The sequence below is a fragment of the Nicotiana tomentosiformis genome, chromosome 5 (genome assembly GCF_000390325.3).
Source record: "Nicotiana tomentosiformis chromosome 5, ASM39032v3, whole genome shotgun sequence".
NCBI lineage: Eukaryota > Viridiplantae > Streptophyta > Magnoliopsida > Solanales > Solanaceae > Nicotiana > Nicotiana tomentosiformis.
The window spans coordinates 30,837,989-30,910,077 of NC_090816.1; the positions used below are offsets into that span (position 1 = coordinate 30,837,989).

At 38.8% G+C, this 72,089-nt stretch overlaps 2 protein-coding genes across 5 annotated transcripts; both read left to right on the forward strand.

The window, feature by feature from the left end:
• Window positions 1–25,674: 25,674 nt before the first annotated feature.
• Window positions 25,675–29,230, forward strand: LOC104091783 (protein OPI10 homolog). The gene is made up of 3 exons (XM_009597199.4): window positions 25,675–25,919; window positions 28,291–28,424; window positions 28,496–29,230. The coding sequence occupies exons 2-3, from the start codon at window positions 28,322–28,324 to the stop codon at window positions 28,954–28,956; spliced, it is 564 nt and encodes a 187-aa protein (XP_009595494.1). The 5' UTR covers window positions 25,675–25,919; window positions 28,291–28,321; the 3' UTR covers window positions 28,957–29,230.
• A 668-nt stretch (window positions 29,231–29,898) lies between these two features.
• Window positions 29,899–47,566, forward strand: LOC104091784 (cytochrome c oxidase assembly protein COX11, mitochondrial). 4 transcript variants are annotated; one of them, XM_009597201.4, is made up of 8 exons: window positions 29,899–30,035; window positions 31,588–31,720; window positions 31,867–32,233; window positions 32,313–32,365; window positions 34,100–34,172; window positions 34,287–34,391; window positions 47,039–47,119; window positions 47,212–47,566. In XM_009597201.4, the coding sequence occupies exons 2-8, from the start codon at window positions 31,638–31,640 to the stop codon at window positions 47,311–47,313; spliced, it is 864 nt and encodes a 287-aa protein (XP_009595496.1). In that variant the 5' UTR covers window positions 29,899–30,035; window positions 31,588–31,637; the 3' UTR covers window positions 47,314–47,566. The 4 variants fall into 4 exon arrangements, with proteins under 4 accessions (XP_009595496.1, XP_018624849.1, XP_009595497.1 ...); XM_009597202.4 differs by lacking the exon at window positions 29,899–30,035 and adding an exon at window positions 30,316–30,680; XM_009597203.4 differs by lacking the exon at window positions 29,899–30,035 and having other exon boundaries at window positions 31,867–31,968; window positions 32,133–32,233.
• The last annotated feature ends 24,523 nt before the right edge of the window (window positions 47,567–72,089 follow it).

Below are 72,089 nucleotides of genomic sequence, written 5' to 3' on the forward strand. Positions count from 1 at the left end.
TACTAGGACTATTAAAGGTAATTCTAATGTGCGGGTCAAAAATTACGTGCTTACAGAAGTTAGAGATTCCAGAGTGGAAATAGGAGCGGATCACTATGGATTTCATTGTTGGGCTTCCACGGACTCAGTGGAAGTTTGATGCAGTTTGGGTGATTGAGGATAGGCTGACCAAGTCAGCTCATTTCATTCCTGTGATGACTACCTATTCTTCTGAGCAGCTGGCTCGAGTGTATATTAGCGAGATCGCCAGGCTTCATGGCGTACCGGTATCTATCATCTCTGACCGGGGTACGTAGTTTACATCACAGTTCTGGAGGGCCATACAACATGAGTTGGGGTACTCGAGTGGAGTTGAGTACATTATTTCACCCTCAAACGGACGGACAGTCCGAGCGCACTATTCAGATATTAAAGGATATGCTCTGTGCGTTTGTGATGGAGTTTGGAGGTTTGTGGGATAAGTTCTTGCCTCTAGCGGAGTTTTCTTACAACAACAGTTACCAGTCGAGCATCTAGATGGCACCGTATGAGGCTCTATATGGTAGGCGATGTAGGTCTCCGGTGGGTTGATTAGAGCTGGGCGAGGCTAGATTATTGGGTACAGACTTGGTTCAGGATGCTCTAGAGAAGGTTAAGGTGATTCAGGATAGACTGCGCATAGCCCAGTCTAGACAGAAGTGTTATGCGGATCGGAAGGTTCGCGGTGTTGCATTCATGGTTGGAGAGCGGGTCTTGCTCTGGGTGTCACCCATGAAGGGTGTTATAAGGTTCGGAAAGAATGGCAAGCTGATCCTGAGGTTTATCGGTCCATTTGAGGTATTGCGACGTGTTGGGGAGGTTGCTTATGAGCTTGCCTTGCCTCCCAGTCTAGCAAGAGTTCATCCAGTATTCCATGTTTCTATGCTTCGGAAGTATCACGGCGATCCGTCTCACGTGTTGGATTTCAGCTCAGTCCAGTTGGACAAGGATTTATCTTATGCTGAGGAGCTAGTGGCGATATTAGATAGGCAGGTTCAAAAGCTGAGGTCGAAGAATATTGCCTCTGTCAAGGTTCAGTGGAGGGGTCAGCCGGTTGAGGAGGCGACTTGGAAAACCGAGCATGATATGCGCAGCCGTTATCCTCATCTTTCCACCACTTCAGGTATGTCTCTATGCTCGTTCGAGGATGAACGATTGTTTTAAGAGGGAGAGGATGTAATGACCCGGCCAGTCGTTTTTAAGTGTATTAGACCTGATCCCCTATTTACTGCTTTCCCCGTATTTGTTTTTGCTTATGTGACTTGCCAGGAGGTCTTGTTTTTGGTTTCGGAGTGTTTTGGGACACTTAGTCCCTAAAACGGAAGCTTAAGTCTTAAAAGTTTGACCGTAGTCAGAATTGTGTGAAGACAACTCTGAAATGGAGTTCCGTCAGTTCTGTTCGCTCCGTTGGGTGATTTTGGACTTAGGAGCGTGTCCAGACTGTGAATCTAAGATCTGTAGCTAATTTAGGCTTGAAATGGCGAAAGTCAAATTTTTGAAAAGTTTGACCGGGGGGTTGACTTTTTGAAATCGGGGTCGGATTCCAATTCCGGAAGTCGGAATAGGTCCATAATGTTGTATATGACTTGTGTGCAAATTTGAGGTCAATCGAGCGTGGTTTGGTATGATTCGGCATCGTTTGTAGAATTTGAAAATTTAGAAGTTCATTAAGTTTGGATTGGAGGGTGATTCGTGTTTTTGTTGTTGTTTGACGTGTTTTGAGGGCTCGACTAAGTTTGCATGGTGTTTTAAGACTTGTTGGTATATTTGGTTGAGGTCCCGGTGGCCTCGGGGGTGTTTCAGATGCTTAACGGTTTGAAATTGGACTTAGGCAAATGGCTGAAGTTTTCTGATATCTGGTGGTTTCGCAGCTGCGGTGCGGAGACCGCAGGTGCATAATCGCACGTGCAGGTGAAGGAGCACAAAAGCGGGAGTTGATGAGATGCATAGGGGTCGCAGGTGCGAGAATATTTCCGCATATGCGAGCCTGCAGATGCGCTCGAAGCTCCGCAGATGCGGAGAGTGAGATATAGGGGAAGATGGCAAAAGCGGACCTTTGTCCGCAGGTGCGACCACTTGCTCGTAGATGCGGACCCAGTCCCTTAAGTCATTTCCGCACCTGTAAGGAAAATTCCGCAGGTGCGACAGTAGGTCCGCATATCCGATTTTGAGGGTTTGATTCCCATTTTGATTTTGGGACTTTGAGAGCTCGATGTGAGACGACATTTCGAGGTTTCTTCAAGAAGATTGTTGGGGTAAGTAATTCTAACTCGTATTGGACTATATTTCATGAATCTATTGCTATTTTCATCATCTAATTAGGGATTTGAGTTGTAAATTTGTAGGGAAATGGTAGAAACTTCATAGGCTAAAATTTCGAGTTTTGGAAGGTGATTTGAGGTTGGATTTGAGTAATTCTTGTATGGTTGGACTCATGAGTGGATGGGTGTTCACATTTTGTGACTTTTATCGAATTTCGAGACGTGGTCCCGGGGGCCGATTTGATCCTATTTTAGATTTTGGCTTATAATTTCATATTTTTCTTGTGAAATTGATTCTTTAGGCCTATATTAATTATATCGTACTGTTTGTGGCTAGATTCGGGGTGTATGGAGATTGATTCGAGGGGCAAAGGCATTGCGGAGTAGGATTTTTGCGCGGTTTGAGGTAAGTAACAGTTTTAAATCTGGTCGTGAGGGTATGAAACCCTGGATTTTGGTATGATGTGATTATTTTGGAGGTGACGCACATGTTAGGTGACGGGCGTGCACCGTGCGGGATTGGGACTTGGTCCGTCCCGTGAAACTGTAAAGTCAAATAGCTTATTGTTAATTACATGTTCCCTCTATCTTCTAGAATTTGACTGTCATTAATGTTAGAAGCCATGCTTGGGTCATATGTTATCACTGTTGGGACCTGCAGTGGTTGAGTAGTTGATAAACTGCTATTTGCTGTCTTGAATTCAGTCACACTACTACTTGCGAGTCATATATCTGTTTCCTTTTGTCTTTCTTGTTGACACTTGTTATTAACTCTTTTGGCTGATTTGTATGATTTCTGAAAGCCCGAGAGGGCTGGAGAGGTTAGTGACTGAGATAGAGCCTAAGTGCCGAGTTGTGAGATATGTGAGGGTATATGGATCGGATTACACGCCGCAACGAGCCTTATGGCTATTTATGGACTGTGGATCGGGTTGCATGCCGCAACGAGCCTTATGGCTACTTATATGATTGGGTCGGGCTGCAAGCCGCAGCGATATAGTGCTTGGGCTGAAAAGAGCCCCTCCGGAGTCTGCACATCTCCAGTGAGCGCATGTACCTATTGAGTGTGAGTACTGAGGGCTGAGAGCCGAGTGATTTGAGCTGTTGTGACGAGTTGAGTGACTGTTGCCCTGAGAGGTTGTACTTGCTTTTTCATTTGTTGATGCACTTAGTTGATATCTATCATTGTTGTGAAATTTCTGAAAGATTCTATATCTGATTACCTGAACTTCAACTGTATAAAATTGATTGGACTTAAACTGCCGGATGTGAAAACATGTCTATTCTTTGCTGGAATTATTGAAAATGAACTGTAATTGTATAGCTCGTCACTGCTTCTCTGTTCCTTATTTATTTCTGTTACTTGCTGAGTTAGTTGTACTCATGCTACACCATTCATGTGCAGATCCAGGTGTGTTTGATCACGGAAGTCGTTGAGTTCGTGCGCGATCGAGTACCGGAGACTACGAGGTACCTGTCGGCGTCCGCGGACCTTGTCTCTCCTTCTATGTTTTTTTTCTTTTTTGTATTGATACTTAGACACTGTTTTTATTAGACTGGATATCTAGATGCTCATGACTTGGTGATACCCCCATGTTTGGGGCTATCTTTCCGCATTTTATTTTGAATTCAACTCCGGGTTTTTGTTTATAAAAATTTCTGGTATGAAAAAGTTTTGAATTATCCTTTTTATGAAATATTGTGAGAAACAACTTTATGTTTTGTTTTTAAACTTGAATGTGGGCTACTATTTGGATATTTTTATGCCCAAATTTGTTAGGTTTAATGGTTGGAATTGTTGCTTTAGATTGTGTTAATGGTTGGAATTGTTGTTTTAGGTTGTGTTAATGGTCGATATTGTTAGTTTAGATATTATATTTGTTGATTGGTTGTTGGCGTTATTGTATTATAATAGTTTGATAGGTGGTGTACCTCAAAATTGGGCAGAATTCTGCCCAATTTTACAGAAAATTCTGACTGATTTCCGACGGAAACAGCCAGACAGCTGCCCAGATTTTACCCTAAACTCCCAGATTTCCGACCGATTCGGTTAAAATTTAAAAACAAATTATTATTTAATAATTTTCGATGGATTCCGTCAAAAATTAAATAAATTTTATTTTTTAATTTTTAATTTTCGACCGATTCGGTCGGAAATTATATATTTTTATTATTTAATTTTAAATAAATAATTATTTTTATTTATATTATTACGATCGATTCGGTCGGTAATATTCCGACCACTTTGGTCGGAAATTTAAAAATATTTGGCCGTATGACCTTTTGAATGTTCTGACTACTTTGGTCGGAAATCACCGGCGGATTCAGTCGGAAATTATTTTTCGACCAACTGTTTTCCGACCGACCAATTTCGGTCGGAAAGTAGTCGGAAATTCGTGATTTCCGATCGATTTCCGACCGTTTTGGCGGTCGAGATGCTGCCATTTTCCAGTAGTGAAATTTTATTCTAGCATAACTTTATTTTAGCACAAAGAACAAGCATATATAGCCGATAACAGGTATGACGCACCATGCACATAAGCTTAGCAACAATACAACCATATCATAAACTGATTCTTGTGTATATGTTTGTCTTACATACACAATCGCCCTATATAATATGATTTAGATAAGAGTGAGTTTCTCTAGTGGTGAGGACCCTCCACTTCCAATCAAGAGGTTGTGAGTTCGAGTCACCCAAGAGCAAAGTAGGGAGTTCTTGGAGGGAGGGAGCTGAGGGTCTATCGGAAACAGCCTCTCTACCCCAGGGTAGGGGTAAGGTCTACGTACAAACTAGCCTCTCCAGACCCCACTAGTATGATTATATTAGGTTGTTATTGTTGTTGTTGTATATAATATGATTTAGTTGGAAAAGTTACCCTAAAGAGGTCAAAATCTTAACTTGCCTCAATTTGAGCTAAGCTACTACTCAAAAATAGCTTTCTCGCGTCCAATTTCTTTCAAACAACTCTGATCTATGCAAGAAAATCACACCCACACAATAATGTTAAACCTATCCATTGAACTTAGTTTTCATAATTTAAACCTCGGTTAAAGTCAGTCAATAGAAAAAATTAACTCCCGATCAACATGGTCCAACCTCTGAATAAATTATATTTTTGGGTCACATATATGTTGTAGAGTTCAAATAAATAATTGAATTTTCAATTGAAACCCTTTTAGGTGTTCAAAATATTAATTTTTAATTTTAGAAACTTGGGGCTTAAAATCACTATTTTAGTCCCGAATCTTCATGTTTAAAGAGTAAAAATTTATACATAATTAAGTATTAAATATAAACAATTGAACTAAATAATTACCTTAGTCCAATAAGTGAATTCCTAGTCCAAAATAGCTCTTACCCGTAGTTAATGTGTAAAAAATGGTGAAAATAAGGTCTAAAATAGCGAATTGATCTGTTTACACACGAATACCATCATAATCCAGAAATTCAATTGCTATCAGGACATTCAAGCGTGAGACGAGCTCTTACATTTATGTAACGACCTGGCCGGTCGTTTTGAGTATTTTAGCCTTTTTTCCTATTTATTGCCTCCTCTATGTTCAATTATTGTTATGTAACTTGTCAGGGTGGTTGGTTTGGTTCTGAACCTTCTTTAACCAGTGCGTCCACGGCTCTATTATACTCTCTATAGCAATGTGTAACATGGAAAGCCTCAAAGTTTATCATGATTTTCCGATTATCCTCTATGTTGGTCATTCTTCTTTATTGTCGGTAAAAGGGTTGCTTCTACCGGTTAATATTAATGTGCCACTAATATTTTAACCTAAAGAATCAATTAGCGGCAATTGATGTATTGTCGCTAAATAATTGCCGGTAAAAGACCTTTTTGTTGTAATATTTCGGGTGAGTTTCGGAGTGAATTGGGACACTTAGTCCCAAAGTTTGAAGTTTAAGTTGAAAGAGTTGATAAGAATTTGACTTTTGTGTAGACAACTCCGGAATGGAGTTTTTATGGTTCCAATAGTTTCGTATGGTGATTTCGGACTTAGGCATATGTCCGAATATTGATTTGGAGGTCTGTAGGTTAGTTTGAGGCTTTTTGACGAAAGTTGAAGGTTTGGAAGATTGATAGGTTTGACCGAGGGTTGACTTTATTGATATCGGGTTCGGATTATGATTTCGAGAGTTGGTATAGGTCTGTTGTGTTATTTGGGACTTGCATGCAAAATTTGAGCTCATTCGGAGTTGGTATGATATGATTCGGTATTAATCTTAGAAGTTGAATGTTCATTGATTCAGTAGGCTTTAATTGAGGTATGATCCATAGATTTAATGTTGTTTGATATAATTTAAGGTCTCGAGTAGGTTCGTGTTATGTTTTGGGACTTGGTGGTCTGTGTAGGTAGGGTCCCGAAAGGCCCGGGTGTGATTCGGACTAATTTCGAATTCATTTTGGACTTAAGAAGACTGTTGAAGAATCCGAGTTCTGGTGTAATCGCACCTGCGGGGGGCTTGGCCGCAGGTGCTGAGCCACAAGTGCGATCTATGCGACTGAAGATCGCAGAAGCGAAGGGAGGATAGACAAGGGAAAGTCACATGTGTCCACACCTGGGCGCAGGTGCGCACGTGCAAAAGCGGCGACTTGTTCGCGAAGCGGAATTTGGGCGAGCATTGAGGGACCACAGGTGCAGTTCATGGCTGCAGAAGCACATAGAGGTCCGCAGAAGCGAAAACCAAGATGCGTTTTTTGTCCGCAAAAGCAGAAATTGCTGAGTTTAAGTTGAAGCTGCATCTGTGATAGAATTTCCGCAGATGCGACATTAAGCCCGCAGATGCGAAATGCCTGGGCTGAAATAGAGGAGTTCGAGAATTTTATTTTATTTTTCATATTTTGAGTTAGAGAGCTCGGATTTGGGCGATTTTGGAGGAAATTTTCAAGGATTGGATTGGGATAAGTATTTCTTACGCGGATTTATTATTTATGATTCCATCATTGTTTTAATTATTTAATTAGTGATTTGAGTTGGAGAAATTAGAAATTTTTGTAAAACTTTCCTAAACCATAAATTGAGGATTTGAAGATCGATCTGAGTTCGGAATTGGATAATTTTAGTATGGTTGGAATCGTATCGGAATAGGTATTCAGATATTTTAAGTTATGTCGGGTTCCGAGGTGTGAGCCTGGGGTCGACTTTTTGAGTTGACTTTTTGATTTTCTTTAAAGATTGAAACTTTATTATTAGGAATTTCTTCTTATCTCTTGTATTTATGGTATTAAGTTATTTTGACTAGATTCGATCTGTCCGAAGTTAGATATTCACGGGAAAGGCTTATTAAGGGATAGATTTAGCTTGCTTGAGGTAAGTATCTTGCTTAACTTTATGGAGGGAGGGGGAGAGGGAGGGAACTACCCCTTAGGATTTGGGTTTAATTGCACTATTTGATCATGTGAAAGGCGTGTACATGAGGTGACGAGTGTGTACATGGCTTATATGTGGTAATATGACCGGTTTAGACTCTTAGGCTCGTTCATGCATTTACTTGGAAATCGTAATATCATGTTATATATTCTATTGTTAAATTGCTCTTACATGTTTTACTTGATGTTATTATCACATACTTTTTCTTTTATTGTCAAACATATGCTTATATGCTTTAATTAATGTTGTTATCTCTCTTATTGGCATGTGTCTTTATTTGTTGAGTTATTCCTAATTGAAGTTGTTATTACATAATGTCTCTTCGTATTGAATTATTCTCATGCATTTAGACGTAGTTTCTACTTTACACTATCTCCTTTTGTTGTTAAGCTTATGTTATACTACGAAATTTGAAGTGGTCGTTTCTTGGAAATACCTTTATTATTGCTATTGAAGTTGAAGCTATGAAAGTTATTATCACATTGAGGTTGAAGTTGTTGATTATTGAGATATCTTTTGTTGTTGAGTAATTCTCATTCATTTATGCTATTATTGAGATTCTTGTACACATTGTGGTTGATCCATGGCTATACGTTATGGTAACTTTAGTATTGTGATTTTGGCAAAGTGTTGTGTCATATGGGCACATTTGGTACGAGTTGTTGTTGTGTTGTGATATTGATACGCATGTAGTGGTATAAGGATAGAGGTTGATATGCATGCGGTGTGATAAAGTGCGATTTATATGCGTGTTGCTAGTAAGAGAATTACTTGAAGCCACGCGGTGAGATAAGGGGACTAAAAACGCGTGTAGGTATTTCGGAAAAATAATTTTCAAAACTAAATGCAAGGCTAACGCGGTGATATAAGAAAAGATTATGATTTGAGTTGTGAACTGTGAATACGAGGCAGTACCTCGGTTGTGATTCTTGTTGTACATTCCATGTTGAAAAGGTTTATTGGTTGAACAATTCTCGTTGTTTTCCTCCTTGTCTTACCTATTTTTGTCTGTATTTGATTACTTGTGGTTCTCATCATGTGTTCCCTTCTTGTTGTCTTCCTACTTTAAATTCTGTCATTAGCTTACATTATTAAACTGCTTTGTTATTATTTACTTCCTCATTTTCCGTTATTTGTCATTTTTATACTTTGTTCCGCTTATCTTGTCCTAGTAGGTGTAACGACCCGTCCAGTTATTTTAAAAGTTGTAGCCATGTTTCCCCATTTACTGATCATTCTATACTTTATAACTATCGGGTGACTTGCCGGGGTAATTGGTTCGGGTCCGGTAAGGTTTTTAGAATAAATTGGAACACTTAGTTTCAAAGTTTAAAACTTAAGCTGAAAAGGGGCTGGATGTCGACCTATGTGTAACGACATCAGAATAGAATTTTGATGATTCCAACAGCTCTGTATGGTGATTTTGGACTTAAGAGCGTGTTCGGAATTTTATTTGGAAGTTCGTAGTTAAATTATGCTTGAAATGGCTAAAATAGGAATTTAAGTTTGGAAGTTTGACCGGGGAATTGACTTTTTGATATCGGGGTCGGAATCCAGTTATGAAAATTTTCATAACTCTGTTATGTTATTTATGACCTGTGTGCAAAATTTGAGGTCAATCGGACTTGATTTATTAGGTTTCGGCATCGAATGTAGAAATTGGAAATTCTTAAGTTTTATTAAGCTTGAATTGGGGTGTGATTTATGATTTTAGTGTTATTTGATGTGATTTAAGGTTTCGACTAAGTCCATATGATATTTTAGGACTTGTTGGTATGATTGGTTGAGGTCCCGAAGGCCTCGGGCGTAATTCGGATCATGTTCGGCGCATTTCAAGAGCTTGAAACTGCTGAACCTGCTGCTACTGGTTTCCTTCTTCTCGTTCGCGAGAGAGGTCTAACGTTCGCGAAGAATACCTGGAGGCAGTCGAAGATTTGTTCTTCGCGTTCGCGAAGGTTTGGGCGAGTGTGCATCGCGAACGTGAGAGGGCAGTCACGTTCGCGAAGAAGAAAAGAGGGGCAGACTTGGACTTCACGCTTTTGGCCTACACATTCGCGAGGGACAGTATCGCGTTCGCGATGAAGAAATTTCTAGGCAGCAAATTTGTGCTTCGCAAACGCGAGGCACTGAACGCGTTCGCGAAGAAGAAACCATTGGACAGAATGTTTAAGTTATGGAAAATGGGACATTTTTACCAAATTGGAGCTCGGGAATAGGCGGTTTTCGGGATATTTTCAAGAAAAACAAAGGGGAAAGTGTTCTTAACTTAATATTGGTCAAATTACCCAAATCCATGATTGTTTTTAATATTTAATTAGTGAATTAAGTTGGAAGATTTAGAAAACCCTCTTGGTTTAAATTGAAGATTTGAGGGTCGAGTTGATATCGGATTTTAGAAAAATTTTTATGGTTGAACTCGTGGTTGAATGGGTGTTCATATTTTATAACTTTTGTCGGGTTCCGAGACGTGGTCCCCACGGGCGATTTTTGGGTTAAATTTCGGATTTTTGTAGAAAATTTATATTTTCATATGGAATTTATTCCTACAATTTGTATTGATTGAATCGAATTAATTATGACTAGATTCAAGCCGATCGGAGTCGAAAAATCAAGGAAAAGGCATACTACTTGACTGATTGAGCGCGGTTTGAGGTAAGTGACTTGTCTAACCCGGGGGGGGGAGAGTTCCCCCTAGGATTGGTATTGATGTGATAATTCTAATGTATTGAAAGTCGTGTAAATGAGGTGATGAGTGTGTGCACGGGCTAAATGTGGAAGATTATGTCTTTAAATTGTGTAAGATTACTGATGCATATTAATTAAATTATTTTATCTTGTTATATTCATAATCATTGATCTATTTTATATTCTGAAATTTGCCTCACATTTTTCCTACTAATTGTTTTACCTGTTTAGTTGAAACTTTGTTTTCTTTTATTCTCTGCATCATTTGAAGGTTGATTTTTTTAAAATTAAATATTATTAAAAATGAAGTATTTAACATTTAAAAATTTGATGTTAAGTCAAAATGTTAAATTTGTGGAAATATTATTTTTGCTGAATATTTTGTAAAGATTTTTGTATTCATTGTGATTGAGCCGTGAGCTCCGTATTGTGAAAATAATGGATATTATTTTGCTGAATATTTTGTGAGACTTTGTTCTTATTGTGATTGAACCGTGAGCTCCTTAATGTGGAAAATATTCTTGTTGTTGATTTATTTTGGCAAGTTAAAATATTTGGACACTTGAGGTGCAAATTGTGATATATTGTGATATTGATACGCATGCGATGGTATAATATCTGGGTGTTAAAATGCATGCGGTGAGATAAGGGTGGCTTGATACGCGTGGCTAGTAGGGAAACTACTAGAAGTCATGCGGTGTGATAAGGGTGGCTAAAACGCGGGATGCTATTTCAGAAAAATAATTCTTTAAAATTAAATGTGAAGGCTCCCACGGTGATATAAGGAAATGAGATATTGTGAATTTATTTATGATTTGGAACTACGAGGCTGTAAGGACCCGTAAAAATTTAAACTAAAAACTCGGGGTTTCGTGGTTCAGACTTTTTGGATTGAATAGTACCCTACGGACTGAGAGGAAAATGTTTCGCAGAAGAACGCATTTCTACGGCGCATTATACGGCCGCATAATCACTCTGCGGACCGCATAATGGTCGCAGAGTGAAGCAGTAAGTTTGGCCAACTTGAGGCCAGTTTTGTGGTTGATTATGCGACCGCATAATCGATATGCGGACCGCATATCGATCGCATAATCCCTCTTGAATTTTAGCGGAGGGAGTTCTGCGGTGCATTATGCGACCGCAGAACGAGTATGCGGACCGCATACTGGTCGCATACCTGGGTCGTAAGTTCAGGGCCCATCCAACACAGGTCTGCGGTCACTTTGCGGACCGCATAACCATTATGCGGTTGCATATGTGACCGCAGACCTGTGTTGGGGCACCTTTTTCTTAATTTAAAACCCGACCCCCATTCCGTTCAAACACACATTTAGTCCATTTTGAAGCTCATTTCTCATATTTCTAGTGTGTGAGAGAGAGAGAGTGTTCTAGAGGGAGGGCCTAATTCCCACCAATTAATCTTCAACCATCACTCAAAGCTTGAAAATATTCAAGTAGAGTACCAAATTCTTTATCCAAAAAGGTAAGACTTCATCACCCCAACTCTTAATTTCAAACATAGCTATAATGGGGTATTAATAAGATGGTCCATGGGTGTGAGAGTTATTCATCTTGCATGCATGTGATAAAGAGTGTGGGAAAAATAAGGAGTGAACTAGAACCATGAACGTTTTCCTAATTTTGGGTTCAATTTGTATATTGCTAAAATAGATTGAGGTTGCTAAGGGTTCCGAAAAATTATAGAGTCTAAAGAAGCGCAATTAAGGTATGTTGGCTAAACTTTCTCTCTTGGAATTGAATTCCATAATGTTTCTGTAAGTTTCAAAGTGTGGGTTATGTATTAAAAGGTTATAGCTTTGAGTCGTGTTTCAATGAAAGATAGAATTGTCTAAAAGCTTTTGTACTAAATTCATGCCCATTAGTGGCTGCTTTAACTAATGCTTTGATTTATAATTATATCCAGTGTGATTCGAGTTCTATATACTCATGTGTTGAAATTGTACATTGTCATTTCTGGGGGAGAGTATTGCAAGAGTAAATGGTGTATTGACTGTTTATGATTTTTCATGTGTGTTTCTATTATTGGTTGGTATGCTTCATTCTTTGGGAAGAAACCATTTGTGTTTCAAGTTTCCATTTCAAATGGATTTGAAGTATATGATTTTTAAAATATCCTATATGTTGATACTTGATGGTGATCTTTGAAATTGAAAGAGGTGAAAGTGTGGAATATGAAATACGACCATCGTGCCAGGAATAAAGAATCTTGTGAATGGCCTAATGAGCCAAGGAAATATTGTCGTTGTGAATGACTGAAAATACTAATGAGAATTCATAAAATGTGAAAGATGTTGAGGTGAGTACAATTGTATTTATGATATTTTTGTTTGCAAATCAAATCAAAACTATTTTTGGGAGCATCATTAGTAATACCGAGGAAGGGTGGGTCATAAGGCCCGCACCTGAAACTACATGTGCCGGTGTAGGGGTGGATTGTGATATTATTCCCCTTAATTTGGATGAAACTGGAACCTTTGTGGATTGGAAAAGTCAACCCACACGGCATATGTGGGAAGGCGGCCTAGCTGATCGGGTGGAGATCAGACGCCATATTGCGCATATGGTGGTACTACTCTTGGTAACAACTTTCTTTCGCATCACATGTCAAACCACATTGTTCGTGGGGAGATGGCCTAGCCGATCGGGCGTGATCGGACTCCGTGCTAACAAAGACGGTGGTATATCGGTGCTAATGATCTCCCAACCAAAATTATATATGAAGTTTGTATTTTGAAAATTATTATGTTTTAACTGGACGTTTGGATATTGTTGATTGTGACTTATTGTTTCTATGTGTTGCCTTTTATTATATGGCCATTCTATTTTGAAAGAGGATTTTTAGCTATACATACTAGTGCTATTCGACAGCACTAATGTCCCTTTTGCCGGAGGCGCTGCATCTTTAATGGATGCAGGTGGTTCTTTAGCAGGCGGCATTGATCAGTGATAGCAGTACACTCTTTTCAGTTGATTTGGAGAGCCCAACTTCATTTCGGGGTCATGTATCTTTTGTTTCTCATGTACAGTGTTTTGAGGTATAATCGGGGCCTTATTGCCGGAATTTCCATATTACGCTTATATTGTATTTTGAGGCTCCGTAGATAGGTTGTGGGTTATGGTTGATGTTGGGAATTGAACTAGAAATATTGGTACTTGAAAATTATGCTTTTCATTAATTCTATAAACTCGTAATGTTTTGAAAATTATGAATGAAGCTACTAATGGGAATGAAAAGGAAGTTGTTAACAAAATATTTTCATTGATTGATTAATGGAGTACATCTCCTCTTTATTCATGGATGAGTTTGGGTAGAAGTAAGTCTAATAGGCTTGCTCGGCCGGGTTCTCTCGGTTGAGCGCCGATCGCGCTCCCTGAGTTTAGGGCGTGACAGAGGCGGTACCTCGGGAGTGCCCTTGTTGATATTTCTTTATGGCTACATTTTCCTTTGATTATTATCGTGATTTTTCTTAAAGTTGTAAATTTATGTTTTCTTTCCATGAGGTATTATTTGCCCTTATTCTGTGTAATTTAATGGTGACATACTACTTACTTGATTCATTTCCATTGTTATTAATTGTTATTATATTGTTAAATAATTCATCATGTCTTTTATTATTTCAGTAGGGCCTGACCTGACCTCGTCGCTACTCTACCGAGGTTAGGCTTGGCACTTACTGGGTACCGCTGTGGTGTACTCATACTACACTTCTGCACATCTTTTTGTGCAGATCCAGGTACTTCCTACCAGCCCAGATATCAGTGAGCTACCTGTGTACGAAGACTTCGAGGTATATCTGCCAGTGTCCGCAGACTCCGGAGTTCCCTTCTATCCTTATTATGTTGCTTCTTTATTTTCTTTAGACTCTGATATATAGAGACATTGAGGAAAATGTTTTAGAAGCTTATGACTTATTCCTACCGGGTTTTGGGAGTTGAAATTGTTAAATTATAGTTTTTATTTATTTGACTGTTAAGGATTAAATTTTAGTTTTATATTCAATTATATTCTGCATTGATAGGCTTACCTAGTCTTAGAGACTAGGTGCCATCAAGATATCCTACGGAGTGAATTTGGGGTCATGACAAGTTGGTATCAGAGCTCTAGGTTCATAGGTGTTATGAGTCACAAGCAGGTTTAGTAGAGTATCGCGGATCGGTACGGAGACGTCTGTACTTATCTTCGGGAGGCTATAGAACTGTTAGGAAAATATTCACTTCTTTGATTTCTTATCGTGCGCATTTATTGACTTCAAAATTTTAAACCATTGTCTTTCTATTCTCTCACAAATGGTGAGGACACGCACAACTGGATTCGATGATCAGACATCCGCGCCCTCTGTTGGAGCCGCAAGAGGCCGAGGTCGGGGCAGAGGCTGAGCCAGAGGCCGTGGAAGACCACGTGGTGCATCCAAGACACGTGCATGAGCTGCTGCAGAGGAACCACCAGTAGCTCCAGTTGGAGAACAGGCACCTGTGACGCTTGTTACTACTCCTGCACTTCAGGAAACTCTTGCCCAGTTTTTGAGCATGTTTGGCACTCTAGCTCAGGCAGGGTTAATTCCACTTGCTCCTGCCACATCTCAGGCCGAGGGAGGAGTACAGACTCCCGCCGCCCGTACCCCATAGCCACGGGCCCAGGTTGACCATGCTCCAGAAGTTATACTGAGGCTAGGGCAACAGTTTGGGAGGAGGAGCAACTCAGGCTCGAGAGGTACAAGAAGTGCTGTGAGCATCCCAGTCTTCTGTGTTCGCAGACCAAAAATAAGAGTCAAATTTCCTTGATTTGGGATTCTAAAATAAATTGGTGACTTGGGACAGCATAAATTATTCCAAGTGGCGACTCTGAATAAATAAATAATCTCATTTCGAATAATGTCACTTAAATTGGAAAAACTCCCATATCCCTTATCCCCTCGGGAAAAAGGAGGTGTGACAAGTACCACCCTCCCACTTTCATCGGTTTGGCTTCAGATGATGCTCAGGGTATTCTTGAGGAATGTCACTGTATCCTCCATACTATGGGTATTGTGGATTCCAGTGGGGTTTCTTTCACGACAGTTCAGCTTAGAGGAGCGGCCTACCAGTGGTGGCGGGCATATGAGTTGGATAGTCCGGCTGAGGCAGCTTCACTCACTTGGACTCAATTCTTAGATATGTTCTTGAGGGACTATGTTCCTCAGAGTCTTAGAGATGCATGGCGCGCAGAGTTTGAGCAACTGCCTAAGGGGTCTATGACCATGTCAGAGTATGCGGCCCGATTCAGTGATTTGGCTAGGCATGCACCAGCCTTGGTTACTACTATTCGAGAGCGGGTTCGCCAATTTATTGAGGGGCTCTACCCTAGTATCAGATTCAGTATGGCCCTAGAACTAGATATGGACATCACATACTAACAGGTGGTGTCAATTTCTAGGAGATTAGAGGGTATGCGGACTCGGGAGAGAGAAGAGAGGGAAGCTAAGAGACCTCGAGATTCTGGCACATATAACAGTTCTCGTGTCCCAGCTGCAGCCCGTCATGGTAGAGGCTATGTGAGCCATCCTATTCATTCAGCACTTCCAGCTTCTAGTGGTATTCTGGCTACTCCCAGACCCCATGTTCCATATTATGCACCGCCAGTGTCTACTGTGCCTCCTGTACGGGGTGCTTTCAGCGGGCAGTCCAGTCGATCAGCCCCGATCCAGTCCCAGTAGCCACGTCCTCCGAGGGCTTGTTTTGAATGCGGTGACACTCGTCATATCATGAGGGATTGCCCCAGACTTAGAAGGGGTGCACCTCCACAGATTTTTTAGGCCCCACCTATTCCACAGGGCCCTCAGGCTTCTCAGGCCATGATTAAGACACCAGTTGCCACCCCACCTGCACAACCAGTTAGAGGTGGATGTTGGACAGGTAGAGGTCGCCCTAAAGGGGGAGGCCAGGCCAGATATTATGCCCTTCCTGCTAGGACGAAGGCAGTTGCATCTGATTCTATTATCACGGGTATTGTTCCAGTCTGTCATAAAGATGCATCAGTCTTATTTGATCCAGGATCCACTTATTCTTATGTGTCATCTTATTTTGCCCCGTATTTGGGCGTATCCTGTGATTCTTTGAGTTCTTCTGCTAATGTATCTACACCCGTGGGTGAATCTATTATTGTTGACCGCATGTATCGGTCGTGTTTGATTGTTATCCGTGGTTTTGAGACCAGAGCTAATTTATTATTGCTCAGTATGGTGGATTTTAATATTATTTTGGGCATGGACTGGTTTTCGCCCTATCACGCTATCCTTGATTGTCACGCCAAGATGGTGAATTTGGCAATGCCAGGTCTACCGCGGTAGAGTGGAGAGGTACCTTGGATCATGTTCCTAGCAGGGTTGTTTCATTTCTTAAGGCTCAATAAATGGTTGAGAAGGGATGCGATGCATATCTGGCCTATATGAGAGATGTTAGTGTTGATACTCCTACCGTGGAGTCAGTTCCTGTAGTAAGGGATTTTCCTGATATATTTCCAGCGGATCTTCCGGGTATGCCACCCGACAGGGATATTGACTTTAGCATTGATTTGTTACCGGGCACTCAGCCCATTTCTATTCCACCATATCGTATGGCCCGAGCAGAATTGAAAGAATTAAAAGAACAGTTACAAGAGCTGATTGATAAGGGTTTTGTTCGGCCCAGTGTATCGCCTTGGGGTGCTCCTGTCTTATTTGTGAAGAAGAATGATAGTTCTATGCGGATGTGTATTGATTACCGCCAGTTGAACAAGGTTACAGTGAAGAACATGTATCCATTGCCACGTATTGATGACCTATTTGATCAGCTTTAGGGTGTATTCTATAAAATTGACTTGCTTTCAGGCTATCATCAGTTGAAGATTTGGGAACCAGATATCCCGAAGACTGCTTTCAGGACTCAGTATGGTCATTACGAATTCCTTGTGATGTCTTTTGGGCTGACCAATGCCCTAGCAACATTTATGCATCTGATGAACAGTGTATTTCATCCCTATCTTGACTCCTTCATCATTGTATTTATTGACGACATTCTGGTGTATTCCCGGAGTTGAGAGGATCATGAGCAGCACTTGAGAATTGTGCTTCAGACTTTGAGAGAAAATAAGTTATATGCAAAAATTTTAAAGTATGAATTCTGGCTTGAGTTAGTGGGATTCTTGGGTCATATAATTTCGTGCGAAGGGATCAAGGTAGATCTGAAGAAAATTGAAGCAGTGCAGAGTTGGCCTAGACCGTCATAAGCTACTGAGATCCAGAGTTTTCTTGGCTTGGCGGGGTATTATCGCCGATTTGTACAGGGTTTCTCTTCTATTGTTGTACCTATGACAAAATTGACCCAGAAGGGTGCTCCATTCAGGTAGACCGAGGAATGTGAGGAGAGCTTTCAAAAGCTCAAGACAGCTTTGACTATAGCCCCAGTATTGGTATTGCCTACAGGTTCAGGGTCTTATACTATGTATTATGATATGTCGCGCATTGGACTCGGCGCAGTGCTGATGCAAGATGGTAGGGTGATTGCCTATACGTCCAGACAGTTAAAGATAAATGAGAAGAATTATCTGGTCCACAACCTTGAGTTAGCACCTATTGTTTATGCCTTGAAAATTTGGCGGCATTATTTGTACGGTGTCCATTGTGAGGTTTATACTAATCATCGGAGTCTACAACATCTGTTTATATAGAAAGATCTTAATTTGCGACAGCGGAGGCGGTTGGAGTTGCTTAAGGATTACGATGTCACCATTCTCTATCATCCCGAAAAAGCCAATGTAGTGGCCGATGCCTTGAATCATAAGGCGGAAAGTTTGGGCAGCTTAGCCTATCTACCAGTAGCTGAGAGGCCTTCAGCCTTGGATGTTCAGGTCTTGGCCAACTAGTTTGTTAGATTAGATATTTCCGAGCTGAGCCGAGTTTTGGCTTGTGTGGTTTCCCAGTCTTCTCTTTATGATCGTATCAGAGAGCGTCAGTATGATGACCCCCATCTGCTTGTCCTTAAGGACACAGTTTAGCACGGTGATGCCAAGGAAGTCAGTACTGGAGATGATGGTGTATTACGGATGCAGGGCAGGCAATATGTACCTAATGTAGATGGATTGCGTGAGATGATTCTCCAGGAGGCTCACAGTTCGCGGTACTCCATTCATCCAGGTGCCGCGAAGATGTATCAGGACTTGAGTCAACACTATTGGTGGAGGCGTATGAAGAAATACATATAGAATATGTAGCTCGGTGCCTAATTTGTCAGCAGGTGAAATATGAGCATCAGCGACCGGGTGGATTGCTTTAGAAGTTAGAGATTCCAGAGTGGAAATGGGAGCGGATCACTATGGATTTCATTTTTGGGCTCCCACAGACTCAAAGGAAATTCGATGCAGTTTGGGTAATTGTGGATAGGTTGACCAAGTCAGCTCATTTCATTCCTGTGTTTACTACTTACTCTTCGGAGCAGTTGGCTCAGGTTTACATTCGCGAGATTGTTAGGCTTCATGGCATATCGGTATCTATCATCTCTGACTGGGGTACGCAGTTTACATCACGGTTCTGGAGAGCCGTACATCGAGAGTTGGGTACTCGGGTAGGGTTGAGTGCAGCATTTCACCCTCAAACGGACGGGCAGTCCGAACGCACTATTCAGATACTAGAGGACATGCTTCGTGCGTGTGTGATAGATTTTGGGGGTTCTTGGGATCAGTTCTTGCCACTTGCGGAGTTTGCTTACAATAACAGCTACCAGTCAAGCATTCAGATGGCTCCGTATAAGGCCTTGTATGGTAGGCGGTGCCGGTCTCCAGTAGCTTGGTTCGAGCCGGGCGAAGCTAGACTATTGGGTACAGACTTGGTTCAAGATGCTTTGGAAAAGGTTAAATTGATTCAGGATCGGCTTCGTACAGCTTAATCTAGACAAAAGAGTTATGCAGATCGGAAGGTTCGTGATGTTGCATTCATGGTTAGTGAACGGGTCTTGCTCTGAGTTTCGCCTATGAAGGGTGTTATGAGGTTCGGAGAGAAGGGCAAGTTGATCTCGGGGTATATCAGACCTTTTGAGATTCTTGAGAGAGTTGGAGAGGTGGCTTACAAACTTGCACTACCACCTAGTCTCTCTGCAGTTCATCTCGTGTTCCATGTTTTCATGCTCCGGAAGTATCACAGCGATCCATCTCATGTGTTAGACTTCAGTTCAGTCCAGTTGGACAAGGATCTATCTTATGTCGAGGAACCAGTGACCATTTTGGACAGACAGGTTAGAAAGTTGAGATCGAAGAGCATCGCCTCAGTAAAAGTACAATGGAGGGGTCATCCGGTCGAGGAGGCGACTTGGGAGACCGAGCATGATATTTGTAGCTGTTATCCTCATCTTTTCACTACTCCAGGTATAATTCTAAACCCGTTCGAGGACGAACATTTGTTTAAGAGGGGGAGGATGTAACGACCCGGCCAGTCGTTTTAAAAGTTGTAGCCATATCTCCCCATTTACTGCTCATTCTGTACTTTATAATTGTTATGTGACTTGTCGAAGTAATTGGTTCGGGTCTGGTGAAGTTTTTAGAATGAATTGGAGCACTTAGTTCCAAAGTTTAAAACTTAAGTTTAAAAGGTTGGCTGGATGTCGACCTATATGTAATGACCACGGAATAGAATTTTGATGATTCCAACAGCTCCGTATGGTGATTTTGGTGTCCGGAATTTTATTTGGAAGTCCGTAGTTAAATTAGGCTTGAAATGACTAAAATAGAAATTTAAGTTTGGAAGTTTGACTGGGGAATTGACTTTTTGCTATCGGGGTCGGAATCCAGTTATGAAAATTTTCATTGCTCTGTTATGTCATTTATGACTTGTGTGCAAAATTTGAGGTCAATCGGACTTGATTTAATAGGTTTCGGCATCGAATGTAGAAGTTGAAAATTCTTAAGTTTCATTAAGCTTGAATTGGGGTGTGATTTGTGATTTTAGCATTATTTGATGTGTTTAGGACTTGTTGGTATGATTGTTTGAGGTCCCGAGGGCCTCGGGCGTAATTCGGATCATGTTCGGCGCATTTCTAGAGCTTGAAACTGCTGCTACGGGTTTCCTTCTTCACGTTCGTGAGGGAGGTCTCGCGTTCGCGAAGAGTACCTAGAGGCAGACGAAGATTTGTTCTTCGCGTTCGCGAAGGTTTGGGTGAGTGTGCATCGCGAACGCGAGAGGGCAGTCGCGTTCGCGAAGAAGAAGAGTGGGGCAGACTTGGACTTCATGCTTTTGGCCTACGCATTTGCGAGGGCAGTATCGCGTTCGTGAAGAAGAAATCAACATTTTGTGCTTCGCGAACGTGAGACACTGGCCGCGTTTGCGATGAAGAAATTTCTAGGCAGCAAATTTGTGCTTCGTGAACGCGAGGCACTGGACGCGTTCGCGAAGAAGAAACCACTGGACATAATGTTTAAGTTCTCATTTTCCCTTTTTACCAAATTGGAGCTCGGGAATAGGTGATTTTCAGGAGATTTTCAAGGAAAATAATGGGGTAAGCGTTCTTAACTCATTATTGGTCAAATTACTCGAATCCATGGTTATTTTTAACATTTAATTGGTGAATTATGTTGGAAGATTTAGAAAACCCTCTTGGTTTAAATTGAAGATTTGAGGGTCGAGTTGATGTCAGATTTTAGTAAAATTTATATGGTTGAACTCGTGATTGAATGAGCGTTCATATTTTGTAACTTTTGTCGGGTTCCGAGACATGGGCCCCATGTGCGATTTTTGGGTTAAATTTCGAATTTTTGTAGAAAATTTATATTTTCATATGGAATTTATTCTTACAATTTGTATTGATTGAATCGAATTAATTATGACTAGATTCGAGCCGATCGAAGTCAAAAAATCGAGGAAAAGGCATACTATTTGACTGATTGAGCGCGATTTGAGGTAAGTGACCTGTCTAACCTTGTGTGGGGGGAATTTTTCCTAGGATTGGTATTGATGTGATAATTCTAATGTGTCGAAAGTCATGTAAACGAGGTGACGAGTGTGTGCACGGGCTAAATATGGAAGATTATGTCTTTAAATTATGTAAGATTACTGATGCATATTAATTAAATTATTTTATCTTATTATATTCATCATCATTGATCTATTTTATATTCTTAAATTTGCCTGACATTTTTCCTACTAATTGTTTTACTTGTTTAGTTGAAACTTTATTTTCTTTTATTCTGTGCATCATTTGAAGGTTGAATTTTTTTTAATTAAATATTATTAAAAATAAAGTATTTTACATTTAAAAATTTGATGTTAAGTCAAGATGTTAAATTTGTAGAAATATTATTTTTGCTGAATATTTTGTGAAGATTTTTGTATTCATTGTGATTGAGCTGTGAGCTCCGTATTGTGAAAATAATGGATATTATTTTGCTGAATATTTTGTGAGACTTTGTACTTATTGTGATTGAGCCGTGAGCTCCTTATTGTGGAAAATATTCTTGTTGTTGATTTATTTTGGCAAGTTAAAATATTTGGACACTTGAGGTATAAATTATGATATATTGTGATATTGATAAGCATGCGGTGGTATAAGGTCTGGGTGTTGAAACGCATGCAGTGAGATAAGGGTGGCTTGATACGCGTGGCTAGTAGGGGAACTACTAGAAATCATGCGGTGTGATAAGGGTGGCTAAAACGCATGATGCTATTTCGGAAAAAATATTTTCTTTAAAATTAAATGTGAAGGCTCCCGTGGTGATATAAGAAAATGAGATATTGTGAAATTATTTATGATTTGGGACTACGAGGCGGTACCTCGGGAGTGCCCTTGTTGATATTTCTTTATGGATGCATTTACCTTTGATTATTGTCGTGATTTTTCTTAAAATTGTAAATTTTTATTTTCTTTCCATGAGGTATTATTTGCCCTTATTCTGTATAATTTAATGGTGACATACTACTTACTTGATTCATTTCCATTGTTATTTATTGTTATTACATTATTTAACATTTCACCATGTCTTTTATTATTCCAGTAGGGCCTGACCTGACCTCGTCACTACTCTACCGAGGTTAGGCTTGGCACTTATTGGGTACCGCTGTGGTGTACTCATACTATGCTTATTTACATCTTTTTGTGCAGATCCATGTACTTACTACCAGTCCAGATATCAGTGAGCTACATGTGTACGGATACTTCGAGGTATATCTGTCAGCGTCCGCAGACTCCGGAGTCCCCTTCTATCCTTATTATGTTGCTTCTTTATTTTCTTTAGACTCTGATATATAGAGACATTGAGAAATTTTTTTTATAAGCTTGTGACTTATTCCTACCGGATTTTGGGAGTTGAAATTGTTAAATTGTAGTTTTTATTTATTTGACTGTTAAGGATTAAATTTCAGTTTTATATTCAGTTATTCCGCATTGATAGGCTTACCTAGCCTTAGAGACTAGATGCCATCACGACATCCTACGGAGTGAATTTAGGGCTGTGACAGTAGGTGTCTTGACCTGGCCTCGTCATACTCTACCAAGGTTATGTTTGATACTTAGTGGGTACCGTTGTGGTATACTCATACTATACTTCTGCACATTTTTATGGAGATCCAGGTACATCCTCCTGTGTCGGATGCCAGTGATTGTTCAATTATCTTTTTGGAGGTTTCAAGGTATACCTGCTCGACGTCCGCAGGCCTCGGAGTCACATTCAGTCATTACTCCTAATATTGTTTATCTTCTATTTAGACAGTATTGTATTAGAGATTTCTAGATTATTTCTATAGAGCTTATGAGGTTCGTGTGATGTTATTATTTCTATGGTTTTTATTGATGGTATTGATATATTATCTCTTTTCGTTTTCTTGAGCCGAGAGTCTATCAGAAACAGTTTCTCTACCCCCTCGGGGTAGAGGTAAGGTATGCATATACACTACTCTTTCCAGACGCCACTTATGAGATTTTACTAGGTTGTTGTTGTTGTTGTTGTTGTTGTTGTATAGAGCTTATGACTCAGTTCCACCCGTTTTGGAAATTTTGCTACAGATGTTTTGTTTGGGAGTTATTATGAGTTTTATCAATTTATTTTATCATCTTAATTCGTTATTTTTGTTAAGTTATTCATGAATATTAGGCTTACCTAATTTTAGAGAATATGTGCCATTACGACTATCTTAGGTGGGATTTTGGGGGCGTGATAATTTATAACTAAGACCTCACTATAGTGGAAGAATCTGGTTGGGCCTTTCTTGTGTTCACGCTGAAGGGGGGAATTTGCATCTATACCCGCTTTTTGGGTCACGTTTTAACTTATACCCGCTTTGCAAAAAGAATTACAAGCGTACCCACTTTTTGCGTAACTTCAGGCAGACGGGCCTGAAGTAGCAAAAATTTTTGCCTGAAGTGTAGCAAAACTTCAGATATTTTTGCATGAAGTTTGGCCTGACTTGCAAAAGCAATCACGCAAACTTCAGTTCATAGTGCAAATGGCAAACTTTAATTCAATAAAACAACATCATGTGTTGCTGGACTTAAGCATTCTAGTAGCTGAAGTTGTGTTCTGTATTTGTGGAACTTCAGCATGTTTTAGCTGAAGTTTTGTCCTGTATTTGCTGAACTTCAACATGTTTTAGCTGAAGTTTTGTTCAATATTTGCTGAATTTCAGCATGTTTTAGCTGAAGCTTTGTTATGTTTGTCATGAACTTCAGGACTGAAGTTTATTTTGTATTTACTGAACTTCAACATTCTAGGAGCTGACGTTTTTGTTTATATTTGCTGAACTTCAGCATTCTTAGAGCTGAAGTTTTTGTTTATATTTGCTGAACTTCAGCATTCTTAGAACTGAAGTTCTAAAACAACAATGACAAGTTGTCATTAAGATCTAGTTGCTAACTACTATTTATTATATATTTTAGCCTTAGAATAATGGAATTATCAGGAAATTTGAAAAACAATACTCATATAAAACAAGACCATTAGTAAAAGCACATGGAATCAACTCGTGCTTTCGTGTTTCAGTAGCAATTAAAATTAGAATTCTTCAGCATTCTAAAAAGGAAGGAGGAATTGAAGGTGTTTAAACAGTGGGTACAAGTTAAAACTTTTAAAATAAATGGGTATAGGTTAAATGGGGGCGACCAAATGGAGCGCCTCGTTCAATTTTTACACGCTGAAGACATTTGCAAGAGTCAACAAAGTTGACTATCCCTCGCTATCGCGACCAGTCCTTTGCCATTGCGATGGCCGGCCCATAAGCGAGGCAAAGGCGCAATCGTGATCTAGCACCATTAAACATCACATTTTCAGCAGCTATTTTCATATGAAAATTTTACTTAATTATGATATATTATAAACTTATTTACTTATACAAAATAGGTTATCACTTATAAATTTTAAATTTTAACTTGACCGTGAAAGTGTCTAAACTTGTTCGGCCTCAACTTAAATCGTACCGGTAAGTCATAAATTATAGTGGGGCATCTGCATCTATACCTAATTTTAGGATCACCATTGAAGTTATACCCACTTAGCACAAAATTTTACAAATCTACCCACTTTAGGATCAACTTTAGACTTATCGGGTCTAAAGTTAAAGAAAATTTTTTTAGTCTGAAGTGTAATGTACTTAAGGCCAATTAAAATTAAATTGTAATTTTTACACTTAAATGCACTTAAGGCCAAATAAGTTTGAAGTGCAACTAATGTTTTCATGCACTTACGGCCAAATGGGTCTAAAGTGCAAATTATCCAGAAATAGAAACTTGTTCTTCGAATTTCAACAATCCAACACATGATTCAACACCTAAACCTACTTCAAATGAGCTCAATTAAAACATAACCTCCAAATATCATAAAGAACATAACCACATTCATCAACTTACCAAAATAACAATAAATCTAACAAACTCATTTTACAATTAAGAAGAAGAAGAAGCCTTAAGCAATAGCAAAGAAAGGAATGTCACAACAACTCACTACTATAAAATATTATAAATCACCTTAAAATTTGCTCACAAACTCCATGTAAATCCATCGTCACCTTCGTTTTCGCAGAGACAAATAAGAAAAAGAAAAAAAAAAGGAGGAAAAGGCATAAAATTATTTGTACTTTGGATATTAGTTAAACTTTTTTTTAAAAGTAGTACAGATTAAATGGCGACCATCAAATAAAGTGCCCGTAAATATTTACAATTATAATTCCAACCTATAGGAATCAAAAATTCACAAAACGAGAGAGGTCGGGTTATTACAGTAAGGCTAGGAATTTAGAGTAGTTTTTAGTTTCTAAAAAAGCTTTCTAATGCAAATTTTTCTTTCTATACTTGCATCTTTTTTTTGGTAAGTACTTATAGTCGACTATAAATGAAGGGAAAAAAAAACGTAGTCGACTGCAAATGTTCTAGATCTTTCTGGATTTCTATACTTCATCTTCCCGTCATTTCTACATAACATCTTCAATCTGTTGTTCCTCTATCTTCGTCCCTTTTCTTCCGTCTGCATAAACCCACCAAAAACCCTATCATATATGTTAAAATCGAAAGGTACCCATTAATTTTCTCCGTCGCTGTATAGCTGGGACAAATTCACAACTTCAGGTACAGAATCAACTCAATTTTTAGTACCCTCTACATTCTGTTTTTGTTATTAACTGTCAATTATTTTCCTTTTTTTTTATATGGTGTTGTATTCAAGGGTCAGAATTAGTCTGGAAAAGAACTTGCCATAAGAATCATCTTTTAAAGTTTGGGAGTAATTATGACCTGAGTAGAATGAAATAGATACAGATAATTCATATGGTGGATTCTAACTAATTTGGGATTGAGGCTTAGTGTATTGATTTACTTTTATGGTGATTCCAGTGGAAATTTTGTGGGTTTTAGCTTATTAAGCTCTGTCTTTAGCTGATGGTTTTCCCATAAAACCTCCTCATAGAGCTATGGTAGTTTCAAGTATGGCATAATTATTGTGAATTTGTGCTAGAGCTAGGTTTAAAATCTGGATGTTGTAAAAGGGGATGTGATAAGTTCACTATACCATTTTGGCGTGAAGTGTGCCTTCAAGGGGCTATCTTGCTAAAGAAAATTTCCTCCTTATGCGGATCACAGATGAGTTTTCATGGGTTTTTTTTCTTTCAGTTTCCTGTAAACCAGTTTGTTAACACATCATTTTATATTGAATCAGCATTCCCTTTTTAATGTCCTTGGTGTGTTATTTGTATGTTTTAGTTGGTTCAACTTACACGTTTACACTTCTATGTCCTAGTTCCACATGCTTTGATGTTTCCAGAGTTGAAAAGTGAACAAGGATTAATGCTATTACGTATGATCTTTGTTTTAAAAGGCGTTTCTGGGGCGAGCCCCGGGGTACGCCCCGGGGCGATGGTGTGGGGCGAAAGTCTCAAGAGGCGTACGCCCGGGCGTTCGGGGCGCATTTTTTTTAGTAAGGAGTAAGCCCCAGAGACTTTTTCAAATTAAAACAAAATTTGTTGAATTAGTCATTCATATAATACCCAAATTCTCAAAAGTCAGTTTGGTAATTACTCAAAAGGTTTAAAAAGGAACTCAAAAGTATTAAATTTAAAAGTAAAGACTTTTTTTATTGATTTAAGCCCTAATTCATGGTTTTCCCAATTTTTTATCTTATCCACTAGTTTGCTAATATCTCCCAAAAGCAACGAATATTTAATTTTTTTTACAAATAGAAAGAGAATTACATTTTTCTTCATAGCAGCAAATTCAAAGTTCAAATTGCAGGTTAATCATCCTTTTTGTTCCTCCATATAGAAAACTTTATTCTTTTAGACTCAAATTACTTGTGATTGTAAGTAACGTATAATAGATTGTTTTGATTAGTTTTGTGTGGGGATGGAGCACACATATATATAGTTTTCTTCAATTTTTATGCAATTTTACCTGTTTATAAATATTAACTGTCATTATATTATTTTATAAAATATTAAAAATTAAATACCTATGGGGCTTACGCCCCGCTGAGCCACATGTAAAATGCCCCGCCTTACGCCCACGCCTTTTAAAACACTGCGTATGATTGTAAATTTAACTGGTTTATTGCGTTGTATATTATCATGTCCAAATTTTGTATTATAGAAAGAAAGGAAAAAAGAGGTAGTTTTTTCACCCTTTTATTTAATCTAATAGAGTTGGTGTAAAAGGATGACTCCCAAATGTTGTCCCGACTCCTGGGAATATTTAAATCTAATTTTGTACTCTAGAAAGAAAGAGGGGTAGTTTGTCCACCCTTTTGGTTAATCCAATAGAGTTGGTGTAGGAGGATTGGTCCCTAGTGTTTTCCTAGGTATACTTTATACGCACCCGATGTTTACACCAAACTGAACAATTTATCTTTGGAGTCAAATTTATGAGAATACATATCACTTAATCGTTCTGTAGTAATAAAACTTAGTCGTTGTGTGATAATAAAAGTGTACATGCAAGACACATCTTGCGTCCATTAGTTTGGTGTAAAGTGTCGTGTGCGGGTAAGTTTTCTTTCAGATTTTGATCTTAGATTGCTCCCTAATTTTCCTTTCTTGCATTCTTTGATTTATGTTCTTAAAGTAAGTTTAGGCCATGCAGCAGTATCAGATGCGTCTTTTTGGGGCTTTTTGCAAGAATATATGAGCTTTTCTCTTTTCATTGTGCATTTTGCTAACATAATTTCAAAGGTTGTGAGCAAGTGTGACTTAATTTTGCATTGTTTTTGTGTGGAACGCAAAGTAGCAACTTTAAATTAGATTATGATCTTTACCTAAAACTACAATCTAGGCAGTTTTGTGCAACTTCAGATATCTTATGGCTGTTTTCAGTTTGAATCAATTCGAAACATCGGCTTGTGGTCGGTCAGATGTTGCTCTGAGTTTGAATCAATTCGAAACATCTGCTTGTGGTTGGTTAGATGCTGTGAAAATCTATTTCCTAACCGCAGTTCCTTTCTTCTTCTCATCAGGAAAAAGGCACAAGAAATAAAGTAACTAACAATGTTTGGAGTGGTGTTCCCGAACCGAAGCTTCCCTATGGATATCTCCACCTTTGCTCAAATTGGCACAACCCATTGGGTCCTTGACATGAACACCTTTGTTGGTAAGTTCCATCACACACAATCGAAGACTGTTTATGCTTTTCGCCTGACAGTTCTAACGTTACGCGTGCAGGGGAAGCATACGATTCAATTCGGGAAGTCTGCATATTCCTCATCAACAACTTCACGCTGCCACCAGACAAGGCCCTCGCTGTGTATATCCAATCCCCTGGCTCACCTTTCCTCTTTTGTGGTGCAGTCACGCTGACACGACCCTCTGCCGTGCTGTCGCTCCCTTGGCCAGAGCCCGGTGGCCAACTGCAGCTCACTGCCGATGCAACTCCAGTCTCTGCCAAGATAGGTGTCTCAGTTGAGGACCTTGCAGCACTTCCCTCCCTTGATGTCACTGCAGAGAAGAAAATCGAGAGGTTGGCATTGAAAGTTGGTGAAAACTTGTTCAATTTTATGCAGTCGTTTTGTGGGGTGGATGGCAGTAAGCTGGTGGTGCCTATGGATATATTGGATCGCTGGTTCAAGAAATTCCAGGAACGAGCAAAGCGAGATCCAGAATATTTGAAGGGCTTCGCGTTGTAGTTCGAGTGAGACGTATATTTCATGTTTGAAGGTTCCACTATTTTCCTTTGGAGGATAGTGATGAGAATATGAGGGCAACTGATATGCTTAGGTGCTAAATATAATGCGCTTAGCAATGAAAAGCGAATCCTTGGGTCTTTTTCATCCCCTGGTTAACTGTTGTAGGATTGTGGTGTTTCATTTTCAGAATATGGTTAACTTTGGGCGGTAGCCATTGTCTAATGTTGGTTTTTAGAAAAAAGTCTCAATAATATCATATGAATTGCAGTGGAAAGTGTAAAGCAGTTCTCTTTGTTGTACTGATTATGTTCAGAACGTTTTTTTCGTAAATTGAGTAAAGAGAAAAGGTAAAGGCAAGGAAGTGGAATGTCGAATATTTGGGAAAACCTTTTATTTTGTAAAGTGTACTCCCTCCGTTACTTAGAGTTACAACCACAGAAATTAAGGACAGATAGTCCTAAACTTAGAGTTACAAGAATAAAAACTTAGACATACAAGTTCATAAATTAAAGACAGCTAGTCTTGAACTTACAGTAACAAGTTCATAATTTAAGGATACTTGGTCCTAAACTTAGAGTTGGAAGTTCAAAAATTAAGGATACTTGGTCCTTAACTTAGAGTTAAAGCACATAAATTAAGGAGACAAGTAGTCTTAAACTTAGACTTACAAGCTCATAAATTAAGGATAACTAGTCCTGAACTTACAGTAACAAACTCATAAGTTATTATAAGCAGAAGTGTATTTTCATTCGGGCGAGTAAAAGTTTATTATAGGAGTGACTAAAGACATTTTAAACAGTAGCTTAAAAAAAGTGTATTTTCATTCGGGCGAGTAAAAGTTTATTATGGGAGTGACTAAAGACATTTTAAACAGTAACTTAAAAGTAAATAAGATGTCTTATTACTAGCTAACTGTTCACTTCCCGAAAACAAACAGATAAATTGGGCCCGTGGACTCGCAAAAAGCCCAAATGTCGTCTGGTCTAATGACCCGCCACGACTCTCCCTTTGTCAGCCAATACACTCCTCTTCATCTCTGTAATTTCCTCACCCAACTCTTTCTACGGTGAAGCTCTGTTGTAAGTTCCCTAAACCCCATTTCCAATTATTCTTTAATGGTAAAATGTGAATTTATCTCATGTGATAACAAATATGTGATGGTGTAATGTGCCTCTTATTATTAGTAATATAGGTGATTCTGAAAAGAAAAAGTGCTTATCGTGTTATCAGGAGATTTTTATTCTTCTGCTTCTATATATGGACCTTGAATACTTTTTATTGCACTTTAAACTTTGTTGTAAAGTGGAGCTTTATTTGGTCTTTAATTTAGGAGTAAGAAGCTTAAGAAGGTGCAAAGATAGCTCTTTTCCTGTATTATGAGCTCATGTAAATGAGTGAGAAGTCTCTTTATGAGTATCTAACACCCGACCTGCTTTTTTATGTGTGAAAGTGTAGATTAGATGTGGCGAAAATAGATCATTATTGTGTAATCGGCCGAACCTGCCTGAACTTAAATGGGTTGTGTTATTATTAAAACAGCTAATGGGTTGACCCAACATGACCCATGAACATAGTGGGTCAGAATTGGGATTAAATCATGTAACCCGGCGGGTTGAAATTCCACACAACCCAACAGGTTTAGTTTCTCATTTACTGATATCTCATAGAGATCAAGCCCTTCTGACTTCCTCTATCGGTTTCTCAAAGAGACCCAACGGATTAAGGTACTGGATTTTATGCTGGTATATCTGATGCTGGATTTGATTTGTATTTTTTCTTCATCAAAAGTGATGTTTTTCTTTTATTTTCTTTTCTTTTCCGTGTTGGAGTTAACTTTGATTAATGTAATATTGTGAATTCTGATGATATCAATTAGTCATGTAAAGTTTTTATGCATTTGATAATGTGTGGTTCTAGAACACTTGGTGAATTGAATGAAGTGTGTTGATTTCTTGTTTCACTGTCTAAAGTTTTAGAGGCAATAACAAAAAGAAAAAGAAAAGCATTCTAATGAAAATAGATACTGCTTGAATTATCACTTCTCATTTTTCGGTAATCATATTTATAAGCTTTTAGTGATATTTAGATGTATTATTTCATTATTTTAATATAACGTACAGCTTAGAATACTTATCAGTTAGTTTACAAATATCGATACTTTACTTTTAGAAAATGAACAAACCTATTTTCAATTACCGGTAAACAAAAGTGACAATATAAAATCAAGGGAGTACATTTTCTTTCAGAACACTCTGAAAACATTGAAGCACCTTGTTTATAGGTGTTCTAAAACCATATATTATGTTTCAAGTCTTACGTTGCACTGGGGTTAGCTTTTATACTTGGTAAGGTTCTCATATTTATAAGGAAGGAAGTTTTTTCAATGTTGGGTTGGGTTATAATATTATTTGCCCCATCTTTGACCAACCCGTTTTGACCCAAGCAAACTTTGGGCTAGTTGGGTTATGAACCATTTATTGATTTGACCTGCTTTGACCCCAAGTTAGACCCAGCCCACCCATTTGCCACCTCTTACTGTAGATACTTTATGTTATTTTGTCTACCGTCTTCAGCAGCAAAGCAACATAATATGCAGTTCTATTAATTGGGGTGTAATATCTTTTCCTACAGATGCTGTTGAATGTATTTTGATTACGGGGTAGCTTCCAATTTCTCGGAAGATGTCACTTTCTAGGCTTTCTGGAAGACTCAATCTTTTTCTTTCTTTAAACAGGACTCATTATTATCCACTTTCCGCATCCAGGTGAGTGATGAGCTATTTCGTTTTTCACTTGATTGTTCTTTTGTAATGGCATATATGGTTGCTTCTTTGCGAGTTTGCATAGCAACGAGTTAATAATGGTCGTCGATTGTGTCCCAAGTTGCTCAATCTATTCCTCTTTGATTCAGGGACTATCTTGGAATTGTAGTGTCAAAAGATAGAAACCGTGGGCCAATTGACATCAGACATGGACAACTCTTTGGTCTTGGATGTCGAGGTTTCACATCAAGGTGTGAGTTTAAAAGATCTACACTTCATAACTGTAAAGGGTTGCCTTTTTTAAGAGGGCAGAGTACAGTTAGGGCTTGGCCAATGTTGAATCTTCATCATCATTATGCAACTCAGGCTACTGCAACAGAGAAGAAATCAAAGAAGATGCTCTTTTACTTGACAGGTTTAGTTTTTGCGATGGTGGGGGCTAGTTATGCTGCAGTTCCTCTGTACAGGAGATTCTGTCAAGCCACAGGATATGGAGGTACAGTTCAACGTCGGGAGGTAAGTTATTCTTTATTGATCTGGTTGTAGATAGGCTGTCGGAGTTCTCTTGAAAGTAATGAAAATTACCACCTTACAGAGTGTTGAAGAAAAGATTGCACGGCATGCGAAAGATGGAAGAGTTACTTCCAGGTATTTTCATATGGTGCTTGACTGAAGATCCTTTAAATTGTAATTTGCAACTATTTTTGGTTTATGAAACATTTGAAAGTTTTTTTAGTTGTTAAGATAAGTATTATTGATATAACAACTGAGTAGAGAAACTGAGAAATACATTTGCAATTGCTACATTACACAAAAAAAGTAGAGAAAAAAATATGCACTTAGTGCTACTCACAGATTCGGGTTCGCGTTAAAAAATTCTTGCATTCCTTTCCTCCCAAATGGTCCACCAGACTGTTGCAGGAAGTTGGTTTGAAGTCTTCATCTTTACCTTTCCCAGCCTTTTCCTTGACTAGCATTGCAGTAACTCTTTAGTTGTCCTCGATATTGACCAGTTAACCCCAACAATATTCAGAATAAAGTCCCATATCTGTGTGTTGAAGGAGCAGTGAATAAAAAGGTGGTTGACACCCTCAGTTTGCCTTTCGCACAGTGAACATCTGCTGCAAACGTTAACCCCTCTTCTCTGTAGATTTCCTTGAGTTAGATACACTCATTGGGCCACCAACCATGTGAAACATTCCACCTTCTGAGGGGCTTTGATCTTGCAAATATGCTTCCATGGCCAGTTAGGGATGGTAACATTAGAGTTGCCTCAGAACAACCTCTAACAGTGAACCTTACTTTAGAGTCACCTTTCCACAGTAGAGAGTCAGGTTTGGTTGGCAATAGCATGCAGTTCTGTAGCTGGAGCATAGGGAGGTGACACTGTCCATTTTCCGATCATTGATGCTGTCTGAAAATGAAGTTCCAGCAGTGCTCATTCCAGTAATCAGAGATAGTAGCATTCTGATTTCTTTCAATACCGAAAAGAAGAGGAAATTGCTCCGTTAAACTTGATTCCCCAAGTCAAAGATCCTTCAAGAAAGCTATCTTCATGCCATTTCCAGCTTGCAGTGAGGAGTTGGAATGAAATGAACTCCAGTGATTTCTGGGTTATCAAAAATGAATGTAATTTCTGATGTGTCTCCATAAACCATAGGGACCGTGATTATGAGATTGTTTAGTAGTCCACGGGTTTAGTAGTCTGTATTTAACTGCAATAATGGTTCCCCGAAGTGCTTCTTCCTCCTTGCTGAATCTCCAGAGCCATTGTTGTAATAAACTGGAGTTTGAATCTTCAAAAATTCTTTACTCTAAGGCAACCCATTTTCCTGTCTGTAGTAGCTTTCTCCCATCTTACCAAATTGAAAGTTCTATGTTTTTTGTTCCCTTTCCACAAGAACTCTCTACGTAGTTTATCTAGTCTTTTGGCCACGGAAGCAGGTATAGGGAACAGGCTTATTTGAAACCTTTTTCCTCCCAATTCTTTATGTCGTCTTGCCTAATAGATAGTGCTTTTTAGTGAAGCAAATACTACAGAGAACTTGTAAAACTGTCAGATAACAGTTCCATAGCTTTTTTGCCATCTTTTTAGTTATTCTAACTTTCAACTAGAAGTGCAATCTTTTCATTCGAGAATCTGCTTTTTTGAAGTTGAAATACCAGTTTGCTGCAATGCGTTTTCTCTCTTGCATCTCATGCATGCAGTTGTGCGGCCAATATCATTATAGAAGTATTCGAGTTCCGAATATCTATTTATCTTTTCTTTTGGGGTCAAATTTTGACACTAATGGGATTTCTAGTATCATATATTTTTAAAGGAAGATTCTTTTTTGTTGTTCTGCATCACATTTTTTATCTAGCTCTTGTATATGGCCATAGGGAGATTGCTGTACAATTTAATGCTGATGTAGCAGATGGAATGCCTTGGAAGTTTATTCCGACACAGCGAGAGGTGCCTTTTCTGTTATAGGCATGTGCTATGTTCGTAAATAGTTAGTCAACGTACTTATTGTTTGGCATGCTTTCTATTTCCACTTGATGTCCTTCTCCTTGTCTTGCTATGCAGGTAAGAGTAAAACCGGGAGAGAGCGCTCTTGCCTTTTACACGGCTGAAAATCGAAGCTCGACTCCTATTACAGGCGTATCAACATACAATGTTACCCCCATGAAGGTATACATTTATATAATCAGATGTCAACGTGTTTTCCCCACTCCCTCCTAGTTCTCCACCATCCAATGCAAACTTTAGACATTTTATGTGAACTTGAAGATAGAACTTCCTAGTCCCTCCACCTATTGTTATATTTTCAATGTTTCCTCTTTGGAACATCTAAAAACTCTAGGTTCTTCTTATCATACTGATAGTTTTTCTGTTAAACTAGTCTTCTAGTTATGAGTCTACTCTCAAAAGAACGTATTATAAGTCATAAACAATTTTTTTTTAAAGTATTGAGCTATGATGCCACCGTGTGAGAGTGATCTTTCATTGATGTTGGCACCAACATGGTGCTACTCACTTTTGTTCAAAAACATTTACCAACACTAGGGTTTTAACTATACCATAAGTAACATAACCGCCGTCCTTCCCTCTCTCGCCTACCCCGACCACCAATAAAAAGGAAAGGAAAAAGAGTAGAAAAGATAGAATGACTACTAGGACTAGGGGTGTCAAATGGGTTGGTTGGGCTGAAGCTGTTCAAAATGGGTCAAACCAATAAATGGAAGGGTCATTAACCCGCCCCAAGGTTACTTGGGCTAAAAGGGGTTGGGCTGAAATGCGTTGGGTCGTGACCCATCCAACTTGACCCAATTTTTGTCCTTTTTTTCGAACAAATTAATTACTCATTCCACAAAACTAAAAAAGTACTATAGTATCTTGAGATAAGAAATACAAAAATGAAATTATCGCACTACTTATTTTTAACATAGCTATCAGTGGAATAGGCATAAGAACCCCCTGAACTAAGGTTGGATTTCCAGCTACACCTAATCTTTGTAGGGGTCCTATTACCCTCCTGAACTATTTCGAAATGGAATTAATTCCACCCTAGGCGCTAATGTGGCAGTAAGTGAAATTCACTCTCTTTGAGAGAGTGAGATGCAATAAAAATGTAAAGAATTATTTTTTAACATTTTCTATAGTAAATATATATTTCCTACTCCTTATGTCCCAATTTATATGGCACCGTTGGGATTTTAAGAGACAAATTTCTTAATTTTGACCGTGAATACGGACATAGAATTTTTAAGTTTCTTGAAATAAAATTTACATATTTGAAAACTAAGTAAAAAGTATTACAAGCACCACAATTAACAATTCAAAATATTTAAAAGCTATATGAAAAAATCACGGTAAAAAAAACTCGTTTGACTTTTGAAATCCGAATGGTGCGATATAAATTGGGACAGAGTCATTCTCTTCTCTTTATACGGTGGATGTGAACTATTATCAAAGATCCATTTGCCAGATAACCTAATCACACGTTTCCGACATTTATTCTGGCCATCGGTCTCCGGTTTGAAGAATCTTTGTTTCCACTATACTTCAAAGTGGAGTGGCGAGCACTAGATTTATCCAAGCATTTGTGTTTTTTCACAAAATATTTAAAATAAATTATGAGTACAAAAAAAGGGTCGTTATCTTTGTTATGACCTTAAGGATTTCTTTGGAGGGTGTGGTTTACAGCGTGCCTAGATTGAAACAAAGGGTCTTGCGTGGCTGTGGATGTATTATCACAGGCGGTGTGTTATGAATGGAATTTTTGAATGTTTCTTTTTATTATAGAGGATGGAGAAAATGATGAAGATGAAGAAGATACGAGTGTAATTAGAGGATATTATGTTCTCTTTTTCAATAGGGTGCGTCTCAAAATGTTAAATGAAGATGCGACAACCCGGAAATGACACCTCCGACCAATCTCCGACAAATGTGAATAGTGGAGGAAAAAAGGAAGGAGGGAAAAAAAAATTAATGGGTGAAATACACATTTCAAGCGTGTGTACTTCTCCACTAGATAGATTACTGGTTGTGACTTTTCAGGGTGGAATTAAATCCACTTTGAAATAGTTCAGGGGGATAGTAAGACCCCCATGAAGATTAGATGTGCAAGAGGGTACTTATGCCTTTTCTCTAGATATCATACTATAATTTTTTTCAACACAGATATCATGACTTAGCCGAGCATTAGCAAAGCTAGATTCTTATAGCGAGGCGCTTCGAGTTAGCGAAGCGCTGTAGTAGCGTCGAAGCCCTATGTGCTATAATGCTGAGCCAAGAACGCTCTGCCTTTTCTATAGAAGTAGTCAACTGAGTTTTGAACGAATTAGCTCCTTGGTAATGGCTTAATCAGACTACAATTTTTTTCAACATGGATATCAGACTACTTGGATCAAGCTAAAATTACATAAAACAGTAATGACGGAACTTATTAACAATTAATACAGAAGGCTATACGCTCAGATAAATTTTGAACTATGCAGAACAATCATCACACAATCAAGATAATTAAAACATACTACTATGCTTCTCTAAGTAATATTCAGATGAATCACCAAGGGGGGAGGGGGTGTTAATTCCGACGAACATCTAGGATCTCTAAATGGGAAAGCAGAGGCACTTACCAACATTTAATTACATATACAGTACTGTGTTAATACAACAATAACTTCAGATTGAACATTTTCAAATCCCATAGGCATAATATGTAAAACGTATATGTCCTAAGGGTCATGCTCTCAAACTAATGAATCAAAACATCAGTACAATTAACTTAACATATACAGAAGCACATGTACATAAAGAACTATAGAGGATGCAGTCAGGGATTCTTGCACTCAAGTCGTAAAAGAAAGAAAAGAAGCAAAAGCAAGAATTGTCTTTGTGCGTTTTGGCCTAAAAAAAATGGGGTCAAAATCACAAAGATTTTCTTTGGACTTGGTGAGACCTTATGTGGGCTCTGAAGATTGACATGCTAAAAGTACAATTGAGAGCTCTTGCACAAAGATGGAATGGAAGTCATTCGTCCTTGGTGGTGACAGTCGACAACTTTCGCTAACGAAAGAATATGAGAGATAGAGGCACCGCATATGGCAGGGAAATGAGCAATATGCATTTGAGGCATGTGTCTATTGTATGTATATGTGTGTGTCGCACGTTCTGAGCTACATTGCACGGACTCTCCTGATGCGGTACCCGTGTCGGATCCTCCAAAAATACACTACTTTTGCAGGATTTGACTCGCATCTAGCGACATTTTCAGAGAGCCTGAGCAACATAGGTTCTTAGGCTGCTACGAAGAACTCACCAGCTTCTCTAATTTGAAAACTATAGGATGCAGTCAGAGATTCTTGCACTCAAGTCGTAAAAGAAAGCAAAGAGGCAAAAGCGAGAATTGTCTTTGTGCGTTTTGGCCTAAAAAAAATGGGGTCAAAATCACCAAGATTTTCTTTGGACTTGGTGAGACCTTATATGGGCTCCGAAGATTGACATACTAAAAGTACGATTGGGAGCTCTTGCACAAAGATGGAATGGAAGTCATTTGTCCTTGGTGGTGACAGACGACAACTTTCGCTAACGAAAGAATATGAGAGATAGAGGCACCGCATATGGCAGGGAAATGAGCAATATGCATCTGAGGCATGTGTCTATTGTATGTATATGTGTGTGTCGCACGTTCTGAGCTACATTGCACGGACTCTCCTGATGCCGTACCCGTGTCAGATTCTCCAAAAATACACTACTTTTGCAGGATTTGACTCGCATCTAGCGACATTTTCAGAGAGCCTGAGCAACATAGGTTCTTAGGCTGCTATAAGGGTGACAAGTGGGCCGGTCCTGGGCCTAAACGGGCCAAGTGGGCCGGTCCCAAACGGTCCCAGGCCAAACGGTCTTTTTGTAGGGATCGGCCCGGGACTGTTTGGTCCCGGGTTAAACGGTCCCGGCCCGCGGGCTAAATGGGCTAAGTGGGCCCAACGGATTTTTTAAAAAAATTAAATAGAAATTATAGACAAAAGGATGTTAAAATTATATATAGTTCTATAAGATGTAGTGCTATATTAATACTTAAGTTGTAGCAACAACAACATATGTATACATATGCTATATTAACATATACATATTAATGCTAAATTATATCATGTTTGCTGGTTGGTGGACAAAAGACATTTATCGAATAATTAACAATAATCTTGAGAATCTTATCGAGCAATCAAGAAAATTTTTGTGCTTTGCAAATTATTTTATAATAATGTTTAGAGCCCTGTGAGACTTTAATTAACACATGCTAAGGATGAGACTTACGAGGTAATGGTTGCAATTGTTCACACTTCAGCAAACAATTAGACAACAATTAAGTAAAGTAACCTTTTTTAACTTACTTTTTCCTTATTTTTACTATTTTTTTAACATCTTATTCTTTTTAGAAAATCTCTACTTCTTTGGATGCTTTTAAGAAAAGATATGAAATGATTCACTTAAATTCAGTTAGCCTGCAACCATTTCCAAGTTTAGTACTCCTATTTAAATCACCTTTTGATATTGTATTTAAGAAGAGTTTGAATTCGAAAACTGCCATTACATGAAATATTTACACAGTCAGAAAGTTAAAAGCTAATTAAAGATAATACTTAAGTTGTAGCAACAACAACATATGTATACATATTAATGCTATATTTACATATACTATATTAATATATGCTATATTCATATGTTGCTAAAATTTAAATATTAATATATATAGTACTACATCTTATAGAACAATTTTTTTTTTTTTTTTTACAAAAGTTGACCATTGGGATCGTTTGGCCCGCGAAGGGACCGGTTCGGTCCCTGCCGGGCCCAAAGCATAGGACCGGCCCAGGCCCATTAAAACCGATCCTAACGGTCCTGGCCCGCGGTCCCGGGCCGGTCCCGGGCCTGGACCGGCCCACTTGCCAGCGTTAGGCTGCTACGAAGAACTCACCAGCTTCTCTAATTTGAAAACTATAGGATGCAGTCAGGGATTCTTGCATTCAAGTCGTAAAAGAAAGAAAAGAGGCAAAAGTGAGAATTGTCTTTGTGCGTTTTGGCCTAAAAAAAAATGGGGTAAAAATCATCAAGATTTTCTTTGGACTTGGTGAGACCTTATGTGGGCTATGAAGATTGACATGTTAAAAGTACGATTGAGAGCTCTTGCACAAGGATGGAATGGAAGTCATTTGTCCTTGGTGGTGACAGTCGACAACTTTCGCTAACGAAAGAATATGAGAGATAGAGGCACCGCATATGGCAGGGAAATGAGCAATATGCATCTGAGGCATGTGTCTATTGTATGTATATGCGTGTGTCGCACGTTCCGAGCTACATTGCACGGACTCTCCTGATGCGGTACCCGTGTCGGATCCTCCAAAAATACACTACTTTTGTAGGATTTGACTCGCATCTAGCGACATTTTCAGAGAGCCTGAGCAACATAGGTTCTTAGGCTGCTACGAAGAACTCACCAGCTTCTCTAATTTGAAAACTATAGGATGCAGTCAGGAATTCTTGCACTCAAGTCGTAAAAGAAAGAAAAGAGGCAAAAGCGAGAATTGTCTTTGTGCGTTTTGGCCTAAAAAAAATGGGGTCAAAATCACCAAGATTTTCTTTGGACTTGGTGAGACCTTATATGGGCTCCGAAGATTGGCATACTAAAAGTACGATTGGGAGCTCTTGCACAAAGATGGAATGGAAGTCATTTGTCCTTGGTGGTCACAGACGACAACTTTCTCTAACGAAAGAATATGAGAGATAGAGGCACCGCATATGGCAGGGAAATGAGCAATATGCATCTGAGGCATGTGTCTATTGTATGTATATGCGTGTGTCGCACGTTCTGAGCTACATTGCACGGACTCTCCTGATGCCGTACCCGTGTCAGATCCTCTAAAAATACACTACTTTTGCAGGATTTGACTCGCATCTAGCGACATTTTCAGAGAGCCTGAGCAACATAGGTTCTTAGGCTGCTACGAAGAACTCACCAGCTTCTCTAATTTGAATACTATAGGATGCGGTCAGGGATTCTTGCACTCAAGTCGTAAAAGAAAGAAAAGAGGCAAAAGCGAGAATTCTCTTTGTGCGTTTTGGCCTAAAAAAAATGGGGTCAAAATCGCCAAGATTTTCTTTGGACTTGGTGAGACCTTATATGGGCTCCGAAGATTGACATACTAAAAGTACGATTGGGAGCTCTTGCACAAAGATGGAATGGAAGTCATTTGTCCTTGGTGGTCACAGACGACAACTTTCGCTAATGAAAGAATATGAGAGATAGAGGCACCGCATATGGCAGGGAAATGAGCAATATGCATCTGAGGCATGTGTCTATTGTATGTATATGTGTGTGTCGCACGTTCTGAGCTACATTGCACGGACTCTTCTGATGCCGTACCCGTGTCAGATCCTCTAAAAATACACTACTTTTGCAGGATTTGACTTGCATCTAGCGACATTTTCAGAGAGCCTGAGCAACATAGGTTCTTAGGCTGCTACGAAGAACTCACCAGCTTCTCTAATTTGAAAACTATAGGATGCAGTCAGGGATTCTTGCACTCAAGTCGTAAAAGAAAGAAAAGAGGCAAAAGCGAGAATTCTCTTTGTGCGTTTTGGCCTAAAAAAAAATGGGGTCAAAATCACCAAGATTTTCTTTGGACTTGGTGAGACCTTATATGGGCTCTGAAGATTGACATGCTAAAAGTACGATTGGGAGCTCTTGCACAAGGATGGAATGGAAGTCATTTGTCCTTGGTGGTGACAGTCGACAACTTTTGCTAACGAAAGAATATGAGAGATAGAGGCACCGCATATGGTAGGAAAATGAGCAATATGCATCTGAGGCATCTGTCTATTGTATGTATATGTGTGCGTCGCACGTTCTGAGCTACATTGCACGGACTCTCCTGATGCCGTACCCGTGTCGGATCCTCCAAACATACACTACTTTTGCAGGATTTGACGCGCATCTAGTGACATTTTCAGAGAGTCTGAGCAACATAGGTTCTTAGGTTGCTACGAAGAACTCACCAGCTTCTCTAATTTGAAAACTTTGGTGGAAGTCGTCTGCAACAATTGCACTGAAAGTTATATCTTCAACTCTCAAGTCCAGAGGCATCTCAAACAATATAAATCCATTGGAATCCACATTTTCCAATTCTTGAACGGCGTAGATCACAAAGTTAAGTCAAATTGAAAAAATGTTACACATTGATATTTCTCACATTTTAATCGTTTATGACTACTTTTATCATCAATGCCGCTTATGCTATATATTGAGAACTATTTTTAAAAAAAAATTGTTTTGAATACAATATTTTCCAAAACAGTTACAAATCTTATTCTATTCTTATTAGTTAATGTGTTTCTCACATATTGTGCTTCTAAGAACTGTGTATGAACAGAACAAACATCACGAGACCAATCGAATTTGTTAGTGAATGTAAACAATAAAAGTTGTGGTAGTCATTCCAGTTTAGGTCATTGGTCTAAAGCTTCTACTCATGTTAATATCAAGTTTCACAATTTTTTTTGAAAACTTTAGATTGCCTGTCATGATCCATATTATCTTGGTTCTTTGTCAACATAACTATTCCTAAGCCCTAAACCAAAACGATATTTTGTATACATGAAACCTGAAACTTTATCAAGTTTATTATGCTTCTCACATTTTATACTCTCAGATAACTGTGAATGAATGCAACACACATCATGAGACCAAACTAGTTTCTCTCATTTTATGCTTCTCTCTATAACTGTGGATGAACAGAACTGATAAAATGTCTCTCTAACAGCCTAAGCTTTTAGATGAGATGGTCACACACTTTAACAAGAACACACATCACGTGTTGCTCATTACTCTGCCACATGCGGCGCCTCTCTCTCTCTCTCTCTCTCTCTATCTCATATTCCTTCTTTGGAGAAAGTCCCTGAATGTCACCACCAAGAACAGATGGATGCACATTCCATCTTTGTGCAAGGGCTCCCAATTCGTGCTTTTAGCACGCCAATCTTCAGAGACCAGACAAGGTCTCACCAAGTCCAAGAGAAATCTTGGTGACTCTGACCCCATTCTAAGTCGTAGGCCAAAGCGCATGAAGACAATCTCTTATTATTGCCTCTTTTCTTTCTTTTACCATATGAGTGCAAGAATCCCTGACTGCATCCTCTATAGTTCTATCTTCACATGTGATTCTGCATATGTAAAGTTAATTGTACTGATGTTTTGATTAATAGAGAGCATGACTCTTAGGACCTATTAGGATAAGACATGAAATTACCCTTTTATTTGAACTTTCCATGGAATTGATTATCGAGCAGATTTATAATATTAAAAAAAGAGTAGATTTATAACTGACTTGTGATTATCCTGTATAAATGCTGGCATTTTTTCCTACTTTTTCGAATTGGGAACAGTGGAAAAATGGGAACAAAGTGCAAAGAAGGAGAAAAAATAGGGCACACTTTACTTTGTTGAAGAAAATGGAGGAATCAACAAAGCCTTTGGTGTTCAGTCTCTTCGGCGTGTCCACTGAGTAGTACTGAGGAGAGAGTGAGAGAAAGAGAGAGAGAGATGGCATGAGAGGTAACTCTGAGGAGTGCCGAAGAGAAATTGATTTTGGGAAAAAAAGCGTGAAGAAGTGGGAGACATTCAGGTTAGTAAACGGTTTCAATTGGCATAGTACTGGGGTATCATTTTAAAACGGGTTATATTGGGTGGGTTAAGAATCAGCCCATTACTAAATAATCTTATGCCCAACCCATGAAACTCTGGGCAGGTCGTTCAATTTTTGGGCCACATTTGACACTCCTAGCTACTAGGCTTCTGCCTGAAAGTAAGAAGTGAAGGATGAGATCCCATGTCACTGCCCTATTTGGAACTTTGTAGAGATTGTTTGTCTACCTTTTTGTTAACAGTTGAATGTTATATATTTTGTAGTTCTGTTCCTTTGCTCAAAATCACATTGTTGTGAGAAGTGCATGAAATGGCAACAAAAATGGTGATATGCCTTTTCAATTTCATAGCATAGTCACCCTAGTAGAGCCATATTTAATTGTCTAGTTCACACATTAGGTGGCAGAAGGCATGGTTGTTCGAATTACTCCTACCATCTTCAGGTGATCTTTTTAAAATTAAAAAAAAATTATAGACCTTAAGGTTTGGCTCGGGTGGTTTGTAAGCTTGACCTAGAAAAAGCTTACAATCACGTGAGTTGGTCATGTCTTCTGGAGATTTTATAGTTGAACTTTGGAGATAAATGGATGAAAACCTCATCTCCAAAGGAAGATTTTCAGTATTAAGTGATGGTAGTTGGGAAGGCTTTTTTTAAGTCACAGAGGGGTTTGAAGCATCCCTCTGCCCTCATCTGTTTCTGCTTGTGATGGAAATTCTAAGCGTTATGCTTAAAATGCTACAGAAAAGGGATGGATTAAGGGTTTTAGCATAGAGGGATCTGATGGAAGAAAGGTGGAAATTTCACATATACTATATGCCGATGACACACTTTTGCTGTACGGTGCAGGAAAAGAACAGTTTCTGCATTTGAGAGTTGTTTTGCTGGCTTTCGAGGCTGTGTCAGGCCTTAAAATTAATCTGTCCAGGAGCTTCATTCTCTCCATTAATGCTGGAAAATGACATTGAAGACCTGGCAGACATACTCGGGTGCAAAACTGAGAAGCTGCTTACCACCTATCTTGTGGGTTACCAGTGGGTTCAAAGTTGAAGGACAGCAGGATATGGCAGGATGTTATTGAATAATGTGAAAGAAAGCTGGTTCCTAGGAAAAAACAATATCTTTCCATTGGTGGAAGGTTGCCTTTAGTCAATACTATCAATACTATATTGGATGGTATTCCTACTTATCGTATGTCTTTACTCCCCATTCCTGCCAAGGTGGAGAAACAGCTTGACAAAATAAGAAGAGACTTTCTCTGGGATGGCAATACAATGAATAGAAGGACTCACTTAGGGAAATTGGATACAGTGAGAAGAGATGAGGAAGGAGGTGGACTTTGGGGTGAGAAACCTTAAGCTTCACAACAAGAGTTTGCTATGTAAATGTCTCTGGAGATTCAGTGATGGCAAAGAGGCTTTATGGAAAGCTGTTGTTGAGATTAAGTATGGTAGAGAAGTTCATTGGACTCCAAACCAGTAAAGATTTCTTGTGGACTTGCGGAAAAGAGGTTTCAAGGTTGTGCAATAGATATTACTTGTGTGAAGAAGAACAGGAATCAGTAAATCATCTTCTCCTCCATTGTAGTGTATCTAGGCAATGCTGGGATCTATTTTTCAGCATTTGTGGCATATCTTGGCTAATGCCTCAAACTGTAAGGGGTCTAATAGAAGCTTGGCAATCTCAAAGAGTATCTAGAAGGCTGAAACAGATATGGAGAACCATTCCATTGTGCATTCTATGGACCTTATGGCTGGAAAGGAACAAGGCTTGCTTTGAAGGGCATAGGAATCACATTGTTAGAATTTAAAATACGTCTTCATAATCTGTAGTAATTTAGTTTTGACCAGAAAAAAATTGTAGTAATTTAGTAGATCAGAATTGGTGTATGGACTTTCTGGAGATGTTAGGAAGGAGAGGACAGTATGAGAATGTTGTTATCTGGGCTGCCTCTTGTACCATTTTGTACCATCTTGGTACCTTATTAATAAACGTTTACCTTATTAAAAAAATGTGGGCAATGGAAGAAGAATCAAGTTATGGAGTGATAATTGGTCTGGAGAAGGACTGCTTAAGGATCAATACTCGGGCTTGTACAGCTTGGTCATCAATTCTGATGCTCTGATGGCTGAGTGCTTTGATGAGGCTGAATGAAAATTTCCATTTTAGGAGAAACTTCTGTGATTGAGAAATGGCAGAGGTTAGCTTATTCCTGCAGAAGTTGGATGCTCTTTGTTTGGATAAGAATAAAGAAGACTCTCTGCGCTGGGTGGGCAACAGAGATGCTATCTATACTGTAAATTCTTTTTACAGAATGTTACAGAAACAGTCTGGGGACTTTGATGCAACCTGGCCTTGGAAGATGATCTGGAAAAGCCTTGCTCAAAGTGGTTTGTTTTGGATGGCTGGTATCACATGGGGCGTGTTTGACCCAAGAGAATCTGCAGAGGAGAGGTTTTAAGTTATGCAGTAAATGTTATTTTTGTGAAGGGGCCTTTGAGTCTGCTGAACATTTATTCCTTCATTGCAATTACACATGGCGGATCTGGGTTATATTTTCGAATATGCGGGGAGTGCAATAGGTGGTGCCACGGATTTCAAAAGCTTATTAGGTTGCTGGTAATCACTTAAAGTTGGTTGATACCAGAAGAAGCTGTGGATGTGAATACCTTCATGCATTATCTGGACTGTATGGGTGAAAGAAACAGGAGGTGCTTTGAAGATATAATGGAATCTATATCAGTAGCTAAACATAAATGCGTTCAGCTTCTGTATTATTGGTCAGAAGGGAAATATTGTATTGAATATGGCTGATTTGCTGGACTTGTTAGTATCTCTGAATCTTTAATGTAAAACAAGTCATGCTCCTTTCGTACTTGTTGCAGTAGTATCTTGGTACTGGTTTTTAATAAATTTTACCTTATAAAAAAAAAGACCTGAGCTGATTTTATTTGAGAAGTCAAGAGGCTGATACCTTTGAATTGTATTATTAAATAGCTGATGGATTATGCTAAAGCTCTTAGTTCTGGAAGCCCCATTTAGGAATTAAGCAGAGACGAAAGTTTGTAGTTTGGTCGCTGTAAAAATTCTTCAGCATGTGGATGGCTTCTCATGACATAACTGTCCAGACAATTTAATTTTTACATTGACTTCTTATATAATTGAAATAATACCCGTCTTAATCCCTGCTCATCAGAAAATTGGACCACTAACATGAACTTCCCAAAAATAGCCGCATCTCTTATTGAATGGATTTAATAGTGTTTCTGCTCCCCTCAAGCCACTGAGAACTTGAAATTGTGTCTAACTTCCTTCAGATTTGGGGAAAAAAAGGAGAAGGTAACAGCAGTCATAGGTTCTAAAGGAACAAGGCTTAGTGTGTTCCCTATCCAACATTAATTTTACTTGCAACCACGCTTATCAAGTCCGTTACTCCCTTGACCTCCTCTTATTGAGCATGCAGTTCCTGTACCACCTAGGAACATTGGTTCAACTCATATTTCTTTTGAAGAATGAGATAAAAGTAAAAGCTGTCAATCTGAAAGGGGTTTGCGCCTTTGCAGGACATTATTGTCATCTCCTCCTAGTGGCCCAAAAACGGAAATGATTAATATGAGATACAACTTGGAATTTCGTCTTTCGCTCAGTGGAAGTTTCTCATCATTGTACAAAATCAAAAAAGTTTCTCATCATTGTATTCTTGAACTTTTTGTAGATTATATGATAAGTTACTTTCATCATTAAGGTGCTTATTCTTCTATGAACCTTCTCTCCAGTCTAGGTTTTAGTCTCACAATGTCACCTTTTATCGTCAGTATATGGTAATTAAATTCTTCTGCTATTGGTCAACTAGATTCTTTTGGTATTTGTCGCCATGCCTAAAGAGGAATTAGTGTCAATTTTTCTTAACAATCAACTCGCTGTTTGCAAAATGTTTAAGCCATTTTAGAAAGGAGTTTTTTTTATAAAAATCTAGTTGCTTCCACTACACATTGGCATAATACTTGTTTGGTTTTCTATGGTGCTGCAAGGTGCAAGTTATATTTTTTCGATAAGTAGGTGCAGGGCAGTACTATGTATCCATAAGGGCACTTACATCAAAGTTTCTAATGGGAAACATAATCTTTGTCTCTTCAGGCTGCTGTGTATTTCAATAAAATACAGTGTTTTTGCTTTGAGGAACAGAAATTGCTTCCTGGGGAGCAGATTGACATGCCTGTAAGTAACCTATCAGCTTTCATTGGCCTGAAGATTATTACTTCAATCCCTGTGTTCCTACCATTTAACAAATAATCAACTTTCATTTGTAGGTTTTCTTTTACATTGATCCTGAGTTTGAAACCGACCCCAAAATGGATGGCATCAACAATATAATCCTATCATACACATTTTTTAAGGTCTCTGACAATTAAAGAAGCCGCTTCTCGCACGGTCACTGGAGATGTAATTTACTACAGGAATAAGCTTCGTTTTGATAGGTGACAAAGGAAAGAATAGTGATAACGTTATTTCAGCTGCAGTTTGTGTTTTTAATGGACCCAAGAAAATCATTTTACATTCTAATACAATAAATCTAAAAACACTGGAAAATTTTGACTGGCTGCAGCAATTGTAACCTTCTGTTTGCAGTGATATTTACTTGCCTTTCTGTGGTGTCGGATGATAGATATTATCAACTTCCATGGTTATACGCAACAAAAATATGTTTTATCACTCTCCAAGTCGGCATGACGCATTACAGTGACTAGTAATCTAGTCTAACAAACAAAGGCCTGTAAAAGTTATTCTTTTATGTGATCGAAGGCAAAGAGGGAATGTTTTGTCTTGACAAATGAATTGATTATTCAGGACGTTCTGTCGTTAAGGTTGGATTGCCTTGGCTCTCCTTCCTACCTTGTCTACCATCATATCTTCACCTTCTCAAGTACTTTAGAACTATAGCCGATTAGATAAGCTTACTTAGATATAGTGTGATGACCCGATAGGTCATCTTATATTTTAGAATCTAATTATGTGTTTCGAGGTTTCAAAAACCTCATTTTAGCCTTCCTCGATTTGCGTGCGCAGTCCGGGTGTTCTTCCGGAAGGCTTATATGTTAAAAACTGATAAAAATAAGAATTTTTGCCTTAAAAATTAATTTGAGTTGACTTCGGTCAACGTTTTGAGTAAACAGACCCAGATCCGTGTTTTGACGGTCCTGGTGGGTCTGTATCGAAATATGGGACCTGGACGTATGCCCAGAATCGAATTCGGAGGTCCCTAACTCGAGCTATGAATTTTTTGTTGAAAATTGAAAATCAGTAAGTTTAATGGTTTTTAAGAATTAACTGATGTTTGGATTTATTGATACCGGGTCCGTATTTTGGTTTCGGAGTCCGGTACATGTCCACTATAATAATTATGACTTGTATGTCGAATTTGGTGAGAAACGGAGTTGATTTGACATGATTCAGACGTTCGGTTGTGAAAATAGAAGTTTTAAAGTCTTCTTGAAAATTTTCTTTGATTTGGTGTCCGATTCGTAGTTCTAGATGTTATTTTGACGATTTGATCGCGCGAGTAAATTCGTATGATGTTTTTAGACTTGTGTGCACTTTTGGTTTAGAGCCCCGAGGGCTCATGTGAAATTCAGATAGGCTACGGAGTGAAAAAATTGGACTTAGAGCATTGTTGGTGTGCTTCAGTTTTATTGCAGGCCTCACACCTCGCAATTGCGAGGTCAATCATCGCAATTGCGACCACTGATGGGTTCGCATTTGCGAGCTACTCATCGCATTTGCGAACCCCAAGTCGCAAATGCGACATCTGCACCTGATCAAATATGACTTAGATGGAATTTTTGGTTCATTCTTCAAATTTTCAAACTCAAGAACCCTAGAGGCGATTTTCCAAAGAACTTTTCTTCCCCAAATAATTGGTATGTGATTCTAAACTAGTTTCTTTCAATCTTTCACTACTTTTTCTAAGATTTCAACCTAAAATCTAGGTTTTTCATGGTGGAAATTGGGGGTTTGGGTAGAATTAGGGATTTTTGCATAATTGAAATTTAGACCTCGAATTGAGGTCGGATTTCGAAATAAATTATATAATCGGGCTCGGGAGTAAATGGGTGAATGAATTTTGGTCTGAACCTCGGGTTTTGACCAAGCGGGCCCGGGTCGATTTTTGACTTTTTAGGGGGAAGTTTGGGGAATCTATATTTATGTATTATAATTGATTTCTTTAGCAATATTTGATATTATTGAGTCGTTTGTGGATAGATACGAGTGGTTTGGAGGTGGATTCTAGAGGAAAAACGATAATTGAGCATTGAGTGGCCTTTGGAGCGAGGTAAGTGTTGTGTCTAACCTTGACTTTAGGGAATTAGGAACCCTCAGACTATTTGCTATGTGAAATTCATGTGAGCGGCGTATATGTGAGGTGACGAGTACTTATGCGCCGCCAATTTATCTGTTTTCCCTATTTCTCCCGATTTTCTCATATTGTCCCTCTCCCTGTCTTAATTGTTACATACTCTATTTGTGTTCCCATGCCTAATTGCTACGTGTCAGCCATTGTTTCCTCCGGTTAATGATATTAGTTCTTCAATAGTTTCATTATCTTCTATTATTTGCTTAAGCTGGTTTACCGGTACCCTTCTGTTGTAGGTTCTGAATTGGTCTCGCTGTGTAGTATTATTTATGTGGATTTTCATGGTGTACAAGTTATCTATTTGCTTCGGTTTGGAGTTTAAGTATTGTGAAGGGTTTCTGTGATTTAAATTGTGAAATTTCTATATATACTGAGTAATTAATGTTGATATAGTGGGATCGGGTTACACGCCGCAACAGGAGGAATAAGGGTGATATATTGAGGTGGAATAAGGGTGAATTTATACTGTACAGTGGGAACAGGTTGCACGCCGCAACAGGTGTAATAAGGGTGGAATGTTTGGTGGAATAAGGGTGAACTATGATTGTGTTATTATGATACGGTGGGAACGGGTTGCACGCCGCAACAGTTGTAATAAGGGTGGATTGTTTGGTGGAATAAGGGTGAACTATAATTGTGTTATTGTGATACGGTGGGATCGGGTTGCGCGCCGCAATAACCTATGTGTTTATGTTTCCCTGAGTTGTGTTAGCCTTACGGTATTCTCTTTTGCACTCGTGCAACATGTATAATAAAGGTGGATTGTTTGGTGGAATAAGGGTGAACTATAATTGTGTTATTGTGATACGGTGGGATCGGGTTGCGCGCCGTAATAACCTATGTGTTTATGTTTCCCTGAGTTGTGTTAGCCTTACGGTATTCTCTTTTGCACTTAAGGATCGGAAATTTCTGAACATTGTTGATATATCTCCGGGAGTTGTTGTATTTCTTGCAATTTACTGCTTTTTTCTATGCTGCATTTCCTATTCTGCTTTTATTATATATACTGCGTACAGGTTATAGTGTGAGTGACCCGCCTTAGCCTCGTCACTACTTCGCCGAGGTTAGGCTCGGCACTTACTAGTACATGAGGTCGGTTGTACTGATACTGCACTCTGCACTGCTTGTGCAGATTTTGGTGCTGGTCCGAGCTGATCGTGAGGTTAGCTGCTGGATTCATCCGACAGGAGACCCAAGATAGATCTGTCGGCGTCCACAGACCCTGGAGTCCCCTTCTAGCCATTGCATTTTACTGTTTCTTTCCTTTTGAAAACAATTGTATTTCTTTCAGACAGTTACTTGTAGAAAAATTTTAGAAGTTCGTAAATTGTGACTCCAGATCCGGGTAATAGCAGTATATATATATATATATATATATATATATATATATATACACACACACACACATATATATTGAGGCTATTATATATTTTCGCACTCATTTTTAAACTCGTTTTAGCTTATTTGCTGTTATTTACTGAAATGTATAAGAAGCGGCTTAATGATTTTCTAACATTGGCTTGCCTAGCAAGTGAAATGTTAGGCGCCATCACGGCCCCGACGGTGGAAATTTCGGGTCGTGACAAGTTGGTATCAGAGCACTAGGTTGCCTAAGTCTCACAATTCACGAGCGAGCTTAGTAGAGTCTTGGGGATCGGTACGGAGACATCTGTACTTAATCCCCAGAGGCTATGAAGTTTAGGAACAAATATCACTTCTATTCTTCTCTGTCGTGCGATTTTGTTTCCTCAATACTGCTTGAACTCTTCTATTCTTATTCTCTCGCAGATGGCGAGAGCACGTACCGCTTCTTCAGTTGAGCAGCCAGAGCCACCAGTAGCAGCTCCTACGAGGGGCAGAGGTCGAGGCCGAGGTCGTGCTAGAGGTCGAGGCCGAGGCCGTGTCAGAGGCTGAGGCAGGTGCAAGGCTCAACCCAGAGCCCGATCAGCGGAGCCTCAGGTAGAGTTTGACGAGGAAGTTCCAACCCAGACTATTCCTGCCGGACCAGCTCAGGTTCCGGAGGGTTTTTCATTGCCACCCTAGTGCTTTAGGACGCTTTGGTCCGTTTGGTGGGCCTTATGGAGAGTGTGGCCTAGACTGGCGCATTTCCCATGATACCAGCCGTCTCTCAGGCTAGAGGAGGAGCCCAGACCCCTGCTACTCACACTCCGGAGCAGATGGCTCCCCAGTATCAGACTCCAGCCGCTCATCCAGTCGGAGTAGTTCAACCGGTTGTTGCGGCACAGACCGATGATGGGTCAGCTATGTCTTCTGAGGCTTTGTGGAGATTGGACAGGTTTACCAAGCTCTTCCCAGTTCACTTCAGTGGTGCTACTTCAGAGGATCTCCAGGAGTATCTTGATAGCTGTCAAGATATACTACGGAACATGGGTATAGTGGAGACCAATGGGGTCGACTTTGTTACATTCCAGATGACTGGTTTCGCCAAGAAATGGTGGAGGGATTATTTGTTGACCAGACCAGCTGGGTCGCCTGCTCTTACTTGGGACCAGTTCTCTCAGCTCTTTCTAGAGAAGTTTCTCCCTATCATATTGAGAGAGGAGCACTGTCGTCAGTTCGAGCGTCTCCAGCAGGGCAGTATGACTGTTACCCAGTATGAGACCCATTTTGTGGATTTGGCCCGCCATGCTCTTCTTCTGCTTCCTACCAAGAGAGAGATGGTGAGGAGGTTTATTGACGGACTTGCTGAGCCTATCAGATTGTAGATGGCTAAGGAGACTGGGAGTGAGATTTCTTTTCAGGTGGCTGCCAATGTCGTCAGGCGAGTCGAGGTGGTTCTTGCACAGGGAGGTCAGGGGTCCAACAAGAGACCTCGTCATTCCGGTGGGTTCAGCGGTGCCTCATCTGGAGGCAGAGGTACTTTTGGTAGGGGCCATCCTCCCAAGCCGTTTCATTCAGCGCTTCAGGCATCCCATAGTGCTTCAGGGAATCGTGGTCCTTATGTGCCTCATTCTGGCCAGCCAGCCTACAGTGCACCACCAGCTCCTATCAGTGCACCTCCTATTTAGAGTTATTACCGTGGTCATCCGGCCCGTTCGGGTCTGTCTCAGTTTCCACAGCCACAGTACCAGGATGGATGTTTCGAGTGTGGTAGTTATGGGCATATCAGGAGGACATGTCCGAGATTATTGGGAGTTCCGCCACAGCATCAGGGTTCTCGTGCCATGGTTCCGGCACCAGTTGTTGCACCGCCTGCTCAGCCAGCCAGAGGCAGGGGTCATGCAGCCAGAGGTAGAGGCCAGACTGTTAGAGGTGGAGGTCAGGTCGTTAGAGGTGGAGGCCAGCCAGCTAGAGGCCGTCCCAAGGATGTGGTTTAGAGTGGTGGGGCCCAACCCCGATGTTATGCTTTTCTAGCCAGGCCTGAGGTTGAGTCATCTGATGCTGTTATTACAGGTACTGTTTCAGTTTACAGTAGAGATGCTTCAGTTCTATTTGATCCGGGATCTACTTACTGATATGTGTCATCTTATTTTGCTTCATATTTGGTTGTGCCTCATGATACTTTGAGTGCTCCTGTGTATGTGTGCACACCTGTGGGGGATGCTATTGCTGTAGATCGTGTTTATCGTTCGTGTGTGGTCACCATTAGGGGTCTTGAGACTCGTGTAGATCTTCTACTTCTCGATATGGTCGATTTTGATGTCATTTTGGGTATGGATTGGCTGTCACCTTATCATGCTATATTGGATTGTCACGCTAAGACGGTGACCTTAGCCTTGCCGGGGTTGCCTCGATTAGAGTGGAGAGGGACTCGTCGTCATTCTACCAGCACGGTTATCTCTTATATGAAGGCTCGGTGTATGGTTGAGAAGGGGTGTCTAGCGTATTTGGCTTATGTCTGTGATTCCAGTACGGAGGTTCCTTCCATGGATTCAGTGCCAGTTGTTTGTGAGTTTCCAGAGGTTTTTCCTGCAGACCTATCGGGTATGCCACCCGACAGGGATATCGATTTCTGTATTGACTTAGCTCCGAGCACCCAGCCCATTTTCGTTCTGCCATACCGTATGGCCCCGCCAGAGTTGATAGAATTGAAGGAACAGTTGCAAGATTTGCTTGATAAGGGCTTCATTAGATCTAGTGTCTCGCCATGGGGTGTGATGTGTGGCTATAATTCCATAGTTTCGTACATTATGTGCCTTGCATTTTACATGCTTTAATGATAAATTACACTTTATTTGTGCATAATGGAGTCTATTTTATGTGTAGGTGAATTGGAGATGAAAGTAGAGCAAAAGGGATACTTAAACGTTGAAAGTGTGCTCGAGACCAGTGAAAAGGAGAGACCAGGCTTTAGCCTGGCGAGGCCAGCCTAAGGCCAGGCTGGACCAGGCTTTAGCCTGGCGAGGCAAGCCTAAGGCCAGGCTGAACCAGGCTTTAGCCTGGCGAGGCCAGCCAAATTCCAGGCGTTAGGCTGGCGACGCCAGGCCTAAAACTAGGTCCAATCCGAGTTTTGAAGACTTAATTCGTTCCGGGTTTGACTAGGACCTGGCCCACACGTTTAGGGTTTCTTCTACACATATAAATAGACCTAAAATACCACTTGGAAGGGAGGGTTTTTTAGCAGCCACGTTTTTGTGTAGCTAAAGGCAAGGAGAGCTGGTGGAATCACCTCTTGGGAGTTAGAATCATCTATTTCTATATCTTTTCATCTTTACTCTGTATTTTAATTATGCAAAATATTTGGGATATTGTTACTATGAGTATGAGTAGCTAACTTCCTAATCTAGGGTTTTGATGGAACCTATTAAAGGATGATTTTCTTGTTACGTTAATATAGATTTGCCGTAGTATTTTCTTTATTTGTTCAACTATATTATTCTTGTGGTTGATTGAAGGGCCCTCAATTAGCTGTGCCTATTTAGTATGTATTACTCGGGAGAGAGTACATATTTAGGTAGTTGTTGAACAACATTACTCCTAAACGTATATGAGGGAGCAATACGGAGGTTTAAAGGTGGGTTTAGGGATAAAGAAACCTTGATGCGATCTGAGTGAGCTGTACTTAATGCCAGCTAGCCTAATTCGGGAGAATATGCCTAGTAAATTATGGTAATTACTCGGGAGAGAGTTACGACAGTTAGAGTGCTCATGGTCGATAGAGAAGACTTAGGCAAATTTATAGGAAACGTAGCGGAAAGGATTCCGACAATAGGGGAAATCACAACTCTAGACCTCCTTAGTCTTGTATAGAATTTCATCCATGTTAGTTGATAATTTTACTGCTTTATAATATTTGCTAGTTAATTAGTAGAAATAAAAATCAAATCTTTATAACTAGAAAATTATTTGAACTTGTGTTTCTTTGCAATATTGAACAACTGTAGCTAAGCCTTAGTTCTCCGTGAGATTCTACTTCGGACTTATAAACCAGATTATATTTGCAACGACCGCTTAGTCCTTTTTATAAGGCACAGTTGGGCGTGATCAAATTTTGACACCGTTGTCGGGGAACTAACGGTTTAGTTGTAGGTATTTATATTGCAAAGAAATACATTGCTAGGTTGATAAAGAAACACTTATAGATGTAGGTGTACATATTGCTAGGTTGCAAGTTTGAACTTTTTTTTTTCTTCTTGTATTTGAATTTTTTTTATTTTTGTTTTACTTGTTGATTTTAGAAACATGACATCTTGGAATTATGACAGTTTTGATGTTGGTAATTCTACTATTGATCTTCCTTATGCATATTGTGGAGGAAACCACCCATGGCAAAATTATCAAAATATTCCTGAGAGCGAGTTATGTGCACCAACTCAATCTTATGTGTGGAATGTGTGTAATATGTGTGGTGGTCAAGATGGTCACTTTTATGGTTGTGCTTATATGTCTTATCCTTCCCCAACCCCTTACTTTGATGGTTCTATATTTTCATGTGAAGTGAATAAGAACAAAGAATCTTGGGAAGCTGACCTGAAGGAGATCAAAGATATGTTAAAGGGCCTCATGGAATAATATGATGAGAAATTACTGCAGATACAAAGGTAAGAGGCAACTATTCACAACTTGGAGGTTCAAGCTAATAAACTAATTGAACCTTGTAAAGTGCAACAAGCTTACATTGTGGATAATAGCCAAGAAGAGCATGAATGGGCTGCAGAAATTGCCATTATAATGGAGGAGTTGAGAGTAGAATTTGACCAAACCAACCAACTAGAATTTGATGATGCCGATGTTGTAGAAGAGATACTAGAGTCAAGTAAGGACATTGATGATACATATTTAGTTGACTCTAGTGTCATTAATTTTGAGGATGTAGACAGTCCCAATGTTCATGTAGTTGAATGCATTGGTCCACACTCCAAGCATTTTTCCACATTGTGTTTGGATGATGATATAGAAATAGAGTCATCCGAGCCACTTGAGGAGTCAAGGAATGAGGAACAAGGCGCCTACATTCTGAAATGCTTCTTGCCAGAAAGTCGGGAATGCACATCTCATCTAAAGGCCAAGAAGTGCAGAATACTACATTATTTTATGGGGCCAGTCAGATTTATTCCACCACCCCAGGAGCATGATCATAGAGCAAAATCAAAACTTGGGGTCCAATTCATATGTTCAAAGTGGAGGCAGAAAGTAATTCGTGTCGTGCCGCGACGTTAAATCAAGCGCTTGTTGGGAGGAAACCCAGCTTTACTACTTTATTTTATTTATTATTTTTATAGTGTCAATTTTTGCTTTTCTAGGAGCATAGAAAGCAAAGCTATTGGAAGGATGCAACAGCAAACCAGATGGTTGGAACTAAGTGTGAGGTACCCGCACGAAGGACCAAGCCCGGGAGAAGTCTGAGTACCCCATGAGTTGCTAGTGCTTTGGCCTTTGGCCTACCAGGGAGTCTCTTTTACCCTCTTATTAGTTATGGTGTGCATTGGGGACAATGCACAATTTTAAGTGTGGGGTGAGGAGATTGTCTAGGTGACTTTCTATGCTATTTTAATTATGTTAGTTTAATTGATTTTTTTTTTAGATAACAGAAATAGAAAAGATTGGACTTTTCCCGATGATGGATCTATTAGACAATTTTCTTGAGGGATTTAAGTCAAAAGGAAAAAGACAAAAAGATTTTCTTTTGTTAGGTAGTGTAGCAATTCTCCCTTGGTTTTTCTTTGTACCGCGGTTCTTTTCCAAGGGTTTTGTTTGAACCGAGTATAGTTAGTTTTATTTGTTTTTAGGAATAGGAACTATTGTGCCATGTATTGAATTGAAGCAATACCTCTTAGCTTTTTTATGCCTTGAGAATAGTTAGTACTATGGTTGTGACGCTTAGGCTCGGGTTTTGACTCTCGCATAAGTACCTTAAATCGTAGATTCCTAATTTGCTTAACTGCTTTGACTGGAATGTCGCGATGAAACCAATCTTGAGTGAGTTATGTGCCATGTATGTGTGAGGTTTTGTATTTATTCTATGCATTGCATTTGATGTCTAGAACTTGCCCCGTGTGTTTGCAAAGCGAAATAGTAGTATTATTCAGTCTAGGAAGTGATATAGACGTTTCTTTGTTAAGCCAGATATATAAAGTTTACCCACCTAATGTTATGTACCGTAGTTAACCTCGTTGGGCCTATAATCTTGTTTCTTTGGTAACCACATTACAAGTCGTACCCCTTTGTTTTAATCGACCATATATTTGAACCTTTTCACCTCTCATGAGCACTTGAATTGTTATGAACTTTGTAAAAGTTAAAGTGTGGGGTGGTTGATTCGGCTTTGGTGTGGAACTAATGAAATAAGGAGAAAGGTGCACTGTTTGAAAAAGTAAGAGCCACTTGAATTGAAAAAGAAAGAAACAAAAAATTAGTTGTATTGCTGTGAAAAATATCCCTTGATAGTGGTGACTCTTGATGTAATTGTGCTTAAAGAAATATGGAGTTAATATATATTGAGGTGAAGGTGGAGTTATGGTTTGACATAAGTATGGGATATGTGTTAAAGTATATGTATTAAAGTTCTTAAGGGAGGTGTAGTCACTTATATCTAAATGTATCCTACCCGACCCGCAACCTACATTACAACCAATGAAAGTCCTACTTGATCTTAGACTGAATGAACTCGATTAGTAGAGTATTACACTACGGGCAAGCCTATGGTGCATCATTTGTGGCATATGAATGTTATTTCTGAGAGCGAGTGAATTTTGTCTATCTTGAGTTCCTATGTTCTTAAAATTCATTGTGTGTGGAACTAAGCTCTTTGATTGGGTGAGGGCACATGATTCATGAAGGAAAGGTAATGTTGTTGACATCCATGTTGAAGTAAGTAAGTGAATTGTGAATAATACATGGTATTTGTGAGTCGAATCTTGAGGCGAGGATGTCACACTTGTGTGCTTAAACTATTTTAAAAATTCTTGGTGTAATGAGTTAGGAGAATTGCTTAAAAAGGCCTTATCTATAAGTGTAGTTTGATTGCTCGAGGACGAGCAATTTTTAAGTGTGGGGTATTGATGTGTGGCTATAATTTCATAGTTTTGTACATTATGTGCCTTGCATTTTACATGCTTTAATGATACATTACACTTTATTTGTGCATAATGGAGTCTATTTTATGTGTAGGTGAATTGGAGGTGAAAGTAGAGCAAAAGGGATACTTAAATGTTGAAAGTGTGCTCGAGATCAGTGAAAAAGAGAGACCAAGCTTTAGCTTGGCGAGGCCAGCCTAAGGCCAGGCTGGACCAGGCTTTAGCCTGACGAGGCCAGCCTAAGGCCAGGCTGAACCGGGCTTTAGCCTGGCGAGGCCAGCCAAATTCCAGGCATTAGGCTGGCGACGCCAGGCCTAACGCCAGGTCCAATCCGAGTTTTGAAGACTTAATTCATTCCGGGTTTGACTAGGACCCGGCCCACACGTTTAGGGTTTCTTCTACACATATAAATAGACCTAAAACACCACTTGGAAGGGAGGGTTTTTCAGCAGCCACGTTTTTGGGCAGCTGGAGGCAAGGAGAGCTGGTGGAATCACCTCTTGGGAGTTAGAATCATCTATTTCTATATCTTTTCATCTTTACTCTGTATTTTAATTATGCAAAATATTTGGGATATTGTTACTATGAATATGAGTAGCTAGCTTCCTAATCTAGGGTTTTGATGGAACCTATTGAAGGATGATTTTCTTGTTACGTTAATATAGATTTGCCGTAGTATTTTCTCTATTTGTTCAACTATATTATTCTTGTGGTTGATTGAAGGGCCCTCAATTAGCTGTACCTATTTAGTATGTATTACTCGGGAGAGAGTACATATTTAGGTAGTTGTTGAACAATATTACTCCTAAACGTATATGGGGGATCAATACGGAGGTTTAAAGGTGGGTTTAGGGATAACGAAACCTTGATGCGATCTGAGTGAGCTGTACTTAATGCCAGCTAGCCTAATTTGGGAGAATATGCCTAGTAAATTGTGGCAATTACTTAGGAGAGAGTTACGACAGTTAGAGTGCTCATGGTCGATAGAGAAGACTTAGGCAAATTTATAGAAAACGTAGCGGAGAGGATTCTGACAATAGGGGAAATCACAACTCTAGACCTCCTTAGTCTTGTATAGAATTTTATCCATGTTAGTTGATAATTTTACTGCTTTATAATATTTTTTAGTTAATTAGTAGAAATAAAAATCAAATCTTTATAAATAGAAAATTATTTGAACTTGTGTTTCTTTGCAATATTGAACAACTGTAGCTAAGCCTTAGTTCTCCGTGGGATTCGACTCCGGACTTATAAACCGGATTATATTTACAACGATCGCTTAGTCCTTTTCATAAGGCATAGCTGGGCGTGATCAGGGTGCACCTGTGTTGTTTGTGAAGAAGAAAGATGGATCGATGAGGATGTGTATAGATTATCGGCAGTTGAACAAAGTCACCATCAAGAACAAGTATCCATTGCCGAGGATTGATGATTTATTTGATCAGCTTCAGGGTGCCAAGGTATTTTCGAAGATTGATTTGAGATCTGGCTACCATCAGTTGAAGATTAGGGCATCCGATGTCCCTAAGACAACTTTTCGGACTCGGTACAGGCATTATGAGTTTCTGGTGATGTCCTTTGGGTTGACAAATGCCCTAGCAGCATTCATGGATTTGATGAACCGAGTGTTCAAGCCTTATTTGGACTCCTTTATGATCATGTTTATTGATGATATCTTGATCTACTCCCGTAGTCGAGAGGAGCATGAGCAACATCTCAGGGTTGTACTTCAGACTCTGAGAGCTAGCCAGTTGTATGCTAAGTTTTCAAAGTGCGAGTTTTGGTTGGATTCAATCGCTTTCTTGAGGCACGTTGTATCAGCAGAGGGAATTCGAGTAGATCCTAAAAAGATTGAGGCAGTTTAGAACTGGACTAGACCCACTTCAGCTACGGAGATGAGGAGTTTCTTGGGTTTGGCGGGCTATGATCGTCGATTTGTGGGGGGGTTTCATCTATAGCAGCCCCGTTGACCAGGTTGACCCAGAAGGTTGCCCCGTTCAGATGGTCAAACGAGTGTGAGGCGAGCTTTCAGAAACTCAAGACTGCTTTGACTACAACGTCAGTGTTGGTGTTGCCCACAGGTTCAGGATCTTATACGGTATATTGTGATGCGTCCCGTGTTGGGCTCGGTGCAGTATTGATGCAGGAGGGCAGGGTGATTGCATATGCGTCGCGACAGTTAAAGGTTCATGAGAAGAATTACCCTGTCCATGACTTAGATTTAGTAGCCATTGTTCATGCGCTGAAGATTTGGAGGCACTATCTTTACGGCGTGTCGTGTGAGGTCTTCACAGATCATCGGAGCCTTCAGTATTTGTTCAAGCAAAAGGATCTCAATTTGAGGCAGAGGAGGTGGTTGGAGCTATTGAAATACTATGATATCACTATTTTGTACCACCCCGGGAAGGCCAATGTGGTGGCCGATGCCTTGAGTAGAAAGGCAGCGAGTATGGGTAGCCTTGCGTTCATTCCAGTCAGTGAGAGGCCGCTTGCATCAGATGTTCAGACTTTGGCCAACCAGTTTGTGAGGTTGGATATTTCAGAGCCCAATTGTGTTCTAGCTTGTACAATCGCTCAGTCTTCCTTGTTTAAGCGTATCAGCGATCGGCAGTATAACGACCCTCATTTGTTAGTCCTTAGGGACACAGTGCTCCTTAGGGGGACAGTGCGGCACGGTGGTGCCAAATAGGTTATTGTTGGAGATGACAGAGTCTTGAGGATGCATGATCATGTTTGTGTGCCTAATGTGGATGGACTTCGTGAGTTGATTCTTGAGGAGGCCCACAGTTTCTGGTATTCTATTCACCCGGGCGCCGCCAACATATATCAGGACTTGCGACAACATTATTGGTAGAGGAGTATGAAGAAGGATATAGTTGCTTATGTAGCTCGGTGTCTAAATTGTCAGCAAGTAAAGTATGAGCATCGGAGACCCGGTGGTTTGCTTCAACATATAGAGATTCCTGAGTGGAAGTAGGAGCGTATCACTATGGATTTCGTTGTTGGACTCCCACGGACTCAGAGGAAGTTCGATGACATTTGGGTCATTATGGACAGGCTGACTAAGCGCATTTCACCTGTGGCAGTTACCTATTCTTCAGAGTGGTTGGCAGAGATTTACATCCGCGAGGTCGTCCGTCTTCACGGTGTGCCCGTGTCTATCATTTCTGATCGAGGTACGCAGTTTACCTCGCACTTCTGGAGGGCAGTACAGCGTGAGTTGGGCATGCAGGTTGAGTTGAGCACAGCATTTCATCCTCAGACGGACGGACAGTCCGAGCGCACTATTTAGATCTTGGAGGATATGCTCCGCGCATGTGTTATAGACTTTGGAGGATCGTGGGATCAGTTCTTGCCCCTTGCATAGTTCGCCTACAATAACAGCTACCAGTCGAGCATTCAGATGGCTCTCTATGAGGCATTATACGGTAGGCGGTGCCGATCGCCAGTTGGGTGGTTCGAGCTGGAGGAGGCTTGGTTGTTGGGTACAGATCTAGTATAGGATGCCTTGGATAAGGTCAAGATTATTCAGGATTGACTTTGCACAGCTTCGTCCAGGCAGATAAGTTATGCTGACCGCAAAGTTTGTGATGTTGCATTCATGGTCGGGGAGAGAGTGTTGCTCCGGATATCACCCATGAAGGGTGTAATGAGATTCGGAAAGAAGGGCAAGTTTAGCCCTAGGTATATCAGACCTTTTGAAATTCTGGAGATAGTGGGAGAGGTGGCTTACACGATTGTGTTGCCACCGGGGTTATCAGCAGTTCATCCGGTGTTCCACGTGTCCATGCTTCGGAAGTATCATAGCGATCTGTCCCACGTGTTAGATTTCAATTCTCTCCAGTTGGACAAGGATTTAACTTACGAGGAGGAGCCGGTGGTTATTCTATCTCGGTAGGTTCGACAGCTGAGGTCTAAGAGTTATCATTCCATTCGAGTGCAGTGGAGAGGTCAGCCTGCTGAGGCAGTTACTTGGGAGTTCGAGTCATATATGCGGAGTAGATATCCATATCTTTTCACCAGTTCAGGTACTTTTCTATGTCCGTTCGAGGATGAACGGTTATTTTAGACGTGGAGAATGTGATGACCCGATATGTCATCTTATATTTTAGAACCTAATTTTGTGTTTCGAGGTCTCAAAAACCTCATTTTAGCCTTCCTCGATTTATGTGTGCAGTCCGAGTGTTCTTCCGGAAGGCTTATAAGTTAAAAACTGATAAAAATAAAAATTCTTGCCTTAAAAATTAATTTGAGTTGACTTCGGTCAACGTTTTGAGTAAACGAATCCGGATCCGTATTTTGACGGTCCTGGTGGGTCCGTATCGAAATATGGGACGTGGGCGTATGCCCAGAATCTAATTCGGAGGTCCCTAGCTCGAATTATGAATTTTTTGTTGAAAATTAAAAATCTGAAAGTTTAATGGTTTTTAAGAATTAACTGATATTTGGATTTATTGATATCGGGTCCGTATTTTGCTTTTGGAGTCCGGTACAGGTCCACTATAATATTTATGACTTGTTTGTCGAATTTGGAGAGAAACAGAATAGATTTGACGTGATTCGGACGTTCGGTTGTGAAAATAAAAGATTTAAAGTCTTCTTGAAAGTTTCCTTTGATTTGGTGTCCGATTCGTAGTTCTAGGTGTTATTTTAGCGATTTGATCGCGCGAGCAAGTTTGTATGATGTTTTTAGACTTGTGTGCACTTTTGATTTAGAGCCCCGATGGCTCGGGTGAGTTTCGGATAGGCTACTGAGTGAAATCAATTGAACTTAGAGCATTGCTGGTGTGCTTCAGTTTTATTGCAGGCCTCAGTCCTCGCAATTGCGACCACTGACGGGTTCGCATTTGCGAGCTACTCATCGCATTTGCGAAGAGTAGTTGGGAAGGCCTGAGTTCGCATTTGCGAAGAGGACAGGGGGAGACAGTGATCGCAAATGCGATCAAATGGTCACATTTGCAGAGATCATTGTTCGCAATTGTGAACCATTCTTCGCATTTGCAAAGAAAACTGAAGTGTGGAGAGCTTCGCATTTGCGATGGTTTCTTCGCATTTGCGGGTTTCGCAAGGTCGCAAATGTGACATCTGCACCTGATCAAATATGACTTAGATGGGATTTTTGGTTCATTCTTTAAATTTTCAAACTCAAGAACCCTAGAGGCGATTTTCCAAAGAACTTTTCTTCCCCAACTCATTGGTAAGTTATTCTAAACTAGTTTCTTTCAATCTTTCACTACTTTTTCTAAGATTTCAACCAAAAATCTAGGTTTTTCACGGTGGAAATTGGGGGTTTGGGTAGAATTAGAGATTTTTGCATAATTAAAATTTAAACCTCAAATTGAGATCGGATTTCGAAATAAATTATATAATCGGGCTCGGAGGTGAATGGGTGAATGAATTTTAGTCTGAACCTCGGATTTTGACCAAGCGGGTCAGGGGTCAATTTTTGACTTTTTGGAGGAAAGTTTGGGAAATATAAATTTATGCATTGTAATTGATTTTTTTAGCAATATTTGATATTATTGAGTCGTTTGTGGATAGATACGAGTGGTTTGGAGGTGGATTCGAGAGGAAAAGCGGTAATTGAGCATTGAGTGACCTTTGGAGCGAGGTAAGTGTTGTGTCTAACCTTGACTTGGGGGAATTAGGAACCCTTGGACTATTTACTATGTGAAATTCATGTGAGCGGCGTATATGTGAGGTGACGAGTACTTATGCGCCGCCAATTTATCTATTTTCCCTGTTTCTCTCGATTTTCTCATATTGTATCTCTCTCTGTCTTAATTGTTACATACTTTACTTGTGTTCCCATGCCTAATTGCTACGTGTCAGACATTGTTTCCTCCGGTTAATGATATTAGTTCTTCCATAGTTTCATTATCTTCTGTTATTTGCTTAAGGTGGTTTACCAGTACCCTTCTGTTGTAGGTTCTGAATTGGTCTCGCTGTGTAGTATTATTTATGTGGATTTTCATGGTGTACAGGTTTTCTATTTGCTTCGGTTTGGAGTTTAAGCATTGTGAAGGGTTTTTGTGATTTAAATTGTGAAATTTCTGTACATACTGAGTAATTAATGTTGATATGGTAGGATCGAGTTGCACGCCGCAACAGGAGGAATAAGGGTGATATATTGAGGTGGAATAAGGGTGAATTTATATTGTACGGTGGGAACGGGTTACACACCGCAACAGGTGTAATAAGGGTGGATTGTTTGGTGAAATAAGGGTGAACTATGATTGTGTTATTGTGATACGGTAGGAACGGGTTGCACACCGCAATAAGTGTAATAAGGGTGGATTATTTGGTGGAATAAGGGTGAACTATGATTGTGTTATTGTGATACGGTGAGATCGGGTTGGCGCCGCAACAACCTATGTGTTTATGTTTCCCTGAGCTGTGTTAGCCTTACGGTATTCTCTTTTGCACGTAAGGATCAGAAATTTCTGAACATTGTTGATATATCTCCGGGAGTTATTGTATTTCTTGCAATTTACTGCTTTTTTCTATGCTGCATTTCCTATTCTGCTTTTATTATATATACTGTGTACAGGTTGTAGTGGGAGTGACCCGCCTTAGCCTCGTCACTATTTCGTCGAGGTTAGGCTCGGCACTTATCAGTACATGGGGTCGGTTGTACTGATACTGCACTTTGCACTTCTTGTGGAGATTTTGGTGCTGGTCCTAGTTGATCGTGAGGTTAGTTGCTGGATTCATCCGACAGGAGACCCAAGGTAGATCTGTCGGCGTACGCAGACCCTGGAGTCCTCTTCTAGACATTGCATTTTACTGTTTCTTTCCTTTCGAAAATAATTATATTTCTTTCAGACATTTATTTGTAGAAAAATCTTAGAAGTTCGTGAATTGTGACTCCAGATCCGAGTAGTAGTGTATATATATATATTGAGGCTATTATATATTTTCGCACTCATTTTTAAACTCGTTTTAGCTTATTTGCTGTTATTTACTGAAATGTGTAAGAAGTGGCTTAATGATTCTCTAACATTGGCTTGCCTAGCAAGTGAAATGTTAGGCGTCATCAAAGCCCCGGCGGTGAAAATTCCGAATCGTGACATATAGATCTCAACGAAATATGCTAGAGGAAAAGAAAAGCTTATGTACTAGTATATGTACCCATAAATCACATCCCACAAGATTATTGTTGAAGAAAATTAGAGGTTAAACTCATAGCTAATATTAACTAGTGCGAAAGAGCTCCACCGAAAGATACTATTTCTTGGAACCGTCCTGCAGTCACGCTCTTCAATTAAAAGGGAAACAAAAAATAATACATTATACCTATCTCACTTCACTTGTTATTCTTCTTATTTGCTTTCAAGGTGGAACTTACCAATTACCATTATGTATTCAGTAAAGTAGAAGGAAAAAGACGTCAAATTGGACAAATACCTTGTGTATTTAACTCCTTTTCATTGCTTAGAAGTTAGAACTTTGACAATTGAAATGAAGCGGAATTTTAGAAGATCTTTTTCAGTATATCTTGTTCCTAAACCCCTCCGATAGGCCTACCAAAGTAACCAAGTAAAATAAATATTTGTTTCAAACACTTGACTTTTATGTTTTTTTTTTCATTTTCATCTTTAGTTTTTTCGGTGTAGAGAAAAAATATTAGTACTGTTATAAAAAAAATCAAATCATGGTGGATGTCTACTCTTGCTCCATGATCTTCTCAAATGCTTAATGACACATTCAATGACATATTTCTATGCTTAATGATATATTCAATGACATATTTTTCTTTACTTTTCATGCCTATAAAAAGGCCTTGTAATAGATAGGAAAATATACACAATTGAAGAAGAAAACCTCTTCCTTCTCTCTATCTCCATTTTTTATCCATGTTTTACTAAATTGCTTTTATTTCATAACAACATGTCTTGTTCATGTTTTACTAAGTTACTTTTATTTCATAACACGTTATCAGCACGATGCTCTAACCAACTGAGATTATGTGCTTTAATCGAATTTTATCTTCTTTCAACCAAAGTTAGTCAAATTTCTTTTCGGTCCAGTAAGCTTTACTTTTAAATTCTTATGTTAGCATATGTTTGCTAATTCATGTCTATCTTTGAGTTTACACTTATATGCAATATGACAACATGATAATCAAATCAAAAATCTTAATCTGCATATATGTGTGACACTTAGCTTCAATTATTTTTTTATGCGTACATGGTTAGAAAAGAAAAATAATTCCTAACACTTGTGTTCCATATATATTTGATTAAAGCACTGTTGTCTTCTTATATCAAAAGTAGCTTTAATATTTAGTAAAATTTATTTGTGGATTGAGTAGGATAAGTAGAAAATTATTTTTCACTATTTTAATGATTCATGCCATTAAAATATAATAATAATAATAATAATAATAATAATAATAATAATAATAATAATACTTGTAACTATTTTATTTTAATAAGATAAAATATTAGTACAAGAAGTATGTACTACACCAAAATTTTTATTTGTTATAGTTCTTATCAAATTAACACGTTGAATCATTTCTATATGGAAAGCATATAGTAGTAGATAGTAGATAGAGATTTGTCCCCTAATTTTTCTTTGATTCCCTGATTAATCTAAAGGTTCTGCTATATCTCTTTGTTTTTTTCTAGAGAGCATAATACTTAGTTTTCACAAAAATGTATGGTAACTAGTAGTACTATATTATTCTATTTGATACATCATTTTTCTTTAATGTTTTGGTCATATCACTTTCATCTTGAAGTAAGCTTATTGCAGCAAAGACCACATGTGAATTTTTAATATTATTTTATATTTTCATATATCTGTTTGACACTAATTACTTAGCTGATTTGAGTAAACAAAAAGTCTATTGTTGAGAATTATATCCAAATGACGTTACGAAGAGTTTAACTCAAAAGGTAAGCATTTCTTTCGTATTTGAAATTATTTTTGTCTTTTGCTATTAATGATATCAACTTCAATGAGTTCAAGTCATAATGAACCATGAGGGTAAGACATCAAGATCAAGTCTTGATGCTCCATGATGATAAGAGTTGGGTTTGAGTCATAATTCATTATGGCCTAACATGCTTTTATATTGGCAAGATATTAGGTTTGAGTCCCCCTATACCATATTGATGATATAATAATGATTAAAAAAATAATATATTTTTCATGAAAAGGCATGAATATTGCCCCACTTGATTTGCTCCATTCTTGAAGTGAATGTGGTAGTGGCGCATAACAAGTCTAAATGAAGACAAGTGGTTGAATAATAAACGTGGGCATTCCAAAGATCAAAATAATAATAATTATCACTATGATTATAAAAGGAGAACAATAAGGATTCTCAAAATAGTCCTTCAAAATGTGAAGGCAATGTTTACCATCAAATTGATATGAAAATTAATAAAGCATAGCGTTGATTATGATCCAAAGAGAATGTGACTTGTGATAAGCATTAAGAATGCAGACTCATTCCTAAAGGTGAATGTGGCAATATATGATAAAAGCAATGAATAAAGACATACAACGCATGATTAGATGAATACCACACAACTCACCTCTAAGGGAGGTTTGAGTAAAATAAAGAGAATAAATATTATTGTGTGGTTACATGAATATGTCATTGGTCGCATACATGTGATACGCCAAAAAGTATTTTGGTGTGCCTTATAAAAGGTTATTAAAGGCAAAATTAAAGCAAGAAGTGATTTTGCTTATGATAATTTTAACCATGATAATTTATTAAGATATAAGTTTCACCGTAAAGGAGACATTTACCATATTAATGGTGTGACAAAAGATCTTATAGTACAAAAGTTGTTAAGAGCTCCGGAAAAATTAATTTATTACTACCCGGATGAATAAAATTATTCACGACATTGATATTGTAAAGTCTCAAAAGAAACTTTTTGAGTTTCAAATGTATAAGTCAAAGTGGTTGGCATTTTGAGACTATAAATGAATGAAATATTGAATATCTTCATATTTCTATAATCATAGCAGGTAAATATGAAAGATTACCCGATTTTCTTTCTATTTGTAATACATAAATATAAGCATGATGATGGAATCATATGTCATAAGTAAACTAGAGGTTTACTGAAACAAATATTAGTTGGCATAACCAGTTGACCATCTCGGCTCAATTATGATGCGAAAAATTAATTGAGAATTACATTGGCATATATTGAAGAAATATAAGATTCTTCAAGAATTTTCTTGTACTGCTTATTCTCATGATATACCAGTTAAGGTTGGGATTAAATCCCTTAATTTTTGGAACGAATAAAAGGTGATAAATATATGGGCCCAGTCACCTTCCACGTGGACCGTTTACTATTATATGATTTTAATAGATGCATCTATTCTATGGTCATGTGTGCATTTGTTATCAACTTGTAGTTTGGCTTTTGCAAGATTGATTGCTCAAACTATTAGAGCACAGTTCCAGAATATAAATTATGATGATTTATCTTGATAATACTGGTTTAAATCCAAGTTGGTTTAGCAGAAATTGTATGCCTCCAATTATATCTAAATCATTGGTTATGAGAACAAAATTGCCAAAATAAAATTTGGTATGTAATATATTATTTAATATACAACAACACTTGTACGCATCTAGCCAAGTTATGATAAGTTCTCCCTATCACAATCGGTTCAGAGTCAGGAACCAAATAATTTCCATCTAGAAATATGAATGTGGTATATGATTTAATTGTTCCACCACAATACACAAAGATGGATCCCCAAATAAGGCTAGGGATATGTGTTGGTGATCCCAACAATAGGGGGAGAAAATGGGCAGCGGAAAAAATAATGCATGTAATGAATTATTATGAGTACATCGAGATCCTCGTACGATAAAATATGAACTTGAAGTTCAAGTGATAATTCATTTGCAAAATATTGCCAGGCGTATTTGCTGACCCAAAGCTAAATGTCATATTCAGCTGCTAATGCTCCAAATCAAATAAAGTTCATAATGAATAGAGTCCATGGCATGCATAAAGCCTAATAGACTAATCAATTCCAAAGATAAAACTCCTTGAAGAAGGAGAGGAGCAAATGTTCAAGATGGTCATAATAAGGAGGCAAGTGCTCTAGAAGAGCACCACGACATAACACTTCATAAGACCTCATGGGAGAGGCTCAGGTACCTGAAAATAATAAGATAAAGAGATCTCAATAAGTTATGTCATTATTGGGTAATAGTAGAACCGATATAAAATAATCGTCGACGATATTGTTAATATAATATAGCGCTCAATATTATTAATATTGACGAGGATCTTAAGCTCAAATCTGTCATGAAATTTGGACAGATAAATGATTGGCCAAATAAAAAATACGCAATGAAAATTGATTTCACATGAAAAATATAAAGTTGGACGGATAGTCCCAACACCTGAAAGTATAAAGCCAGTAGAGGTATAAATGTGTTCTTGTGCGGGAAAACAAGGGTCAAGTCGATAGACATAAAGACGACTTGTGTCACAAAAAGATTTGTAAATATCCTAGCATTGATTATATAGAGACATGTTCTCCTGTGGTGGATGTCGTCATTTCAGGTTTTAATCTGGCAATACAAGAAAAATGTGATATGTGTATAATGAAAATCATTGAAGGATTTAAATTGTTCTGAAGCATATTAAGGTTTCCAAAAAATTTATTAAATAAAGCTTCAAAAATTCTTATACGGATTGAAACAATCAGGGCGCATATGGTATAATCGCCTGAGTGAGTACCTGTTGAAAGAAGGGTACAAGAATGATTCAATTTGTCCTTGTGTCTTTATAAAAAAGATCTGGATCTAAATTTGTTATAATCACCGTATATGTTGATGATTTAAATATCATTGGAACTCTTAGGGAGCTTCCTAAAGCAGTAGAGCTTTCTAAAGTAGTAGACTATTTAATGAAAGAATTTGAAATGAAAGATCTTGAAAAGACAAAATTTTGTCTTGGTCTACAAATTGAGTATATGAAAGATGGAATTTTTGTCCATCAATCAACATACACTAAAATGATTTTAAAGCGATTTTATATGGATAAAGCACATCCATTCCGACCTCATGAAAATAATGAAGAGCTTTTTGGTCCCGACATACCATATCTTAGTGCAATTGGTGCACTAATGTATCTTTCTAACATTACAAGGTCTGACATAACTTTTTCAGTTAATGTCTTAACAAGATATAGCTCTGCTCCTACAATGAGACATTGGAATAGAATCAAACATATATTGCGGTATCTAAAAGGGACTACCGGTATGGGATTATTTTATGGCAATGATTGCAGTCCTGATCTTGTTGGTTATGTCGATGCTAGGTATTTATATGACCCACAAAAGGATCGATCTCAAACAGGCTATGCGTTTATATATGGAGGCACTGCCATATCTTGGCGATTGACTAAGCAATCAATCGTGGCTACTTTATCTAATCATGCTGAGATAATTGCTATTCGTAAAGCAAGTCGAGAATGTATATGGTTGAGGTCTATAATATACCTTATTCGAGACAAATATGGTTTGAAGTGTGGCAAATTACCCACAATTTTGTATGAAGACAATGCAGCATGCATAGCCCAGTTGAAGAGAGGATTCATAAAAGGGGATAGGACAAAGCACATTTCACCAAAGTTATTTTTCACACATGATCTTCAAAAAAATTGTGATATCAATGTACAACATATCCATTCAAGTAATAATATGACTGATTTGTTCACCAAATCTCTACCGACGTCAACCTTCAAGAAACTAGTGTACAAGATTGGGATGCGAAGGCTCAAGGATATAAATTGATGCTCTCATCAGGGGGAGTTAATACGCGTTGTACTTTTTTTTCCTTACAAGATTTTGTCCCACTGGGTTTTTCTTGCAAGGTTTTTAACGAGGCAACCAAAAGGCATATTTTTAAACATGTATACTCTTTTTCCTTCACTAGAATTTTTTTTTCCATAGGGTTTTTTCCTAATAAGGTTTTAACGAGGCACATTATTTATGAACATCCAAGGGGGAGTGTTATAAGAAAAATTAAATTATGGTGGATGTCTACTCTTGCTCCATGATCTTCTCAAATGCTTAATGACATATTCAATGACATATTTCTATGCTTAATAACATAATTTTCTTCACTTTTCATGCCTATAAAAAGGCCTTGTAATAGATAGAAAAATACACACAATTGAAGAAGAAAACCTCTTCCTTCTCTCTATCTCCATTTTTTATTCATGTTTTATTAAATTACTTTTATTTCATAACAACATATCTTGTTCATATTTTACTAAGTTGCTTTTATTTCATAACAAGTACTCCATTTTGCATAGATAGTTGTTTAAATACTTAAACTTGGAGGAGGTCTAAGTCATTCGTGTAATATCTTCTTGTATAGTAAACGCCATCCAAAGTAAAATTTATTTGATTTTTAAAAGAGACACTTAAAGTTTATAACATAAATTGCCTAGTTTTACACTTGAACCTCTAGTTTTAATTAATACAGCCTCTACCGCTCAAGTAAGCTTACTTATAACATGTTTAGCCAAGGTTCTCCAATCCTATAAGCAATTTTTTTTTTAAAAGTATTATTTTTTTTTAAAGTTAAAGTGTTTGATCAAACTTTTGGAAGAAAAATAGTATTTTTGAGGAGAAGTAGAAGCAGTTTTGGAGAAGCATAAAAAAGTAATTTCTCTCCAAAAGTACTTTTTTGAAAAAGCACTTTTGAGAAAAATACACTTAGAAGCAATTTTTAAAAACTTGATCAAATACTAATTACTGTTCAGAAGTACTTTTCAAATTAATTAGTCAAACACAAACTGCTTTTCACTAAAAAGTACTTTTAAATAAAATACTAATAAGCTAATTTTTACAGCTTGGTCAAACATGCTATTAATTGTCAATATATGTCACACATCCAGAAATATCTATTTGATGCATGCATGAACATGTACGCATCACAAGATTATCTTAGTGAAAAGTGAACGATATAAACATATCTATCAAAAAATAAAAAGAAAAGTAAAACACCCGGTCGTGGACCCATTTCCAAAAATAAATGCAAAAGAACTGTTTTGGACATTTTAATAGAAGAGCCCTTTAATGCATAGGAAATAAAAGGTAGTCATTAATATTAGAAGGAAGTATATTAATTTATTTCATTAACTTATTAAAATCAACAATCTCATGCATCAGCTAACCATGAAAAGATTGACTTTAGGAAATTTTACGAAAATGTCCCAAATAAGTTGTCACGATCCAAAATCTCACCACAAACGTCGTGATGGCACTTAGTCTCTAAGACTAAGTAAGG

Excerpts from the sequence above, each read along its gene's own strand:
- LOC104091784 (XM_009597201.4), top strand. The coding sequence starts at position 31,638 with ATGTCACTTTCTAGGCTTTCTGGAAGACTCAATCTTTTTCTTTCTTTA. Across the intron at positions 31,721-31,866 it reads TATCCACTTTCCGCATCCAG|GGACTATCTTGGAATTGTAG; the intron begins GTGAGTGATGAG and ends TCTTTGATTCAG. Across the intron at positions 34,173-34,286 it reads TTATTCCGACACAGCGAGAG|GTAAGAGTAAAACCGGGAGA; the intron begins GTGCCTTTTCTG and ends CTTGCTATGCAG.
- LOC104091783 (XM_009597199.4), top strand. The coding sequence starts at position 28,322 with ATGTTTGGAGTGGTGTTCCCGAACCGAAGCTTCCCTATGGATATCTCC. Across the intron at positions 28,425-28,495 it reads TGACATGAACACCTTTGTTG|GGGAAGCATACGATTCAATT; the intron begins GTAAGTTCCATC and ends TTACGCGTGCAG.